We start from the raw sequence: 72089 nt of genomic DNA on the forward strand, positions 1-72089 counted from the left end.
TCTTTCCCTCAGGATAAAACTGCTAAGGTTTGAAAATATTTGAGTTTATAACAACTGGAAATAGGTGAGAACTGCTACTAGAATGTAGAGGTTATAGACAAAGCATGGTGATAAATATCCCAAAGTACAAAGGAAAAGTCCACAGCAAAGAATTATTCTACTTAAAATGTCAGTAGCCGAGGTGAAGAATCCAGATCAGATAGGGAATATGTATGGGGAGATGGACGAATGATAGATGATAGATGGATACCTGATAGAGATGTCATGATAGAAAGGTAGGTAGGTAGACAGGCAGGCAGGCAGGCAGGCAGGCAGGCAAGCAGGCAGGCAGGCAGACAGGCAGGAAATATATAGGTAGTGCCTTGGTTTTCCTTTTCCTGTTGCTGGGATAAAATGCCTTGACAAAAGCAACATATGGGGAAAGGGTTTCTTTCAGATCACAGTTTCATGTTACTGTCCTTCATAGGACACACAATCATAACCAGGGACACAGCAATGAATGCATGTACTCAGCTCACTCTCTCCATTTAATGTAGTCCAGGATTCCCCTGCCTAGGGAATGGTGGCAAATGTCCCACCCTGATCAATATAATCTCACACAGACAAGCTTAGAAGCCCAGTTTTAAATCTGGTCCAGCTGACAAGTAGTAATAGCTCTCACAGATGACCTGGGACAGAGGTGGCGGTGGAGAGAATATAATGGATCAATGAGAAAAGTGTTTTTAAAATTGAGAATTTGGATGATTAAGTCATAAGAGTTGATACCTTTTCAAAACTTTTGTGATGCTTAAAATGAAAAGAACATAAGAACACACTGGTTATATTAGTTCTATTGTATACAATGAAAAACTACATGCACGCAGTAGAATGCTTCTGTTATAAGTCCGCATCCCATTAAGCATGCTCAAGGACAGACATAAAAAAAAATACACAATTATTTCAAAGTTATTTTAGATTCATTGAATCATGGGAAGTTTTGTCAATTTCATTTGAGACAGGGTTTTACTATGTAGCTCTGGTTGTTCTGGAACTCATAATGTAGACTAGCTTTGAACTCACAGAGACCCACCTGTCTCTGCCTCCCAAGCACTGGGATTAAAGATGTACACAACCACATGCAGTTATTTTTCCCTTTCTTTGAGAAAGGAAGGAAAGAAGGAAGGAAGGAAGGAAGGAAGGAAGGAAGGAAGGAAGGCAGGCAGGCAGGCAGGCAGGAAGGAAGGAAGGAAGGCAGGCAGGCAGGCAGGAAGGAAGGAAAGAAGGAAGGAAGGAAGGAAGGAAGGCTCTGTTCATAATAACTTTCTTCTGTGAACATGGTATTTACTTTATCGCATTTATTTCTATGTTGTTTATTTGTTTGTTTTGTGTACATGCATATGTGTGCGCATGTGCATACACCAATACATACATGGGATGGCAAGAGGACAACTTGTGAGAGTCAGCTCTTTCCTGCCTTCATGTGAGTCCCAGTGATTGAACTCAGGTCATCAACTCAGCAGCAGGCACCTTTCTGCATTGGGCTATCTCACTAGCCCCATAAACATGATTTAGTTAACTTATTTATCATCACAAAATAGCACTGTGTCAAAATAATTTGAAAAATATAAATAATACTGTTGAATTGAAAGGTCATTACGCCTCTAGTGAAAACTGGCACTCAATCAGCCAATGAGGAAACTGCTTGCAAACTGTTCAGTGGGCCCCCTGACTGGGAGGATAGAAGGAGAACTGACCTATAAGCTAGCTGGCCTGAGCTGTGTTCCTACTGGGTGGACAGACCCTTCTCGTCTGCATAATACAACTCACACTATTCTGCAGAATACCTGCAAGACTGATGTGATACCTAGAATGTAGATGTGCCTTGTTACCTGTGAAGTGCTTGCCTGTGTGAAGTGATAAGTACCCACAGAGAAATACTCAGTTCAATTACAATAATTCATATTCTGTCATTGGCATTAGTCCTATACTACCTTTAACTCATTCAGTTGTCAAGAAACACAGTCATTATCAGGAAGACATAGCCATTTATGGGTGAGATAAGTAAAGGAGCTTTGATGTAAACTCATCCCCAGAATGATGGAATCAGGACCGATACTCTTGGCTGAATACACAAACACATCATCTCCCCATAGCCAGGGTTTCTGCCAGCCTTGCCTCCTGAGATGTCTGCTCTAGCAGGAAAATGCATTTCAGGAAGAATGGCCAAAGCTCCTTTAACTAAACACGCATACTTCAGAAGCTCTCCAAGCTCTGTGGAAGCTCAGCTGTCTTGCAGAGCTTCACTCCCACCAGGAAGGCAGCCACTGAGCAGTTCTCGTGCCCTCCATGCAATCTCCATAGGCCCCCACAATGCCCTGCAGGAAATGTTCCTCCACTTCAAGGCTACCCTTGCCAATCATTATAAACCACACTTAGCCAAATGAAAACATAAACGTAAATGAGGAAATAACCTAGTAAGATTTCCCCTGAGCCTGGCACACCCTCTTTAATGGCTCCTGGCCCATGGGAATAAGCTAAATTGTGATCGAGAGGGACACCTGGTGATCAAGGTGACTGGTTCCTATTGCCAGGACTAGCCACCCTTTATGTTGTTCCCAGGGGTCCCTGATTAAATAAGGTATTCCCTTATTTATTTGTTTAAAAATGATTTGGGCTTCTTTATGAAAATAAAAACAAATTCAAAATCTCTGAGACTATGCATGAAGGAAAAAGGTCACTGGGTTCTACGCATTCCGATCTTTAATTTCACCCACAAATGAGCGCTTCACTGTGACTTCTGCAATTATGGAAAGAGCCAGGAAATCAGAGTGTGAAGAGGATTGATGGTTTTGAAGGGAAGAGTTCTCCTCAGTAGTCTGGCTGCTTCTGTAAGCCTCAGAGTCTATTCTGTGGGCTCCTTGTATTGAAACTGAGGGAAGAAGCAAACATGCTCAGTTCAGTTCTCATGGCTGCTGTGTGCTCTAGCTGGAGCTCTCCATTTTAAACCACAGCAGCCAGACCCTGCCATTTCTCAAAGTGAACCAGTTCCCACACTAGCCTGGAGGCAAAGAGGTGTGTCTTCTCCAGGTGCTCATGGGCTTGGATGTTCCCATTAAGCAAATTTTAAGCTACGAAATGATTTCCAGAGGCTGGAGAGATGACTCAGCAGTTAAAAGCTTGGTCTTCTACAAGAACAACCATCCATAGCTCCAGTTCTGGAGGATCTAATGCTCTCTTATGACCTGTGAGGGAATTGCATGTGTGTGCTACACATACCAATGTAGACAAACTCTCACAGACATAAAATAAAAACAGACAAATCTTTTTAAAAAGGAATGATTTCCAATATCATTTGGATGGGATTCCAACACTTATAAAATACCACTTTTATTTGCATTTTCAATAAATGTCTATATAGCCAACTCCCAGGCAGGTCCTACACACGTGCTTGCAAAACAAAAGCTGACTAGTACTGTGATAATTAATCAGTTGGCATTGACTGAAGCTCTTAATGAAATGAAGCATGAACTGTTTGAGAAAGCAATTGAAAGCCATCATACACGCCATGAATCATCTCTCAAAGGCACATTTATTAAATCAGAATTCATAACTTTGATATTTCGTCTAACAGGTTTGGTGCTCTTTTGAGACTCTATTGGTGGGTAAAAAAGACAGATGTTTCCAGAGCTTGACTGAAAGGGGTGTGGGAACCTGCCAGACACCAATTAAACAGACCAGGCAGAAAGATGCTGTTACCCAATGTTTGGGGGGTTGTATTATGGTCTTGGAATGGAATTCAAACACACCTTTGCCTAAGAATGGGCATTCAAGTAGGATGAGACACAGAGGTAGGGGGACCTGCCTGAGATGATCAGACAAAGGTAGTGGCTCAATATTCCAATCAGTGACGGATTTGGGAGTTAGAGAAAAGTCTTTGTTGGGGAAACTTTGGTCAAACAAAAGTCAGATTGATAAAAAGCCCTGTTTTTACCTGCTCAGGGTACCAGGGAGCTGAGAATCAGAACTCTCTCTTAAGTCTGGGCTCTTCAAAGTCACCTGTTCCTTTTAGTTGAAGCAAATATATATGACATCAATGTCACATCCAACGACTATTGTCCCAGGCACGTCTTTGGGTGATCAAATGAAAGTGGATTGAGAAGCCTGTGAAGATGTTTGGCTCTTTTGACTGCTGGCAGCAGTAAATTGGTGGATCAAGGTGACATTGGCCCCCACAGCTCACAACTGCAATACTTCTTAGAGCCCCATATTCATAAAAGCAGACCTGGAATCCTTGTAGACATCCCTCTTGTGCTAAAAGTAAAAGGGCCTTTCCCTTTTAACTGCTTTGACACAATGCAGCTATTCTCCAGCCTTTCATGCCCATCTCTTTTCTGACCCAAACCATGGTCCAGCTGTTGATTTAGCTCATCCTTTGCACAGAAAAGCACCAATTCAAATGATGTCACTCCTCCATCATAATCTAACTCAGTCCTTGAGCTGTGCAACGGTATCATCACAAAAGCGAAGCTAGACGTGGACAAACTTGGAGAAAAGTAACCTTCCTATCAGGTGGTGATACTTCCTTTTATCTGTGTTAATTAAACAAATGATATCAACTTCCAAAGCTGAATGAAGATCAAAAAACATTATATGATGTGAGCAGAAATTGTCAATGAATGCAACCTCCCTCTCTTTCTGTTCAAACAACCTGCAAAACTAGTTATTCTACAGATGCACACAACATTTGCCACCGTTAGCTCCTGATACAAGAATGGAGTGGGTCAGACAAGAATGGAGGGGCTCTTCCCACCACAGCAGCATTTCTCTAGTTCACATTAACAAGTGCACCTTATGACCACCTGACTGCTAGGCGCGTCCAAGTGCTTCTCATTCAGTAGTCTGGGTGGACATGGCTCAACAATCTACATCTCTAAAAGCTCTTAGGGAATGCTGATGGTGGAAGTTACTGCTGGCCCACAGCCTAAGAACCACTTATTAACACACAGAAAGGCCCCCGGCAAAGCCCTACAATTTCTACAAGACAGTATGGGTGATATGAAATTCATAGATCTTCTGGCATGGTGCTAGTGCCACTAAGCAGTTTCATTGTATTCCTTAGTTTCCTTTTATATGCAGTAACATCCTAGCCTCTTGTTTTCAAAATCTCTATAGAATGACAGTTTGTATTAGCTAGGGTTCTTTTCAAATATATGAAAAGGATTTATTAGAATGGATTACAGGCTGTGGTCCAGCTAGGCCCACAATGGCTGTCTACCAACAGAAGGTCCAATAATCCAGTAGTTGTTCAGACCTCAAGGCTGGATGTCTCAGCTTGTCTTCAGCGTACTCCAGAATCCAACAGAAGTAGGCCCTAAGGCCAGTGAAGGAATGGACTTACCAGCAAGATCGAGCACAAGCAGGCAAAGAAAGCCAGCTTCCTTCCTCCATGTCCTTTACATAGGTTGCCAGCAGAAGGTGTGGCCCCAATTAAAGGTGGATCTTGCCACCTCCAAGATCCTAAATCAAATGATTTTGTTAGGAAAAAGTCCCTCCCAGGTGTACCCAGCCATTTTTGTTTGGGTTAAATCCAGATGTAGTCAAGCCAACAACAAAGAATAGCCATCCCAGAGTCTCATTCTCATCAATGCTGGTGTGGAAAAGGCTATCAACGATCCTTCATACCCATCCCAGCCCCAAACCCCAAAGGGGACCAGAGAGGCTGAGATAGTTGCCTGCTTATACCAAGATGAGCTGGAATTAAAACCCAGGTGTCTGAAGACACCTCGCTGAAGCCATTCCCCTAACACTTCTCTGAGTAAAGGGAACTATCCTGCGGATTCTAGCAGAATGGTTCCCTTTTTAAAGGATAGTCCCTCCCAGGACCAGTGGTTCTCAGCCCTGCTTGGCTTCCTTTTAGCATCCTCTGGGGAGTTAACAAGGATAACAATGCCACTTCCTGCTTCAGAGATTTTGACCAATTGCTTGGGGTGGGGTAGGTATAGGCAGTATTTCTAAAGCGCCCCAGCTGATTCTAAGCTGCAAATGAGCTTGAACTGCTCTATAGACCATAGGATCCTCAAGGGTAGAGTGTATGCTTATTTTTTAATCAGGGGAACACTGGAAGATTCTTGGCAAAAAAAAATGTATTTAATGGAAATATACAGCATGCTTACAAAATAAAAGTGAGAGCAGCAGCAGACATCAAATGCTTGTTAGAAAGACAAGCCCTCTGTCCTCATGAAGGTCTCTATTTGGGAGCCCCACCATCTGCCTTTTAGCCAGCCCACTGCGACTCCAGACTCTTCTGATGGATGCTGTTACTGGAGATTACTAGAACTGAGGAATGAGACTGTGTGTGGAAAAGCTGAGCTAGAGTCATGACACTAAAAGCAGAGTCTATGAGGAAACAAGGATACACTGCCCAGACGAATGGTGGTGCTAGCAATGGTGAGGGACTCAGAGTTTGTGGAAAGTGAGGAGCAAGCTGTGCTAGAATAGAACCTGTGTGAAGGCAAGGGGCAGACATGAGACTGGAGATGTTACCAGGATGATGAAGGAGAGAATCAGGAACTGGAGTTACTGATACTAGGGGAAGGCAAGAGGTGGAGGTGGGACTGGAGAAGTCTATGGAGCTTCTTGAAGGGTGGGCTCAGGGACTGGAGGCCATGGTTTACGTGAACAAGTGGTGAGGGACAGCATTCACTTCACTGGAGAGCAAAGGCTACCACCAAGGGTACAGCACTCAGGCGAGAAAATGATTCATTGAGCCAACCTGGGGGACTGAACAATATACCAATTCCATAACCCTCCCGTGGCTGGTTGAGTGGCAACTCAGCTATCAGTCTGTTATGGAATATTATTTTAAGATGTGTTACATGTGTTTATGTTGTGGAACATTTGTTTAATGATGCAAAGATGTGTTACATTCTTTTATGTTGCATTTGTTTAACTCTGTGTTACTTTGCCTATCTAAAACACCTGATTGGTCTAATAAAGGGCCAAACAACCAATAGCGAGGCAGGAAAAAGGATAGGTGGAGATAAATAGAAGGAAAAAATATGACAGAAAATGGAGGATCAAGAACAAGGAGAGGAGGATGCAAAGGGCCAGCCACCGAGCTACACAGCAAGCCACAGAGCAAGAGTGAAAGTAAGTTATACAGAAGTAAGAGAAAAGTAAAAGACCGAGTCAAAAAATAGATGGGATAATTTAAGAAAAGCTGACTAGAAACAAGCCAAGCTAAGGCCAGGCATTTATAAGTAATAATAAGTCTCCATGTGTATTTTTGGGAGCTAGGTGGTAGGCCCCCTAAAGAGCAAAAGAGTAAAAAACAACCAATGACTTCAGTCCTTGAACAAAAGACAAGTTCTCTGCACTTTACCTTCATCATCTCAAATACAAGCCCAATTCTATCCCAGTGCTTGCAGTGAGTATTGCTCTAACATGAAGACTGCATGAGGGTTTCACATGATGAGTTATAACCCCAAAGCCACTGTAAAGTAAAGGGGGTGGGGAAGTAAAGTGGACAGGATCACTCACTAAGTAACAAGGAACACAGAGCCCATCCAATGATGAAAATGAACACTGAGGGTGATTCTTCCCGCATTTGGGGGTTGATTTCCAAAACTAACCCATCACATAGGCTTTAATTTGGGGTCTCTGAATTCAGGCCCACACTACTGATATGAGGAAGCCATCAAGCTCTCCCCACTGTAGTTTGACTATTCTTCCCAAGCTCTAGCATGGCTGGCAGGAACACAACTGGCAGAAATTTGCCCTTTGAAGTATTATTTTTTAAAAAATACAAAAGCAAAATAAAAAGAAAAAACTCCACCTAAAGCAATTAACTTAAAAGCATATGGAAGACACAAAAAAGCTCTCTGCCTTCATTTCAGGACTGAAGAGGGGCAGCCTGGCTTTGAAAATGAGCACACACGACATTTATTCCTTGTTCTACCATTCATTCATCATGTAAGTGTGTTCTGTGCATGGGATATAAGAAGAGCTGACTTCTCACTGACTTCTCATAGCCAGGTATTGCTGTCATTCCATAATTAATAAGTGTCATTATGTATCATGCCTTATGCTAAGAACCAGGGAGCAAAGCTGAACAATAGAAAAAGAGTATGACACATTCATCCTTCATTTGGTTTCCAGACTAGATTGCAGGAGACATCACTTACACTATTAAGAGGACAAGACTATCTCTCCCATTTTATAGATAGGAAAACCAAGTCTCAGGTGGAATAAACAACAATTACAGCAACTGCTATGATGTTTGAATGGCAGAGGTGGGATCTGAACTCTTGAAAGTCTGAATGTCATGCATAATGAGAATGAAGACCAAGTCGTGTCTCCTCTTTCTAACCCTTGGGATTCTCATCATGAAACAAATGACCTTTTAAAAGAATTTCTGTACTGTCTTCATCCATCTTTTTAATTTGACACAACCTGGAGTTTGAGGTAAATACACATGTTTGTAGCCTATTGGATATTAAGACCAATCGTTCAATCTTGTCTTTGACAGATCAGCAATTGAAACCCAGAGAGGCAAGGGAATTCCCCAAGGCCACACAGCATAAAATGACAACATAAGGACTTAAAAGTAGAGAGCCTTCTCAAGTGTCTTCAAATTTTCAAGTATGTAGACATGCACACAATTGAACATTGTGAATAACACCAATCATTGTAGTTAATTTTAGTGGTCTCTCTCTCTCTCTCTCTCTCTCTCTCTCTCTCTCTCTCTCTCTCTCTCTCTGTGTGTGTGTGTGTGTGTGTGTGTGTGTGTGTCTGTTTTCCCTCACTTGTGCCTGGGTTTATTTGCCTATGTGTGCATCCATGGAGATTATAAGTTTGGATACATTAGCCAGCCAGTGATCCCCTGAGATCTCTTTCTACATCCACAATTCTGTGGTTCCTAACATGCCACTGCACCCAGATTTTACATGGAAGCTGGGAATTCAAGTTCAAAAGTTCCCTTGGTAATGCATCAGTACCTTACCCACTGAGCCAAGTCTCTGGGCACTGTCTTATTTAACTTTTACTACAAAGAGGAGAAACACTGAAATAAGAGAAGACAGCAGCTTCTCTCTCCAGCAAAAGATGCATCTTGCTTTGTGTGGCGGGGGGGGGGGGCTGGCTAAAAGGAAGCCTCTAGAGTGCCTTATCCAGTTAACAGTTAACCCTTCCAGAACAGATGAGGGATTCACAGATGCATCTGAGTCCTAGCAATAAAGCCTGGCTCTTCATTCTCCCACCAGAGACACAGGACCCAACAGAGGAGAATGACATAAAAAACGGCCACATAATCACACATTCTTAGAGTTCACTTGTAATTAGTCTATACTCATTGTGCTGTGTGGGCAGAGGAAACTGCACCTATGGAAACCGAAAATCCAGATGTTTATCTAGAGTGACTGATCTGCCAAGTGACAGGCAGCCCAGTCCCTTCCCCGTATGAGAGCTAGAATGGCAGCCAGACATATGAACCTTGATACTGTCTTTCCTGCTCTTTTCTCCAAGGTTCACAGTGCCTCATCTGGCTCTGGTTAGTGTTTTTCCATTCCCTAAGATTTTTCTTACAGGCAAAATTCTGTTGGTTGCATATGCATGTGGAGGCCACTAACAGACACAAAGTATCTGCCCTGCCATTCTCCACCTTGACCGCATCTCTCACTGAACCTGGAGCCCACTGATTCGATGGACTGGTTGCTCAGAAAGCCCCAAGGATCCTCCTGTCTCTGCCTTCCTAGCACCTGGATTACAGGCATATGCTGCTGTACCCAGCTTTGTTGTTGCTGCTGTTTTATATGGATTCTGGGGAATAGGACTCAGGTCTTCAGGCTTGTGCAGCAAGCACTTTACTGACTAAAGAGTATCCCTTAAAAAGTAAAATTTTGACCAACATGGCTGACTTCTTGGGAAACATTGGCCATGTCAGTCATTGTGTGGAAGCAGGGAGAAATGGCTGCTGACATAAAGTGAAACCACGAGCAGAGTGTCATGCCCTCACCCTCATGAAGACACCTCATATGCACTATACCACCTATGACATAGCCTCGCTCTGTACACTGAGAGAACTGCTATGGTTCTTCTAAGACAGAACTGGCAGAATTACCTTCCTTCCTATACTTACATTACTAGAGAAAATGAGTACCAAAGTCCCCTTGACTTGCAGTTTCCAAATTAAATATTCGTCATATCTCTGATTTGAGCCATGTGAAAACTCTTAAAAGTTGACCTTGGTTCTACCTCATGACTTGGACCTTTTGTTGATAAAAAACAAACAACATGGTAATTATACAGAGAGGCATACACTTAATAATGTTAATTGTCATAGGAAAGTTTTACAAAAAACAAACAAACAAACAAACAAACAAAAACCTACATTAACCTGACCTGGCTGGCATTCCATATGACAATTTCCCATAAACCAAGTACATGGGGTCAGGGTGGCAGAGAAACTGTCACAAGCAAGTCTGACATCTATGTGGGAGGAAAGGTAGGGTTCTCCCATAATGAAAGACCATTGTTTATTTGATCAGTTTCCTGGGGATGTCAACCCTGTCTGAAAGCTCGAGCTATTTCTTCTGTCTGGCCAGAATCAGAATAACCTGAGGACAAGACACAAGCATCAGGGAGGTTTCTTGAAAATGGATGAACTTGGCTATGGCCTTGCCACCCTGAATACAGCCCATGCTCTCTGACCTCAGTAGCCAAGCAGGATTGGGCCTGGATAGTACTTGGGGGTGAGAGGGAAATAGATAAACTCACATTGAGTATAACCTGTACGTGTATATTCAGTATTTAACAATTATAAACCTTTTTTTTCCTCCAACACACAGCACCCAGCTTATATTAGTGGATGTCTGTGGTCAGTTTTGTTCTTTCAAATCTGGTGCTCAGTCCAAATCTTGGCACTCGATGTACACTCAGTAATTTTTGTTGACTGATTCAACACACCAAACAAGAGAAGAAGGAGCATGATGTATTATGTACGTGTTCCTTGTTGGATGCTGCCCCACCTTTATAGTCGAAAATTGTCATTCTCAATCTTGTGACAACCAGCAGAGTATTTGAAGAGTGGGGGACTCAGAGTTAGTGTGTGTATAAATTGGTACAGCAGAATCAGCTGAGGGCTCTGATTGGGGGAAACCATGTATGGCTTACCACTGCAACTGCTCTCCAATGAGACTCAGGTTTTAGTACTATTTTAAGGTTTTGCAGGTGATTCTTACAGTGGCCAGCATCAGGGGTCCTATAAGCAATGGAGTAGCCTCAGCATGATCTGAGTACGTGCTAGAAATAAGAGTATGTTGACTCTCTGCAGATTTACTGGAGACAAAACCCGGGGGTTGGGAGGACTTTATAACTCTGCAGGTGAGTCTGTGAGCAAGACAGTAATGACAGCCAGATGCTGTCCCTTGTGAGACTCCAGCCCAGCATGGGAAGATGAGGCAGGATCCCGTCCTTCTGCTCAGAGGCTGGGATACAGAATGGAGACTGCAGGAGCAGCAGCAGCCCCAGGGTATATGTCACTGCTCTCCTGTTCTAAAAATTGTTACATCTGTACATGCAACTGCTAATAAAAATGTCTGCGCTGTGGGGTTGAGAGCTTTATTAATCACTGCATGAGTGCTCCAGATCGCCCTTTCCCAGATGGAGCGCATGCGTACCAAGTGCAGCTTGACACTCATGTTTTTCTGCACGAGCTCTAGGCCAATGGGGACGGCCCATTCAGCTCCATCGTCTTCCATTTGGGCTTCTCTGGGTTCTTCCTTCGTCCTCAGGCCCTGCTTGACTCACTCGCTCTCTCTATCCTGTCTCTTCCCATCTCAGGCCCACACAGACTCGATTTTCATTTCCCAGGCCAAGAAGAGACAAAATCTGACCTTCCCAACCTTGGGGACAGGTTGGGGATACCAGGGGAAGGGGGAATCCCTTTAGAAATGCCAAACTGAAAAGCAGAAACAACAAAAGAAAACCATAACATCCCAACATACAAAGGGTGGGCAGGAGGCAGAGGCTCAGAGATTCAGTGTCAACAGACCTGTGGTAATATGAATGGGACAATCTCGAATGTGTCCCACATCTGCGTTTCAGGTTGCACATCTACACAGCTTCTGCACAGCTAAAGGATGGCGTTGTGGGCTATTAGGAAATACTTGGGAGTCTATCAGGTATTAGGCATTATGTGGTGGTTTTCCTAGGCCCTTGGTGGCGTAAAGAAGAGATAGGGGAAAGAAAGTAAGGAAAAGGCAAGGAAGGAAAGGAAAAAGAAGCTTGGGAAGGGAAATGAAAGAGAAGGAGAAGAAAAAAGAGACAACACACACACACACACACACACACACACACACACACACACACACACAAATAAGACTAAACACAATTTTCCATCTGTCTCTTGAGACCTCCTTTTGCACCCAGTGTGGTGCTCTGAAAAACCCACAGTGTGCCTGACCTGTCTTAAGAGACATTGGTGTTTGAGGAGCTCAAGCCAAATGGTAAGAGCTTCTGACTGACAAAAGAGTAAAGAGAGGAGGAGGGTAGGGAGGAAGATCAAAAAGAAGATAAAATGATGACAGAACAATGACAATTAGAATAATAGCCTATGTCTACACAGAGGGCCTATGCACCATGAGCACCCCCAGGGCTTCCTGAGGACATTTTTCCTCAAAACTTCTGGGTGAGGAAGTTTCTAGTGGGTAGCTAAATAACAGTCAAGGAAATCTGAAAAAGAAGAACGGCAGAGCAGGACTGCCTTACAGGACTGTCTGGAGATCATGACTGCCTGTCCCCTCCTCACTTACTCACTAAATCCAGGCCCTAAGTGCCCCTGTCTTATGAGAGGAATGGTGACAATAGCACCCCCCACACACGCACTGTGTCTTATAAGAGCACACCACTGGTTGGCACAACTTGAGAGCTCAGTGATGGTGGCTGGAATAAAAAGACAGATGAGGGTGGAGCAATGGATTTGTCGCTGAGTCTTCCCATTCAAAGCCACAACCTCTGGCCAGACCTGGCACTTCAGTGGCATTCAGGAAATATGCTTGATTGGAGGCACATGCACAGATAGGAAGACTTGTACCAGCCTTGGTCACCCTGAATTTTCTACCTGGGAGTTCCCAGGTCTATCCCAGTCTGCCCATACTCAGGGCATTGCTCACAACTCCAGGGCTTGGCAGGACCCATGCCCCATACCACACCCATCTCATTTGGGCAGGAGTCCTTCCCCAGACTTCCACCCTGCCCATATACATGCAACCTGCCTGAATCCCTATCCTGGGGATGTGTTTCTCCCCAGTCTTGACTCATCAAGGAGCTACTTCTCAGACACCAGAGATGAAATTACAGCATAAGGTGGGGCTCACCCTGCAGGGAACACAAGAAATGGAGCCAAATCCTTCTCCAGAAATAGTAGATTCTGCAGCAGATGAATGATAGCAGGTTCTGGCTGTCAATCTTACCTCTCTCAGTTTCTTTGACAAAGTACAAGTAATGATGGCTTCTTGACCAGCTATTCTAAGGAATGGGTTCATGTGTTGAAAGCTCGGGGAGTGGAGACTCAATATCCCTTAGTCTTTAACCACACAGACATTCACACAGCCACCATCTCTCTCTGATACTGCACCCACCTCCATCAGTGCACTTCCTCTTCTTACTATATTTCCAACCTGCTCTGCAAGGGGACACTAGCTGCATGCATGACACGAACTCGCGCTCTCTCTCAGGTCCTTCCCATGGCAGGCACTGAGAAGAGCCTGCGCGGTAGATGGAACAAAGGTAGTAGTGTCAACTGCAACTGTGTGGTTCATCCTTCCATCCACAGGCTGTCAACTGCTGGGCTCATTCTGAAAGCCATGGTTCCAGCAGGAAGCCCTTTCCAATAAGGGCAGCTTCTTTAGGTTCCAGTAACCTTTGCTAGCTCCCCTTGCTGATCAAACCTCAGTATGACAATAGCTCCATTGTCTTGCTACTCCAAAGTGTACCACCGTGTTGTTTTTCCCTTAGCCATTCCATCCCCCAGCTGTCATGCACAGTTCTTAACCTTTCCTCTATTCCCCTAACAGAAGCACTATGTTTCCTTCTGGGTAGGAGGCTTCTATGGGTTCATAAAGTTTCATCGTCACTCAAAGCACTTGTTGATGGGTAAGTATAGAAACACATCTGTAGGGAATCCCTAGAGAAGACTGAAGCATTTGTGGATGGGGAGACACACCAGCACATGGCATTCAGATATAGCATTCACCAAGGTCATTTGCCAGGATCATGTGTCATGATCCAGGGACTCTCTAAGGAGATACCCCAACGACACTGAACTTGTGCATCACATGATCGTGCTCTGGACGCTGATACAAGGTCCAAGGAGTCCCATGCAGCAGCATCTTGCAGGTCTGTTGTTGTCATTAGAGAATGACACTAAAGACAGTCAAGTACACTAAGAGGACATGAGAACTGTCTTACTTCAGAACAAAACTAATGGGTATTAAAAACTCAGTAAGCAAGATGTACTTTAATGCGATCTTTACAAACCTCCAAACTAATACTCTCAAATCCATGGGAAACCAAATAGCAAAATGTTAAATGCAGATAGCATTCCTTCCTATACTGGCCCAGCTCTGCTTCACTTTCCTCCCACTAACCTTAGTTCTATATCCAATAAAACTTTATTTATAACTTGAAATGGACAGTTTGATAATTTGAACTTTTAAAATACTGTGTCCAATGTTATTTAACTTGGACACTTTAAGCTATCTGAAAATGAGTACCCAGCTCTCCTCCTCAGGGCCGGCTTACAAGTAAGTCATTTAAAATATACAAATATAAAGATCATTCAGCTGTCCTGATGAGTGGGGTTTTCAAAAAATATGAATTTCAAGATCAAACAATGAACTTCAAACCATGGTGTGCTTCAGGTGACACTGTCAGCTCTTAGAGCTGTGATTTCACACTCCCTTGATTTGGGGTTGCTGTGGGGAGGGATACTTCACTGGAGAAAACATGATTGATGTTCTCTTAGTAAATCAGGTGGGTGATTTCATTCAATTTCTGAGAAAAGGAAGCTAAAGTAGAAGACAACTTAGTGTGAATTTTCCCATCCTCCTGAGTAAGTAAATGAGGAAGTCTAGAGAATCCCCTGGCTGTTTGCCTGGTCAGGTTAAGACATGTGATCCCCTTCCAGTGTTGCCAAAAAAAGTAACCAAAACATATGTCCAAAATATGTCTCATCTGACTTGTTAGCCCACTTTTCCCCAGATCCAGCACACTGAACTCTTGAAATAATGGGTTAGAAAACAGAATTGTTATCATGTGGTTCCCCTCCCCCAACCATGGGCTTGCAGATATCAAAAGCATCCTAATTCCAGACACTCTGTACATTTGGGGAGATCATACAGTTCGTAGTGAGTTCCCACCTCCATGTAATTATTCCCCAAAGGTGATCACCAAAGATGGAAAGTTGAACTCTATTTGGGATCTTTGGTGCCACCTGCATCAAATGTGTCATGTTCTAGGCTCCCTCTGTGGCCTGGTCTATTTGTAGCCCTCAACCTTCTTCTTCCCATCTCTGACCAGCATGGTGTTCAAGATGACTCACAAATCATGTTTACAGAGGACTTCCTTGATGTAACTTTAGCAATTCTGTTTCCTTTTCTGCATCTGTCCATTCACTCATTCATTCATTCATCCATTTCATAAATATCTGGTGAGATTCTGAGGACCCAGGGCCAGGGGGAGTTCAGATGTGCTCCTCTGAGTTTAGCATCTCCTTTTCTTCTGAGTCCTGTTTTCCCCCTATCTTGTGATATAGCAGTTACACTCTGTACTCCATTGACCTGTTCCCCCTTGTTCTCTTGGCTTAGCTCTAGCATCTGGAAGCCAACTCCTATTCTTTTGAATCCTCTGACACAGCAAAACCACACCCAGAACAGCACTCTGGAAGAATATGGTGAAAGATTCAATTTCGTACTGATCTTGAATCAATGTCCCGAGGACTCTGTTGCTTATCATATTCATGGCCTGGCCCTGTGACTGTTTCCATCTTTCCTCAAAGTCTTACTTGAGGTGCCTAAAGGGAACATTGTTGTTTTTTCATCAAAGACTGTCAGCATCAGTGAGCTTGGGCAGGACTTTTCTCCATAGTTCTAATCAGGGCTCATACTTGAGGCAGCTGTCCAACTGGCTACTGAAGGGGTTTTGGAGGCAGCATGCCTAATATATTGCTTTTGATTGGAAAGTGAGAAAAGAGCTCTCAGTGACCTACTCTCCTTAATTACATGAAGTAAACACCTCCTCAAGTATAGCCACAGAAGCCTGATTGAGTCTTTGCTTCCTGGCCTCCTATCTGGCCTGCTGACCAGCAGAGGGCAAGTGGAAAGCGAACACCTGCTGATTGCATAAGCAAGGGAGCTACAAGCACATCTGCTGGAGGCAGTGGGATTCTGCAGCATCCATCTTAATTTATACTCCTGTTCCCAGATTCCTCATATATATCTGTAAACTGTGTTTACATCCTAAACCTTGTAATGAATTATGGATTTGCTTATGAGGGACCAGACCATAGCAGAAGAGATTTCAAACATGAAAAACCATTGATGTCACTTAGAAGGATTCAGGAAATGGAAACTGGAGCCCAGATCTCTCCAAAAGCCTGGATCTTGTCTTTTCTGATCTCTTCCCTAGACTTGTGACAGGGACAACTATCTCTACTACAGCCCAAAAATGGGGCAGGAAGAGACTGGATAATCCTATAACTAGACCCAAAGAAGGCTATGGTAAAGGCAGTGTAACTTAAGGCAACAGCCACAGCCAGTTCATGGACCCAACAGGAGTGGCACACAGGAGACAAATACCCAAGCACTTTCTGCTTTTCTATCAGACCCAGGTTCACTCACACTGTCCACAAGCACGAGGAAGCTACAGTGTAGAATAGGCTGATATTCCAGAAAGATTGGCCTCCTAACACTAAAAGCAAAGGACATCCATGCTTATCCAGGTCAAAAGACTGTTTGCCTAATATAAGAGGATGCATGAAGTCACACTGACTATTGAATGACTCTCAGAATGATACCAGTTGATCACACTTTCCCTGAATCCTCTGGTCACTGGGATTCACATAGTTTCTTCTATTGAACAGTTCAAAACCTTCTTCCCCTTTTTCTAGAAGGCATTCTCTACCTTAAAGGTAAATCAGTTTTGCAGCTCTGAGAGGGGACAGTCCCTTGTTGTCTTGGTTTTGTTGGGTTGTCACAGTTATATTAGCTAAGACTCTGGGAAATGGACAAGTAAGAGTTTCCCCACTCTTAATCTTATAGTCTCCTGAGCCACAACCAATGCTGTGTAACAACAGTCTGATTTGTCATAATTGAGAAGGTTATTGGCTACACCAGTCAAAAGACCACTTCTTTGTTGGTGTAGTGGCATGAAGAACCCACAATATTCAGGAGAGGTTTTAGCTTCAGTTGTACCTTGGGTCTTGAATATCCTCCAAAGGTCCATGTGTTAAGGCTCACTTTTCGGAGTGACAGTATAAGGTAATAGTGAAATATCCCCCAAGGTAGGGCCTTATGGGAAGACCTTAAATCATGAAGGTGTTTCCTTGAATGGGATTGGAAAACTTTGTTTCCTTTTCATCCTTTTTGTTCTCTGGTTATAATGTGAGCAGTTTTATTGCACCATGCAGTCCTGTTGAAATGTGCTGCTTAGTCACAGGCCCAAAGCAAATAGTCACTCAATCCCCATCTTAAACTTGAACCTCCAAAACTGGGCCACAATAAACATTTCTGCTTTATAAGTTGATTGTCTCTGGTGTTTTGTTAGTGATGAAAAGCTGACTACCAATTCAAAAGGCCCACATTAGTGTTCCCTGGTGAAATGACTGTTGGGCACCAGGACCTCTCAGTTTAGGATATTTAGAGTAGCTGTGTAAACAGCTACCGTGCTACCTACGGAAATTGCATATTTGTCAGTATAAACTTATGGGACAAACATCATTAATCTATTCCATGGTGGAGGAAAGAAGCTCAGAGGAGATTAATTTCCCCCTTGACACCAACATTGGAGAAAACCAATGTTCAAGTTCCTTCACTTGAGCCAGGCTGTTTTTCACAGAGACACACTAGCTATGATTACCTTTTGAGTGCTTCATGGTTATGCCCAGACAGTCCTTTGGACTCTTGGGGGACATGATGTATTTCCCTGCAGGCCCCAAACATTGAAGAGCTAGCAGAAGCTCTTCCTATTTTGCAAACATTCTAGTATTGCATGTATTCTGGTGGAAGCTCCACCCCAGCCCCTAGCATCCATATACCCAAAGAGTCTGGGATGTTCTGGTGAAATTCCACCTTAAGCCCCTTCCCCCATCTCTCTCCAAACCCTGCCACAACTTAGAAAGTCTGCCAAATGATAACCTATCCCCGAGAGATGCTTAAGACCACTCTCACAGGGTATTTAAACTGCCCCCCAGAAAACAGACCACGTGGCTTTTAGGTTTCCCCCATCTCCTCTTTGGGGGGTGGGGGAAGTGGAAATCATCCAGCAACGTTTTATCCATTAAACCCTGGCCTTTTCAAATCAGTTTGATTTGGTCTGATTTGGATTGCTGCATCAGTGGAAAGGCTTGTTGGGATGCAGAAACTTTTCAGTGTGTTTCTTTGGTTTGGCTGTCCAAGGTCATATTACCTGGAAGAGCCTCTTGTACCTACAGCTCCCAGGAACAAATGCCAGGCCTCTGCTGGGAGGCCAAGTGATAATCAGAGTTGGAGGCACCTAATAAGGCCACCTCTGTAAAATCTCAAAGCTCATTTTCATGCCCTTTCAAATTAAGAGAGTTCCCTCTACTAATATATTAATTAAAATGAAAATTTAATAACTGACCTCTATTATTTATTGGCTGTTTTTGGAGAATAAAATATTGATATCCAAAGAGGAATCAATTTCAATGAAATCTCCCTTTCGGGGGCATGCTTGATTCCTGTCACTTAAAACTCATCATAAAGAGATGAGTGTACCTGTCACATCAGTTCAAAGGATGCTGGCTGTAAATGTTGATTTTGAACAAATAAGAAGATTATAAGTACTGCCATAAAATATCCTTCCAGTATGTAAATTTCAAAGCCCTTCATGAGCAGACATGGTCTCTCATGCCTCAATGATTCTGCTCTACACACCACACATTTCATTTATTAACGCTAGAGAAGCCCTCTGTTGATAAAGCCCCCTAAATAAATGATAACGTTCATCTCCTTCTTCCAAATCATTTCCACAGTGAGCTTTGGAATTTAAAATGTTTATGCTGGGAGTGACATGTCAAAAATCACAGCCTCTGTGAGCCACACATACATCTTCATTGGTAGGCTCAATCCCAAGTTCCCTTAATGTGAGCAGGCCAATGGGTCTTGGCTGTGCAGCTTAGCTCTAAGGGCTCATCTTGAATGTCTCAGCTGCATGATGGAAAATGCAAAAGCTGGCAGTCCAATGGGGCTAGACCAGACATTCTCAAGCATGACTAAGTATGATTCAGCATGACTCAGCACAATCTGCTCAAGTCATTCTATGTCTCCAACACTGATGGTTTGGAGTGGTTCTCTTGCAGGGACATGAGAATAAGGTAGGCACCCAGCAGCAGACTGGCTCACGGTGGGTAGTTAATCCTATGGTATAGACTTATAGGATCCTCATCATAGCCTTCTAGAATGTCACAAATTACCTAGGGGCTTCTGCCTGCCTTATCCTGGACATCCCTCTGGAGTTTGTCCACATGAAAACCGGGAAACCCTGCTACTGTCAAGAACCCACTGCCCATGCACTATGCTCAGTGAAGATTCTTGTGATTTCCTTACTTGAATTCTTTTCCTTTACGTCTTACTCAAATATTTATAGAGTGCTTCCAAAGCCAGTGGGTCAGGTGTTGCTCTGGGCTTTTTGCACACACAAACTTACAAAATCTTCATTGTGATTCCCACAAGAAAGTTCTAGTGCTCTATTCCATTTGCCAGAAGATGGACTTGAGCTCCAAGGGCTAAATTCAGGCTCAGAGCCAAGTACAGCAAAGCAGTAGGGACAATATCTGCACACCAAAGGGTTTTTTTTTCTATTTTTAATTTTTTCTTATTTCAAAGCTCACACTCTTTCTTTTCTATTCCACTGACAACCCTGTTGATCTGTACCCATGGCTCAGTGCTTCCTATATGGGTTTCAGATGTCTTGCTGGGCACACCTGGGATTCTGCTGGAAAAAGGCCTTGGGACTCATCATGGATGATGGAGCTCCACTCACTTTGGCTGTCCCTGGACCAGCATTTATCATTCATAGTATCCCAACTCTTGCATTTTTCCATGCATTATTCTGTTTCTTCTTTTCTTCATCTTTACAGTGGTATCACAATGGTACCTACATTTGTATTAGCTATGTTATCATCCTAAAAGTTTCTGTCTATATCCTCCTCGTTCCAAGTCTGTACTCACCCAACATTTCACTCAGCATTATGCAGCCACACATCTGAAAACTTAGCATATAGTAAGTGATCAATAAATCTGGAGTTTCTGATCAATTATGTTGTCTCCCAAATGACATGTTAATTGCTGTTAGAAGCAGCTACAAGGGACATCAGAAGGTACACAGGCTTTGGGGGCAAAAAATGGCATTTAAGTCCTGTCGATATATTTTATAATGGATGCTCCTGAGTGTATCCCTGAGTCACTCAATGTTCCCTGAGCCTCTACCTTTATATCTGTAAGATGGGAGCTAGAAAGAAAAGATAGATATCAAAGCTGCCTGGTTACTACAGTTACAAAGAGAAACTTCCACCAAAACCATTGTCAATGGTCCTTTCCTCCCTTTCTTTGTTTCCATGTTTTTCTTTTTTTCTTTACTTCCTTAGCATTAACACATCCATCCATCAGCATCCTTTGTTCTAAATGTCACCAATGTGGCACTATGCTATCTTCTCTGCTGCTCTTATGTTTGGAGTGTCTTTTACTGATCCACTGATCAGTTCGACTTTTGTCTCCCATGAATGGAAAAGGGTAATAAATGTTCCAGAGACAAGAACCACAGTTAGCTTTATCTTGAGTGACAGTTGCTTAGATATGCCCCACAAATGTCCTTGGAAGGGATTATTCCCATCAATCATAAAAAGGTTCTACTGGAAGGAAAAAGGGGATCCCTCACTGAGCCCTATGACTCCTATCTGCCTCTTGATGAAGACTCTGCTATTCTTGCATAATACTAGGAAGAAAAATATCTGTTAATCATGATGCCCAAACAAAGCTAAATAATTGTTCAACAATAATTTTATAAGCTCCAAGATTTACAACACACATACACACAGGCACACATACATGTACATACAACAAGTATACATGAAGTTTAGAAATCCCCTTGCAAATTCTTCAGAAGTAGCACCTTCCCACAATTACCTAACAGCCAGAACACAGACTTCCATCTGATGATTTTGCTCTTGTAGTTATTTCTTCCTGTCAAGAGCTGACAATCAGACATGCAAAACAAGTGCTGTGTATGAATTTTGCAAAAGTATCACTCTGGGAAAACAGAAACCAAAACAAATTGAGAAATCATATAAATAATTACTTTGAGCTTCAACTCTAACATGAAAAGGGAAGGCATACAAGCAGAAATGCTAATGAACATGACTGTTTAATTACAGGGACCCAGACCAATAAACTGAAATTACTAGAGATTTCCAGCCAGCAGCCCATCTCCCCATGTGATCTCAGAGGTGTGAGTTCAATCCAAGAATACTTGCTTTTGTCAGTGTCCAGCTGGAATGGCAATAGTAAAGGGGAAAGTGGGGCCCTCATGAAGGAAAACTAGATCTGCCAAGTCCTTGCCTCTCAGCTTATCTGCATTGAGCCCTCATCAGCATGGGCAGGTACAGGCTTCTGCTAGACCATCTTCTGTAATTAGAAAGTCCTGCCTCCCCAGCTACACAAGTTCAAGCACATGTGCTAAGGGTAAAATTAAACCCAACACAACAATAGAATGAGACTCATTAAGCACCCACTACCTGGTAACACTCTGCCCTGCCACACATTTTCCCTATCTGCATTTTCTATCCCGAAGTGATACATTTGCAAACTTCACATGTATCACCTGTTTTGTATGTCTGAGTGTTGGCTCTTGACAAGGTGGAATTGCTGTGAGGGAAAAATGCCTCAGATTAATCCAGGTAGATGATATTCTATAGATAAAAGCAATCACCCCACTGTATAGCTATGAAAACCGTGATGTCCAGAGTGAGTCCGATCATCTAAATTTTCAAGAGTCATATTACTTAGAAACAGAAGTCTCTGTTTTCAATGTTCTACATAGTTGATACCAAAGTCTGCATCAGCATTATAGAAAGTATTGCATCTTTCTTACTTAACAACTGAAGCATTCATCAGATCATTGGGTTGTTCACAAAAGCTATTCAGTGTGCCTACTGTGTGCCAGTTTGGGGCTGTGTTCTGGAAAAACAATAATCAGACAATAAACTGGATCTCATTTTCAAGGAGCAAAGAATGTTGTAGACAAAATTTTCACAAATAGAAGTAAGTTTCCATTGTTAGTGTTTAGGGTTACCTTATTAGTAACCTTCTGTCACTGTGACCAATTAAGAGAGGACAACGTAAGGGTCAGATCTATCATAGCTTCAGAAGCTTCCATCATGTTTGCTTAGCAGTGGGAGTATGGTGCACAGGAGGTTCTCATGTCATGTCAGGCAGGAAGCAGGAAGAGGCCAGGGATGGGATATCCTGAAGGACACCCCCAGTGAGCTACTTCCTCCAGCTAAGCCCCACCTCCCTTTTCAGGTATCTAGTTGGAATGGCAACAGAAAAGAAGAAAGCGGGCTCTTCTAAAGGAAAACTAGATCTTCCTAGCCCCCACCTTTCTGCCTAGACATGCTGAGCCTTCACTTGATGGTCACCAGCTCCCAAAATAGCACCAATAGGACGACACAGGCTTCAACACTAGCTATTTCACATTCAAACCATAACTGAATAGGAGGAAGACTCAGAGCTATGAGAACAAAAAAGGGAGAATCCAGGAGCCAGTATCTCTTCCCTGAAGAAATAGCAGTTAGTGTGTGATCAGAAAGGGAAGTGTAAAAATGTAATGTACAAAAAGAAAACAGTAATGTGAACATGAAGGAATTTATTCCTCTTGTGTTTTCTTTCCATCCATGCACACTTTACCTGCTCTATGTCTAACCTGGCTTCTCTCAACACTTCCATAAGAATTTGTGAGAGGCATGGAGGTTCTTGTGTTCACAGAGAAGCACTGTGGGAACCAGGAATGTTAAACACACAGGGTTTTTCCTTCAAAGGGGGATTCATAACTTGTTATCCATCTAGGAGACTGGGAGCAGACTTAACTAATAGCCTTTTGACCTTTGCACTATCTGTTTGCCCAAGACCACAGGAGATCCACCCTCAGACATTTATCATGAGCTTGCCAAATATAGAACCTATCTTTATGGGAGGTGTAGTCTTTACAAAGAGTTTTGATGCAGCCATACCTTAAGCTTTTTTGTGCACACAGGAATGAGTTATTACCACCAGGAAAGTTTTCACCAAACTGTGCTGTGCTTAAATATGCCTAAAATAAACTGCTCATGGTGGTCAGACTTTCTACGTTTGAACCAACACTGCCTACATGGCCGTGTAGAACCAGATCCTTCTTGCTTTCCAAGGTGTGTGGTGGTTTCAGAGACACTTGCAACTGGAGTCCATGTGGTAAAGATCATGGACAGTTGCATTTGAAGAAAAGCTGAACCACTTCCTTCATGACTTCAATCTCCCCACCCCTCCCCGACTTTCCTGCACAAACCTTTCTGCCTCTCTGAATTTGATAATGGTGGTCAGTGTTTGAACCAGGTGCTTATACTTTTTTTGCATTTTATTCACAGAATTGAAAGAGGCAAACATTACATACTGAAAAGGAGACTTTATTCAGCAGCAAAGTGATAGCACAGATCAGGGTAGAGTCAGGAGTAGCAGCAGGCCAGTGGTTCTCTGGGATGACTAACAAGTTTGAGTAATCTAACCATGTTTCTATTGCTCATACTCCTTCCTATGATGCATCTAATTTTAACTGTGCATCCAAGGTATATGGCAAACGGAGATTTCTCCTTAAAAGTAAGAGGAGACCATTTATCTTACGAAGCATGCACCCCAAACCAGTCTAGGCTAGTTTCTGTTCCTACCTTGAATACATTTTAATAGAAATTCTCAATGAAAGGGGAGTCATTGATATTTATTTGAAGCAAAGAAATTTAGTGGCAACTAAGCACAGCTCCATGTTGTGGGTCCTGGGTTGCTATGTTAATATTTAGGAGAGAGAGAGAAAGAGAGAGAGAGACAGAAAGAGAGAGAGGGGGGTATCATATGCAGGCGATGGTCTGAGGTTACCTAGAGCATCATTATAAGACTGTAGAGATAGCCCAAAACAAGTGGAATCCAAGGTCAAAATCCCCTATGCTTGCTTGCCTCCAATGCTCTCTGATGATTTTATTTCATCATTCTCCTCTAAGTCCTTCAAGATTTGGTGCCAAACACTTCTCTACCTTCCTTTGTAGCCTTTCCTGGGCAATCATCATTGTGGGCATATTATTTGCGCCCTATTATGTTGATCCCCAAAGTGTGTCTCTAGATTTAAGCTTTCTTTTGAACTCCAGACTTCTATTTACAAATTGATAGACAGTTATTCTCAGAACTCTCAGACATATCCAACTCAGCATGATCAAACTGAGTTTGTCAGTGACTCCAACTTCATCTCAGCACCATCCATCCAGTTTGCAAGCCAGAATCCCAGGCAACATTCATGCCCCAGGCCCTGCTCTCTTCCAAAACCAACTAAATAATGACCCCAAACGTACTCAGGTATTAGTAAAAGGAACTTATAAATACTGATTTATTGGAAAAATGATATTAAGGATGTGATCAAATTAAGGATCTTGAAATAAGAGTATCTTTGATCACCCCAATGATTTAGAGATGTAACCACAATGTTCTTGATGGGAGAGAGGCAGAATATTTGATAATAGATAAGAGAAAGCCAGGTGAAGACAGAAGCAGAGAACAGAGTGAGGCAATCAAAAAAAATGCCATGGGCCACCATCAGCCACTAGAACAGAAGCTACAAGAGATAAGGGGTGAATTCTCCCCTGGAACATTTAGAAGGAACCAACTTTGTGGATACTTTGAATTTTAGCTCATCTCTTATTTTCAGCCACCAAAACAAAAGTTTATTCACCAGAATGGAATTAATCCCTCTTGTTTCAAGCCATAATTTTAAACCTTCAGAACAGCAACAGGAAAGTAAGAAAACATAGAATAACAGACATGCTGAGACCTCTTTAATTTGTTATTAAGATAAATTACAGTTCCTTCCTCCCCGTCACCTTTTCTTGGAATAAATTCTATTATCTTTTGAAAGGATAGATGCTAAAGAGTCTCAGCTTCCTTTGACTCCTAGGATAAAGGATAAAATCCTTAGCATGGTCCATAAGAACTTGCTTATCCTCAGATCTGCTTCCTTTCTCAGTCATGTTTTGTGCTATGGATACACACCATCTTTTTTCAGTTCCCAGAAGGGACTAATCCCCTAGCTGCCACAGGATCTTTGCACAACCTCCTTCTTTGAGTGCTTATTAATGTCAGATCATAGCTTATGCATCTCTCCTTGCCACAGTCTTTCTGATCTCTCAGCCTGTGTTCATATGGTACATGCACTAATTGCAATTTTACATTAATGTTATGATTTTTTTTTGTTTTTGCTCATATGTGGCTCCCCAGATCACCAGTAAGTCCTTAGGAAAAGAGAGAAAATAAAGTTACAGCTGCTTTTTATAGCCATGCTGTCCCCAGTATCCAACAAGGTACAGAGCCAAGGTTTAACACACACTGTCTAGATTTTTTTCACTGTCTAGATTTTTATTCCCAGAGCCTCAAAGTGTCTCTGAACGTGTGTGTGTTATTAGTACTAAATGGATCCCCACCCCTTCTACAACACAGAACAAGTGGGTGGGAGGATATGAAGAGAACTTGAGTGGACTCAACAATAGCCACACCAAGTATGAGGATCCCACCTTCTTTTATTTGTGAGTCAGATGAGGGGTTGTCCGTGTGTATACCCGAAGTTGCCAGAGGACAACTTCGGTATCATTCATTCTTCAGGAACCATCCACCTTGCTTCTTTAAGACAGCATCTCTCGCTGGGACCAGGCTCTTCCTGATTCCACTTAGGTGGCTGCTAGTGAGCCCCAGGGATATTCCTCTCTCACCTCCCAGCAAAAGCCTGGCTTTTGCACATGAGTTTTGAGGACTGGACTCAGGTCTTGTGCTTACAAGGCAAGCACTGTACTGACTGAGCTGTCTGTTCAGCAGCCCCTGGACATCATCTTCTTATGCAGGTGTTAGGCATGCTTTACATCCCTTAGGATTCCGAGGCAACAGTGCACTGTTTTGTTCTTCCCCTCCTAGCCTACTCCCTCTCTATCAGTGTCTAGAGAGTTTGTTTGGCTATTTTCTAAGATTAAAGCAACTTAAAAATCAGCTAAATAGTAAAAAAAAAAATGGTCTCTAAATAACTCCTCTGGACCCCAGGGTGTGTCTGAGGCAGCTTATAGATTGGGGTACCTTTAAGTTAAAAAATCATTTATTTATCTCTTTTTTATGTTGTGATTTCATATAGGGTTTTTAAGATGTGTTGTGACTTCAAAGGGAACAAATTCATAAGCTATTAGTGTTTTTACTCCTTTAGGGTCATACTCTGTATTTTTCAAAGTATTTGCTGATTTATTAGGTTCTCATGTAAACTTTCTGAAGATTATGAACTCCAAAAGATAGATCAACAAAGGACTCAAGGTACTGACAAAAATCACCTATCTAGTATAGGACAGAGTTTGCACTCAGTTCCATGACATTGAACTAATGGGAGTCAGGGAAGTGGGGGAGGTTGAGCCAATTTTATCTATTCATTAAGAAAGCAGATGAGTTCAATGAACATTTAGGCTCCTGATGCCTGGAGAGAAAATAGCATACCATTTTAACACTTATTTCCTCTAGGTGGTAAGAATGTGAGTAAATTTATCGTCTTCTTTATGCTTCTCTGTAACATCCACAATGGGTATGGATTAATTTTATAATTAGAAAACATTAAAAATAAGCAAGTATGATTATAAAGCAAGTCAAGGGAATAATGGGAAAACAGAAAGATCTCTGACTCATCCTGGGTGTAGGGTGCTGAGGCGGGGTGTGACTGATCACTTGGTTCTGGCTCTGAGCCTGCTGTGACAATTATCATTTTAGAATCTTAAAGTAAAACCTCACTGAGCCTCAACTTGGTGTAAAGCGGAGGGAATAAACTTACCTGTATTGGTGAAATCTCTTGGTGATAACTGGCAGGAAGAGGTTTAGAAAATAAGAAATTCATGTAGTTGAATAAAAGAGAAGCAAAGGGCTCTCAATGTGGCTATGGCTGCATCCATCTATGGCTCTGCCTTCCTCCTCTAGTTTTTATAACTCTCTCCTCTGTGTGCCTAGAAAAATGTGGACCATCATGTTTGTTATGATCCTTCTTCAGATTAGCAAATCCAGAAGCAATTCAATGTATCTCAAGGATAATTCTGCCTTGCTACACTGAAGATCCCATACCCCTTTAAGAGCCCATCATTGTCACAGCAGGAAATGCAATGGTCCCAGTCAATCCCATGTATTCACTCCTGAGCTTCACAAGCTTTGTTTCCTTGATACCCAGCTCTCAGGTGGCATGTGCCCTACGAGATAAGGTCCTGACCAATCCAGACAAGGTAAATGTTTTCATGGCCAGAGGGTACAATTTATGTGCTGCTTGAGAGTTTAATTAGTTTGTGAAATGCATTAAATGATAAGTTTTATAAACAACATGTATTTATGACAGAGAAAAGGCTCTCAAAAATCAAGTTGACTACACAAGCAATGGAATCTTTGTCAGAAACAACAACAACAACAACAAAAAGACCATAAGCCTTGGAGCGTAGAAACAGGTACAGTAGTGTACACCTGTATCCCACAACTCTGGAGGCAAAGGTAGGGAGACCATCACTCCAGGTGACCTTGGTGGACATTGCAAGACCTTGCCTATTCCTCTCCTGAAAAGGGGAAAAACACTGCCAAACAAAGAAATTAGGTTGAGAATAAAATCACCATAACCAAAGTTTAACAAAAGTGGTTCTTTAAGTAGACAAAAACCTTTCATGTGCATCATGTCCTTCTCTGTGAGCTTTTTGTTTGTTTATCTATTCTGAAAATTGGACATAAGAATTACAGATTCTCTTACATCAATAAAATGTCAAACAAATTAAGATATTGAACAAGAACACACACACGTGCGCGTGCATGCTCACACACACACACACACACACACACACACACACACACACACACACACACACAATAGCCTTGAGCTGTTGGAAGATGAGGCATTTTCAGTTTCTCCTTAATAAGATGTGTCTCACCATCATCTCTTATAAGGGGGTTGATAGATTTTGCTTTTAACCAACAGAGTTTAAAATCAATTCCCAACAAGAGTTGGAAACTCTTGGTCATATAGCCCCCAATATTTCAATTAATCAATCAACCAAATTGGTCAGTAGATCAACATGTCTATATTGAGACCAGCTTTGATTGGGTATCAGAAGCAGGGAAGAGAACTAAAATATGTATGTTACCTGAGGAAAGCCATGCTTCAGGAGATGTGATGATGTTGAGTCTTAAAAGGCAACAGCATACCTATATCCATTAGAATTATACTGCCCTGCTGTCTCAGGAGAACTGTGCAGTCAATGCATTTGATTTTGGACCAGAACTAATCACAGGCTTTGACTTAGGCCTTGGTATTGTTTAGATATCGGTAGCTTCTATCCATCAGCTAGGGTTTTGAGGCCTCTCTGAACCCCTAAGAGATCTCACAGGAGGCAGAATTAAGGACAATGACTCTGGCTGAGGCTCAGATTCCACATTCACTTTACACTTTTCAGTTTTTCTTATGTTATTTTGACCTAATACATTTCACCATCAAAACAGAAAAGTGATCATCAATTTTATCCAGGTACAAATACTTGAGCTACAATAGTGACCTGTGTAAACAATATACCCAATGGTACAATGATGGCACAAATGTTATGAGAAATCAACCACCTTTTGAGTGTATTTAAGGCTCATTCCATGAAATGGCCTCTGTGCCTGACCTTTTTAATGAGGCCAAGAGCCTGAGACAAGATAGGTCATGACCTATAGGCCAAATTGGAAAACCTACTACAGTTATTCTGCAAAATAAGCATAGCAATAAAACAAACACTAAATGCATATTTCAATACCCATTTATCAGTGCATCACTGAATCCTCATCTCAGAAGCTTCTTGCAATAAATGGTACTTAGCACAACAATCCACAACTGGACAACTTGAAGAAAGAGAAAGACTCAGCTGTCAATGGAATGTCTTTATTAAAGCCCCCACACACACTCAAGGCTCTGAGATCCTTGTGGGAGAGCAGGTAGAAAAAATTTCAGAGCCAGAGGTGCTGGATAACTCCTAAGAAATGGCATTTTCTAGGTACAATAGGGCTGAAGCACAGATGAACCCACTGAGACTATGATAGCATACACAAGTCTTGTACAAATTCAAACGGGACAAAATCACAGCACAGAGAAAGAGAAGTGGACAAAGTCCCACCCCAAATCAAGAAGTTCTTTACAATTGATAGCTTCTGGGAGAGGGAAAATCAATTTTTCTCAAAAGAATGAATGGGTATATCAACCATAGCCCAGGGCAAGCCATGTGCTCAGGAACAGTGGGCCAACACAAAATGGACAACATGATTTGTTTTGTTTTGTTTAGGGTATTTTTGTGTGTTCTGCATATGTGTGTGATCATTGTTGTTTTGATTTTGATTTTGCATAAAAGAATGTGATGTTGTATGGATGGGAAGAGGAGAAAATCTGGGAAGAGTTTGGGAGGGGAAAGAATATGATCAAAATATTTGTATGAAAAAAATTTAAATGTAACTAACAATATATACTTTGTGGCATCCTTACTGATTAAATGAGAATATGTAAGTGGAGTGCCTAAAACAAGGTGTGGCTCCTAGTTAATGGTGACTTACAAATGATGCAATCATCTTTGGGGATAGTGGTGCAATTTCAACTACTAGGATACACCTACACTGCATTTTTATTTGATTTCATTTCTTTTATTTACTTTGTAAATTCTTTCCTATTTTTAATTAGCATGCAAATTAATTGATTTTATTATCTTATGTTCATACATGCTTAGCTTTTGTTGCTCCTCTTTCACTACTCACTCTGCCTCCCCCAACGGGTACCTTCCCTTTTCCGAGTGGCCACTTCCCTCTTTCATGTCAGATGCATTCTAGCGCCTTCACTTCCTCCTCCCCTTCCTTATGACTGCATTTTCTCCTTTCATCGTTGCCTTTCTGTTTTATATCCTACACCCACACCCACATCTATATTCATATGTAAAAACTAAAATCTTAGATTCATGTATGAATATGAGGTATTTGTCTTCCTGGGTCTAGGCTACTTCACTTAATATGATAATTTCCATATCTATCTATTTTCCTTCAAATTCATGATTTCAATTTTCTTTATGGGTTAATAAAATGAAATTTTGTGTGTGGACTATATTTTCTTTGTCCATTCATCTATTGATAAACATCTTGGCCAGCTCCATTTTCTTTCTACCAAAAGTAGTACATCAGTAAACATGGATAGAAACATATATTATTTAATTTTTAATTATTTTTCTTTTGGTATGCATAAAATGTATATAGATATGTTTTGTTCCTCCTGTTTTTTTAATGTTTATTTCCTACCACACTCCAAATGAATTTTCTCACCCTACAATAATCCTATTAAATTCTATAGACTTCCACTTCCATGACACAAATACCCCTTTGGCTTCAGCCCAAACAAAAACTAATTGTCCCCTTGTTTGTCTGCATGTGAGTTTGTTTTTCTAGATAAAATACTTCAGGCCCTGTTTTCTTGTCCCTTGGCATTTTTTTAACAAGCAGCAATGCCTGAGCTAGCCACAAAAAGCAGGTTTCTTCAAGCAAAGAAGTAAGATTGTGTGAAGCAAGCAGCTCTGTTTGGATGTATGGTTCTTAATTCCAATGAAGAAATGGCTGAAGGAGTGTGATGAATAGGATAACACATAAAGTTGGAGGCCAGAAAAGACAGCATCTTAATTAATCCTGCTTCTACCTCCCACGAGTTATGTGACTCTGGGGATATTTCTAAACCAGAGCAAAATCAACCTTTGTTATTTCTCTCCCAAGAATGAATTCATTGTGATTTATGGGAATCTTTTTCTGAGATGTCCCACAAAATGACATTAACAAGCCTGTGAGAGCCATCACTGCTTTTGTGGTGAGAAAAGCATGGGAATGATTTTGAGGGGAGCAAAATGAGCCAGTATTAGAGAAGCAACGATTGGAGTTCAAGTCCTGAGCTCACGATCAAGGTCACTGTACTGGGAACACAAGCTACAGGATCCTGCTTATGTTTTTCAACAGCTCCAGAAGCAGGATGCTTCATTCAAGACCAGCCAGGACATCTGAAAGCATTATTCTCATGTTTCTATGGGCAAAGAACACATGATTTATTATTTTATTATTTGTTTATTATTCAGCCCACAACCCAGTATTGCTTTACTTGTGTGTCCATTCAGGTCTAGCCTCCATAAATATTTGAGTCTAAGAGTTTCAATCTATGTTAGTTGGTTTTGTCACTACTCTGACCCCATACTTGAAAGGGAGGAGAGCATTCTCAAGCTTGCAGTTTCATAGGATTCATTCTCTCAGGGCATGGAGGGCATGCTAAAGTAGAACAGCTCACCGTGTAGTGATAGGGATGAAGGGAGATGGAATGACTGGATTTTCCCTTCATATTCTACCCAGGTCACATCCTATGGGATGGGGCTGCCCACATCCAGCCTTGGTCTTTATCCTTTGGCTAATCCTCTCTGGAATGATTTCACAGGCACACCCAAACACACTACTCAATATAATCAATTGGCAAGATTTACCATTCACACCACATTATAAAATCATACTGCTCACTTGTGTCTTCTCGAAGCTTCCTGATCAACCACACCTCTTGTTTGTCAACAATAGCAATAACCACTATTTATCAAATGCCTAATATGGGTAAGAGATTGTGCAAAGTCTACGTATGACAAGTCTCACTAAAGCCTTCTGCAGCAGATTCTATCATGATCCCTTGTCAAAGGATGAGGAACCCTTGATTGTGAAAAGTTGCATGGCTTCTTAGTTAGGATTTCAGGGGTTCAAAACACTGGTGTATTAGTTGCACACACACACACACACACACACACACACACACACACACACACACACACACACACACAGTGGCTGTCCCCTGATGGAAAGGCCAAGAATCTAGTAGGTCTTCTGTCCATGAGGCTGGATATCTTAGCAGTCCCAATCTGGTACTGGAGTCCCAGGGAGGTCCTAGAGAGCTGCCAGTTTTCAGTACATGTTGGAATCAGAAAGAAGAAGGTCCTAACACAGAAAAGAGATGTCTCAGGATAGATTGAATTTGCCAATGAGAGTGAGGGCAAACAGACAGAAATCAAAGGCTCCCTTCTTCTGTTACCTTTTATGTGGCCTACCCCAGAAGGTGTGGACCAGATTTAGGGTTGTCTTCTGACCTTAGATAATCTAGATTTAGAGTGGGTCTCCTATGATGATATGTTGCTTATGATTTAATAAAGCTTGCCTGGAGATCAGAATACAAAGCTAGCCACAGCCACAAAAACTGGGCAGTGGTAGCACACACCTTTAATCCCAGGACTCAGGAGATAGAGGCAGATGGATCTCTGTAAGATCAAGGCCACCCAGGGCTACATGAGAAACAGAGCTAAAAGTGAAACAGAGCTCAGGCATTTAATCCTTGCACTAGAGAGGTATATAAGATAGAAGCAGGGTCTTGTATTCAGACATTTATTCTCCAGCCAAGTTGAGGAAAGGAAGGAAATTAGTCTCCAGCCACATTGAGGTCAGGATTGCACCAGCACTGGCAAAGGTAAGAGCTCTCTAGTATCTTGGCTGTTTTGCTTTTCTGATCCTCAGCTTGAGTCTCTGCTACAGTCTCCCACCTTAAATAATGCAACCAATAAAAAATCCCTTGAAGATTCACCCAGTTCCTTGGATTTTCGTTACTTCCAAATATAGTCAAGATGATGATCAAGATTAGCCATCACTCCGAGTTTTTGTAGCTTGACTGCTTAATACAACCTGAGCTCCTAACAACAGTCAGAGTCATCCCTTATTATAGAACTTTCTTTGCCCTCCAGTCCAACTTGCTATCTAGATTTTCAGGTAGGTCTTTGACAAGAAGAAATATGGGGTTATGGTCAGTATTGAGACCTTGGATGTGAGCTGAATTATAGTATCCTTTCTTTATTCACAGGAACATGAAAACAATGCTCTCAGATATCCTCTGCAAGCCTGGCTGGTCTTGGATGGAGCATCCCTTCATCTGGAGCTGTTGGGAAATGTAAGTGAAATCCTGTAGATTGTGTTCCAAGTAATCTCTGACTCCAAGCTGACCCACCTCTAAGATCCCCCATCCATATCCCCCTTTTCCTGAAGACACATCCTTCCAGAAAGCTATTTTCCTATTTAAGGAATTAACACATTCCTTCTTGAAGCAGTCTGGGCACTAAAAGAGAGAGGGGGAGAGTATGTCTTAAAAATGGAAGGATTCAAAGAGAGCTTCTTCTTGAAGATGCTGTGTGGAGGAGTACCAGAAAAGCTCACTAATGGTATAGAACAATAGTCTAGTGCTGGTAACAACAGAACTCTGTCATCTTTAGGACCAACCTTTCTGAAGCAAGGGAGTTACCAGAAGCTAGGAGGAAACAGAAGAGAATAGCTTGTTTTCTTCAAATGAGCAACAGTCTTCAGAGTATATTCGACCAAAAGGCATCCTAAGAAAGAGGTGACTAGGAGATATAGATAATATTAGAAACACAGAATCAGCCAAGGCTACTCTAACACAGTACCTGTGTGACAATGAACTTTCACTGAATTATCAAGTATGCAGATTAAGAGTGTTACTTCCACTCTGGGTCCAAGGAATCTGAGTTTATTCCCCTTACTTTTCCAGAATTGTTTTTTGATAATGAAGTTATGGATGATTTAGATGGATTCTCTGACCCCTGTCTAAAATCTTCTTGTCTCCTATTGGCTGGACTGGTTTGAAAGCAGCAAGCAAAGAACCCAATGATGACATCTGTATAGTTCAGCATGTGTTATACACAGCATATCAGAGAAGGTTGGAGGGCAGACCACCCCCATCCCGAGCACCTGCCAGCTCATATCATATCTCCTGGGCCCTTTCTGTGCCTGGGAAGGAGCAAATACATAGCCAAGCCAGGCACAGGCCACTGCATTCCCAGAAGAAACTCTGAGAATCCTGAGCATCAGCCAGTGGCTTGCTTCTCTGAGCCCAGTGCTTTGTCATTGCTGCCAGAGAGGTCTGTTGCTAAACTACTACAGAGTCATTTCTGGTAAGAAAAGACAGCCTAGGGAGACAGAGGTCCCACCGGTGGATGCCTACTCATAATGATTATCCACGTGTTTCCCCCCAGTGACACTAGACAAACACATAGATATCACATTTCAGCGTGACAGCTTAAAGATAGAGTAGGAAACATCTTAAAAGGTCCAGAGCAACCTGATGATCCTGGGGGGCTTTGGTCAGATGGAATGTGCTTCTCACCAGGACCTCTGTGAGGGATGTGACCCTTGTTGTTTCACACTCTGGGCTTTGACTTCTCCAAGGCAAGATCCTCTGAGTCCTGAAATTGGAGACTTTGTGAGTCCAGGGAATTTGGCACTTTCCTGCTTGCCAGTGTTTTAGAAGTCACTTGCAACATCTACCAACAAGTCTCCTCAGAAGCCATCTCATGGCCGCCCTCATCTACCCTCAAATATCCCACTATGAGGAATGGTATCGATAGACCCTGCTTGAAGGATATGCTGTCCATTACTCCTTCAGCTAAGCAGTTTTTCAGATCGCCTTCCCCAGAGACTTGGAATTCCTGGAGGTGTCCCTGAGGCTGCCTTAGAGACCAATTCCCCGCCTCTGCCCCAGTCTAGAGAATTCCAGTTCTGTTCTATACACAAGAGATGCTGGGCTTGGAGATTTCAAAATAATCATCTTTCATAGGAGGCTTGATACCTGAACAGAACAAAAGCCATCTTTTTAGCCTATTTTTTTCTGTGATCAAGCCAGCTGGCAGGAATTCTCAAGCCTGGACTGAGTTGCTTTGCTCTGTCGCTCTTGGTAATTCTGCCAGGCAAAGGATTTTAATAGAATCCCCATAGTCCGTGTCATGGGTCCCCCATGAGAAACAACTTACTGAACACCTAAAACATTCCCAGAGGGACTCCTTTTGGTAAATCAGAATGGTGGCATTTTCTCTTCTGTATCAGGGGAAATTGATTCCCTGCTTGGCTAGGTCACAAGTCCACTATGGATTTGGAAACTGTGTTTTGTTTTCCTCCTGGCTCTGGCCTCTGGGAGCCCCAGGGCTATTTCTAGAGTTACTCAACACATTACAGAGCCCATTTTCTTACTGATCCTAGACCTCATCCAAACTCCCTCAGGAACTTGGTCTATCAGTTTTTATTACATATCTTTGTGTTAACGTAAAAGTATGTATGTCTTCCCTCCTTTGTAAGAAAGACAGGACCCTAAAAGTAAATATTTATGTATTTGTGTGTGTGTGTGTGTGTGTGTGTGTGTGTGTGTTTGTATACATGTATGTGTGTGCATACCAATGTGCATGGCTTTTATAAGAAAAGCCACTCATTTCTTTGTGCATTTACCATACCACAAACACATTCATCTCAGAAATAATGATTATTTTCTTACCCACTGATTATGAACCTGTTACTCTCCATGGACTGCCTAGAGGAACACATCTAGGCTCCAATGGGTATAGCAAATTTCAAGATCTTCCCAATCCTGTCTCAGCAGCTCCGCTCTGTCTTCCCCTGTTTCCAACATTCCCCATTCTAAAATTCTCTCTGGTCTTTAAATCCACAGAGCTCCTTCCTGTTTTCCAGACCTTGACTCATAGGGATCCTATGGTGGTTTAAATTAGAATGTCCCCCATAGGTTCATATATTTCAATCTTTGTTCCCTATAGATGAAACCATTTAAAGGATTGGGCATGTGGCCTTGTTGGAGGAGGTGTGTCACTGGAGGGCAGGTTTTGAGGTTTCAAAAGACTCATACCATTCCCAGCATTCTCCTGTCCTTATGCCTATGGATCAAGATGTAATCATGTAACTATACCTGCTGTCAAGCTCCATGCCATGACCGTCATGGACTCAACCATCTGAAAATGTAAGCTCTAAATAAACACTCTCTTTTATAAGCTGTCTTGGTCATGGTGTTTTATCATAGCAATAGAAAAGTACCTAAGACTGCTCCTAAAATTCCTTTCCCTCATTTACTCCATGGAAAGGACAAGACCAGAAGCCTCTCTCCATCCTCGGTCACATCTGCTTGGGGTCCTGATGCCTGTAGTTACCACCAACCCATTGAGTCATACCTCTGTTAGTCTTATTTATTTCTCCCACAGGACTCCAAGCTGCCTGTAAGAGGAGCCACACTATAGACTACCCTGGGAGTAGAGCACAGGCAGGGCTTGCCCAAAGGAAGCGCCTTGGCTTGTGTTGTAAGAAACAGGCAGACAGACCTAAGAGGCATCCCTCCAAACTTCATTGTCAGTGTAAATTTTAGAAATGGTATGACCCTGTGACCCTCAGCTTCCCTAATGCTACCTTCACCTGCTGAACAACTTCACCTCTGGCCTTACAATACATCTGCAGGAAGGCTGTCTGGAATGTGTGTCACTGCCATAGTCCAGTCTTGGGCTTTGATTGTTTTAGATTTCTGAGGTGAAAAATTTTTGTTGGTTTTGATAAGAAAAGAAGACATCATTCCAAGTCCTGTAAAAGCTCTGTTTGTCTCTCTAAATTTTCTGTCTTGATTGATAAGGCAGAGGGAGCTTCCAGCATGGCACAGTAACCCCAGAGAACTGATGCTTTCTGTTTGCACACACAATACACTCACAAAAACACACACCCACATTCCAAGATGAGGGAATTCTGAGTCAGAAAGACTTGAGCGCTAGCATTGCTTCAGTCATTTGCCAAGTGTGTCTGTGTGTGTGTGTGTGTGTGTGTGTGTGTGTGTGTGTGTGTGTGAGAGAGAGAGAGAGAGAGAGAGAGAGAGAGGGGGGGAGGGAGGGAGAGGGAGAGAAAAGGAGGGAGAGAGAGAGAAAAGGAGGGAGGCAGGGGAGGGAGAGAGAGGTGTAAGGGGACAGATCTACCCTATATAAGTCATAAGTCATAATTTTCTCTATGTTAAGAAAGAACACCTTGTGGCTTAATTTTCTCCAAGTCAACAAGAGAAGCATGATAATAGATCTGGTTTTATGTGTCACTCATTTGTGTGTTTCTTATTCTTTGCTTACAAATCTTTCTTTGCTCTCTGCCAGTTCTCTAAAAGAGGATATTCATGTTCTATGGCTAAATGGAATTTAAAAACTATCCTAATCCTACCTCAGCATCCCAGTTCTATCCTCCTCTGCTCTCCATGCCTGTTTCTCTAACATTAGCCTCTCCATGCTCATTTCCTTAGCTTTCCAATGGGACTTACATCCACACATACCTCAAAGGGTTACTAAGAGAAGTAAATAAGAAAAGGAATGCACAGAACTTAGTACAAAGCCTAGATATGAAAGCTTATTTATTGTCCATGGGCATGTCTCCAGAGGATGGAAACGTACAGTCTTTTGATGTATTTCCCACTGATCCAGGGGAAATGTGACCTACAGTTGTGATGTGACTCATGTCTGATGACCATAAGGAAGCTCCTGGGAAGGAACATGTCACCACTGTTTTGAGCAGATCCCTTTGATTCCCAGCTGTGGACTAAAGCCATAGCCATTGCCTGCCAATAAGCCTCTTGATGCCTGAGCCCTCTGAAACCTTACTGCCAGGTAGGGCTTCCTTTCCAACTCTGTTGTGGTGGTAAACATGCTCCCACCAGACTTCAATGCACCTGCCTAAGGCTCCAGTGACATCCCTCTCCCTGGAGTGCTGATCCCTAGAATCTGATACAATGCCCTCTCCCTCCACTTACCCATGTTGTTACTTTCATTTATCAAAATCAATAATGACCTAAAGATACCATATGGAGATTTCCATGAAAAATGTTTATAAATTCTATATTGCATGTTATTTTAATTATCATAATGAAGGCTAAAATTGGATCTCAGTGGTGGTGGCAGGGCACTTGCATAGTTTAGAGGGTGATATCCAGCACCATAGAAGAGGGGAAAGAAAGAAGGTGAAGAGAGAAATTAAGGGGTGCTCAGTAAGATTATGAATTCACACTCCATCCTGCATAAGTTGTCCTTCTGTCTAGTCCTCCCTACTTACTATCTGTATTGGTTCTTCTCAAAGTGCTTGAGATCAATCACTGTTATCTTAATAACAGCACCAAGGCTTAAGGGTAGAGATGCTTGGCATTTCCGATGCCCTCAAGAGAAGTAGGAAAGTACTTCTTTTCATTGTATAAAGGCAAAAGTTCTAGGGTTAATTATAAGCAAAACTGCACCAAACTCTACAGAACATATGTATGATGTTGTGTGTGTGTGTTGTGTGTGTGTGTGTGTGTGTGTGTGTGTGTGTGTGTGTGTGTGACAATATAGTGTGTGGGGTTTGGTAGTGTCCATGACTTTATGCCTCCACTGAGAGTCTTGGAATACATCTCTCGTGGTTGGGAAGGACTGCTAGACTAGTCCAGTAGAGGCCTCTAGACTCAGGTTGCCTTAGTAGGCTCTGCCCCACCACAACTGTAACTACAACTGACATAAGCTTGCAATTATCCTAGTGAACTGACAAGCATGGACACCTTAAGAACACAGCCTTCGCTATATACATGCTCAGAAGAGGGTAGGATTGCCCACATCCAGGTGTTGGAAGGCTGACATCTTTCTCCCTGAACACTCTTCACCCACAATTGGCCTTATTTAATTCAAGATGCTGGAGCTAGCACCATTGCCAGATATATTTCCATTACGATTAAACATTAAACACACCAGTATTTCAAAGTAGTGAAATAACTCAGAACTAATGAAGGACTAATTGATTCACTCTGTATATTCAAGTAGTGATGTTATTTTTAAAAAACGCATTCTTATGTCAACTGTTGCATCAATTAATTGCAAATTTTCCAACAGTTAGTTGTAGTGTGATTAAAGCATATGAAAATAATCTTTTAATTAGCTTTCATTTTGAAACAAATAGACAATTAAACCAAAGAAGTAAGTGTGAAAATTCCATTGGTCTGCTTTGTTTTTTCTTGGGAAACACTTGTTTAAATAATGACCATATCATTGGAAATTAGTGCCTTGGAGAGTCTATTGGCTGTGGCAGTAACTTCATCTTTTCCCTTTCATGGCACTTCTATTTTCTACAAGCTCATACCCTACTGTTTTCCCCAGAAGCTGAAAATACATAACCAAATGAATAGAGCCTTTCTCAAGAATGTCTTTTGAGTGGAGTTATTCAAAGTACCAGCCAATTTTTATTAAAACTATCATAGTGCAGAACTCTGGTGTTTAAAAATAGGAAAAGTTCTGGGGATATTGAGTGCTTAATTCTTCTACATACACTCCCATCCTATGAAGAAAGACTTGGAGTGGGGTGATAAAAGGAGCTTGGGATGTTTTCTCAGATACCTAGATCACATTTGAGTGGTCACCAACCTATGTAGCCACTTAAATTGTATACCCTTTAGGTGCTGCATTTACCCTGCTCCAAAGTTATCTTACTCTGTAGATCAGCACATAGGATACATACTCTGTATTTAGCACTATCCCAGAACCCATTAAGCACTAAAAGGGGATAGAGAACCCATTTACTCTGAACCTTCATAAGCAAGAAGCCTGGGGTCTCTCTCGGGAAAGAAAAGGGATGAGCTCCTTCTACTGTGGTGATGGAAAGGTCCTGAGGCACTCAGTCAGAAGCCTGGGTGAGAATCTTCTCGGTGAGTAGCTCATGTGGGAGATCACTAGGCTTTGGAGAAGGAACACTCATCAAGACAGAGCAAGGGCACTGAACACAAGGAAATCAGAGTTGAAAGGCCCTATGTGATCTGAGTATTCCTTGACTATAACCTTTCTGGGCCCACAGATCATTCCCTTAAAAAAAAAAAAAGCTACACATCTCACCACGAAGTCCAGAAACCATGTTGTGAAGTGTGAACACAGTGACTGATATGGAACAAATCACAATGAGCTTTAGTAGCACTTACTGAGCACTGTATGCCTAACAGTACATCAAGTGCTTTGTGTGCATTCTGCCATTTGACCCGAACAGAAACTGTGTTAGACACTGCAAACTTCATTTCCTAGGTAAGAAAATGTGCTAAGGGAAAGGAAATGCCATGTTTAGTCCACACATATGCTTGTTCCATCATATTGAGACATTCATGCTCTAAACTGTTATGCTGAAGGAAAAGGAGAAAATGGAGCTCAAACTTGGAAACATATTCAGAGTTAACAGTATTCTTAGGGTTAGTCCTGTACACTTCATCATCCAAACCCCTCAGCTACCACCACAACCTCCACAATGCCTAGTAGCAACACCAGAGACAAGAATAATTGTATAATCTCATCATGGTGGAAACCACATACGATATTTGAGAACAATCAATTTCCATTGGAACTATTTGTTCAGTTGCATGTGGATGTTTGCAGGTCTGAACAATACAGCTGTGACGTGTAACAGAATTGTAGAGTCTTAGGACTCTAGAAGACCTAGTTACTGTATAATCCAACCTCCCTGGACCCCCAGTACAGGTGGTATAGCCCTGTCAAGCCCATGTATGTCATCAAAAGAAGTTTTCATTATAACAAACTGGAATCTCCTCACCAATGACCTGGAGGCACAGGGACACACAGCACCCCTAGACAAGGTCTGATGTGACCTGTTCTCCACAGTAAAAGTCCCCAGGCATTTATTCATTCTCCACTGGACCCATTCTTCCTGGGGCCTCTACAATTTTAACAGATGTGGGATTATATCTATACCACCACACAGCTGATCTCAAGAATGTCAACCAACCTCTAAGAACTTTTATAAACTAAAGTCATTAATGTTCACTTTGTTAATTTAAATCCCTATATAGGTACAAAATGAATGCTAAGTCTTGTCATCACTACTGTGATTATTCTAGAGGGTTGTGAAGCAATAGAGAAAGGAAGATTAAGACAGGTCCTGCAGTCCTTATGAACAAAGCTCTGGTAAAGTCAGGTTCACATCCCTAAAGGAAAAAGAGGCATAAACAAATGTACTGAATGAAGGCCCATGGGGTCTCTCCCTTCCTAACTTTACTACAGCTTTTTTGAAATATCGTTTAGATTCTTCTAAATCATCACCAGAATGTGTTATCACAAATCACTCTGTGACTTGGCAGAATTCAGTGAAATGTGATCTCAAATCATAAACTTTAAAAATGAGGCATTTGCAATGGCACATTCATTTATGCCATCCCATCTCATTCTTTCAACCACTGAGACATTCAAAGCTCCCAGCGGGGAGCATTGGCCACAGAAGGAGGACAGCACTGAGTTATGACGAATCCTTGTCATTCTTCCCTGGAAAAGTGAGAGTGAGTCTGGGCAGCAGACATTGGTGATTTACAAAGGACAAGAGCTCGCCTTTGGAGCCATGTCAAATACACAGGACTGTTTAGAGAGGGCGGACCAGAAAGAAAATTTGAAAGGACTCATCTTCCTTTTTTTGCACCAAGAATTGGTGACCTGATCTAGATTAAGGCAGACGGTGTCTACCTCAGCCACCTCCCACCCTACTTACTCATTCTAGCTGCTAATATTAAAAACTCTAACCTTCCCAAGCTTGCAAGCAGCAAAATCCAGGCCAGTGTAACAGAAATATCTTTAAAAACCCAGCAGGGATCAGTACAAGTTTGGCCCTGGGATAAAGAGAGAACTGAGTACCAGTGACCTAAATCTCAAACCTAACAACTATCCAGGTCACCTGAACCTTGACCTTCCACCTATACTCACACCATCCCTACCACCAAAGCTCCGCTTGAGATTTTTACCCAGTTTAGGTCCAGGCCCCCTCTTGCCTCACCCCTGGACATAGATCTTTAAATGCTAATGTCAGCTCAATTCTGACTTGCATTTTCTATAGCCCCTTGAGCTTGCCCTGTTGGCTATGTCTTCTCCCCTTCCATCTCTATTTCAACACTTGCCCGTCCACTTCATGCCATCTTCAGCATAACTGGCTAATTTAAGTGAAGTGGTTTGGATTGTATCATAAAAGCAGTTGAAATCCTTGAAAGAATGAATGAGATGTGCAGAAAAGGAGAGGAGTTGGAGTGTTTATACTGTGAATATCTAGGGTGGTAGTTACCAAAATGGAGAATACAGATTGTTAGATGTCTGCAGTGGGTGATCTAGACTTTTGGTCCTTGTATGATAAGTTCTAAATGCAAATTAGTCAAGTAAATGAAAAATATTCTAAGGCACTTAGAAATAGCACGTCTAGATATAAAAGTGTCAGAGCTGTGCGCACATGATGGTCAGAAAGTTAGAAAACAATGAAGGGTCTCAAATAAAAAAATGTGGACAGCATGACAATTGCTCCTGGAATCATAGGAAGCAAGGAGGTGAGTTGGAAATAGTTGCACAGAGCTATCTGGCGACTGAGGTGGCTTAAGTATAAAAGGTCCCCCACAGACTCCTGTGTTAAAGGATTAGCCTCCAGCTGGTGGTACTGTTTGGGGGGTTCAGGGAAGTTTGGGAGGTGTGGCCTAGCTAGAGGAAGTAGGTCACTGAGAGGATGTCCTAGGCAGGTAATGTCTTGCTCTAGCATCTTCCTAACATGCTCTGCTTTCGTGCCACCATGGGGTGAGGGACGTAGCCCTTTCACTGCCATGTTCTGCCTCATCACACATAAACTCTGAAACAAGGGAGCCAGCCAACCATGAACTGAAATCTTTGAAGCAAAAATCCAAAGTAAATCTTTCTTCCCTTAGTTGCCCCCCACACACAGGTATATTATCACAGTAGCAGAAAAAAATATCTGATTAATAAGGTGACCTCAGAAGGAGTTCAGAAAGCAACTCATTGCACTTATAGGGGCCTGAGTAGAAACTGGGGGATGAGGAAGTTAAGAGTGTAGGGCAGATTTTGAGAAAGAGATAGAATGGTCACTGAAGGTAAATACGCCACCTAAGTAATGACTTATCTATATGTTGATCAGAATTTGTGTGTAGGAGGCACTGTGTGAGTGAGTGATGTATGAGAGTGTCTCAGTGAGCCAGGGATGAACCATTTCCACTAGACTAGCTACAGTGATCCCAAGATCTCCCCATCTCTGCTTTTATCACCAGTGCCAGAGTTGGGCGTATTCTGCCGCGCCCAGATTTTAACACTGGTGCTGGGGATCCAAACTCAGTTCTCATGACAGCATAGTAAGCACTTTATCTACTAAGCTATTTCCTAGTGCCATGTTGATTAGAGTCATCACTTCAAAAAGTAGTGATCCAATATTTAAGGTGAATAATCAGAAAATCTATCTTTCATCAGTGAAAAGAAATTCTTTTTGTTTGCTTTGTTCATTTATTCACTAACTCATTCACTTCACAAATACATTGGAATATGAAAGGCAGACTGATATTCAATAGATCCAAGTCCATTGCCATGCATAAAACTTAAGTCCAAATGAATCAAAGACCTCAACATAAATCCAGCCACACTGAACCTCTTAGAAGAGAAAATGGGAAGTTCCTTTGAACGAATTGGTACAGGAGACAACTTCCTGAACATCACACCTCAGACACTGAAATTGACAATTAATAAATGGGACCTCCTGAAACTGAGAAGCTTCTGTAAGGCAAAGGACACAGTCAGCAAGACAAAATGGCAGCCCACAGAATGGGAAAAGATATTCATCAACCCCATATCCAACAGAGGGCTGTTCTCCAAAATTTACAAAGAACTCAAGAAGCTAATCTCCAAAACACCAAATAATCCAATTAAAAAGTGGGGTACAGAACTAAATAGACAATTCTCAACAGAGGAATCTTAAATGGCTGAAAGACACATAAGAAAGTGTTCAACATCCTTAGCCATCAAGGAAATGCAAATCAAAACAACTCTGAGATGCCATCTTCCTCTTGTCAAAATGGCTAAAATAAAAAACATCAAAGATAACTTATGTTGGAGAGGATGTGGAGAAAGGGGAACACTCCTCCACTGCTGGTGGGAGTGCCAACTTGTACAGCCACTTTGAAAATCAGTATGGCGATTCCTCAGGAAAATGGGAATCAGTCTATCACAAGATCCAGAAATTGCACTCTTAGGCATATACCCAAAAGAAGCACATTCATACAACAAGGACATCTGTTCAACTATGTTCATAGCAGCATTATTTGTAATAGCCAGAACCTAAACAACTTAGATGCCTCTCAACTGAAGAATGGATACAGAAAATGTGGTTTATTTACACAATGGAGTACTACTCGGCAGAAAAAAAAAAAAAGCAATGGAATCTTGAAATTCGAAGGCAACTGGATGGAACTAGAAGAAACCATTCTGAATGAGGTAATCTAGTCACAAAAAGACAAACATGGTATGCACTCACTCATATATGAATTTTACACATAGAGCAAAGGATTACCAGCCTACAATCCATACCACTAGAGAAGCTAGGTAACAAGGAGGACTCTAAGAGAGACATACATGGTTCCCCAGACAAGGGGAAAGCGACAAGATCTCCTGAGCAAATTGGGAGCATGGGGGGGAGAGGAGAGGGAGCTATAAGAATGAGAAGGGGAGAAGAGGAGAGGTGAGGAGGACATAAGGAAGCAGGAAGGTTGTGTAGGAGGAAGAATAGAGGAGAGCAAAATAAGAGATACCATCAGAGAGGGAGCCAGTATAAGTTTAAAGAGAAATCAGGCACTAGGGAAATGTCCAGAGATCTACAAGGATGACACCAACTAACCATCTAAGCAACAGTGGAGAGGCTACCTTAAATGCCCTCCTCTGATAATGAGATTGATAACTAACTTATATGCCATCCTAGAACCTTCATCCAGCTGCTGATGGAAGTAGAAGCAGATACCCACAGCTGAACACTGAACTGAAATGGAATCCAGTTGCAGAGAAGGAGGAATGATGAGCAAAGGGGTCAAGACCAGACTGGTAAAACCCACAGAAACAGCTGACCTGAACAAGGGGGAACTCGTGGCCCCCAGACTAATCACTGGGAAACCAGCATGGGACTGATCCAAACCCCATGAATGTGGGTGTCAGTGAGGAAGCCTCAGAAATCTTTGGGGCCTCTTGTAGTAGATCAGTACATATCCCTAGCATAGGAATGGACTTTAGGAGCCCATTTCACATACAGGGATATTCCCTCAGCCTAGACACATGGGCGAGGGCCTAGACCCTATCCCAAAGGATATGACAGACACCAAAGGTCCCCCCCCCATGGAAGGCCTCTCTCTCCCTGGGGAGCAGAAATGGTATGGGATAGGTAGAGGGTTAGTGGGGGGCAGGGGAGAAGAGGAGAGAGAAGGAACTGGGTGGGATTGACATGTAAAACAATCTTGTTTCTAATTTAAACAAAAATGGAGAAAAAATAAAAAAAGAAAATATCTCTCTCAGATTTCAAGCTGGAAGGAGAGTTAGCAGTATTCAACTACTGAACTGAATTTCAGTGCATCAAAAGCATTTATCTACTGCAGATGCTTTTGGAGGTTGAAGTTGGGGTAGAAAGATACCATGAGTCTTTTCAAAGCTATAGCCACCATCTCCGATTACAGCCTCTGTTCCCATCCCCTGCCTTTTCCTCATTCTAGTTGAGAAAGACAATGTTGGTCCTCATGATAACAGTTTATTCTCAGATGTTCTATGGAAACACAGCTAGACAGTCTTGTTGCCAGCACTCTCCCAATCTCTGAGCCCACCGACTAAACTAGTTCTCAGAAAGTTGTCACTTCATTTCCACCCTGTGCTGGCCGACCATCTGTGTTCAAACACGAGGCGAACACCTGTTCCTCTTCATAGCACTGAGTCCTGGGAGCAGTGATTTCAAAGCAGATGCAGAAAACCAAGTACTGGTAGTACTGTGGGACTTTGAGATGCCACCATAGCTGCCCAGTGTTCCATTCAGGGCATTGACTTCCAATCTTAGCAACAAAACAGAGCTACATGGAATTCCTTCTGCCTACTCAGTGCCTGGCCTCCTCAGCGTTGGCCAGTTATTTGATTTTATTCTAAGAGCACCATCTTCTCATGTGTAACTCTCTCACTCTCTAATTGGCTGTTTCTTTAACTATAGAGGTATGTTTTTAATTGTATGTCACTCTCATGTCCTAAAATTCCTATTAGGAATGACTTATTTGATATTTTCTGGGTATGGAAGAAATGTTGTGAAAGCTATCCCTATGTACTACTCTTTTTTCCATAAAGATAATGCATGTTCTTAGAGGAAAAAAGCAATATACTGTTCATATCTGTAAATAATGCTCCATCCTGAACTGCACAATAGCATTCTAGTCAAAGTCAATGATAGACAGTATCTGAAAAAGTGGTCCCATAAGATTATATCACCCAGGTAACATCTTAGCTAATTTAACTCAACTCTATAATGTTCACACAACTACAAAATTGCCTGGTAATACATTTTTAAGAACCTCTGCCCATTACTGTACCTATAACAAGCTAAGAAGATTCCAGAACAATAATTATAAGTTAAATAGAAAGAGAGTAATTGAGGAACGGAGCCAGAACAGAATGAGATGACTTGGACTAGAATCAAAACCCATGATGAGAGGGGAAACTGGAGAATGTTTACTGGCTCATTCAGCGTTTAAAGCACTCCTTCACAAATTCCACAAGAGAATACCCACCTCCGATCTGCTGTCTTCTCTACTACAGTGGACGTGTCTGTATTGTTTCTGCCTGTGCTGTTAATACTTACTGTCAACTTACCAGGTTCTAGAATCACCTTAGAGACAAACCTTTAGGCATATCTGTGAAGCAGTTTCTAATTGGGTTGATTAAAGTGGAAAGACCCACCCTAAATGTAAGCAGTCCTATTATTATTATTATTATTATTATTATTATTATTATTATTATTATTGGTTTTTCGAGACAGGGTTTCTCTGGGGCTTTGGAGGCTGTCCTGGAACTAGCTCTTGTAGACCACAGACATCCGCCTGCCTCTGCCTCCCGAGTGCTGGGATTAAAGGCGTACGCCACCACCGCCCGGCTAGCAGTCCCATTCTATAGTCTGGGGTTCCTCACCGAGCAAAAACAGGACAAATAAATGAGTCCCAGCATTCATCTCTCTCTGTTTCTTGGCAATTGATGACATGTGGCCAGCCACCACAAGACCCTGGCACCATCACTTCCCTGCTATGATGGACTGTACCATCAAACTGCAAGCCCAATATAAACCCTTCCATCCGCCGTTCTCCGTCCTCCTTCCTCCTCCTCCTCCTCTCCTCTCTCTCTCTCTCTCTCTCTCTCTCTCTCTCTCTCTCTCTCTCTCTCTCTCTCTCTCTCTCTCTCTCTCTCTTTTCCTTCCTGCATTCATTAAGCAGTTTTTGTCAGGTATTTATTCACAGTAATGAGAAAAGGAACTAATACATAGCCCTTGCTATTGCTTCCACTCCTTCCCCAGGGTTCACCTTGCTTTGGAGCTGGTTGTCTATGCTTTTGTTTACAGCATCTCCCTGGTGTAAGCTCAGCATCCCATGATCATTGTAGTGTTGCTTATTCTCTGCTTTTTCTCACTCTGGAGTCCTCAGCTCCTCATATATTCCAGGATAGGCTCTCACCAGATCCTATAACTGAAAGCTGCCTCACTAACTCCTGCCAAAGGAACAGAAAAGTGGAGGGAAAATAAAGGGTACACCTAGGATTATAACAGCGATTCACCTATAAAGCAACAATTACAAAGATTCATAGGCATCAGAAACTGGTGCAAGGTGCTAAGTCTGTTTATGAGCCAGTATATCAGTCACAAGCCCTTGTTTTGTTAATGTTTCCTGGCATTAACTTAGAAATACAGTCTTATTGATAGTGGAACCAAGTTGCTAAAGCTATTTTATCCAGTTTGTTTGCCTTGGAAAGACATTCCTTCAGCAGTATTTGCTAAGAGCCTCTCACTGTGATGAGTTCTAACCACAGCACAGTACTCAACAACACAGAACAAAATCAATCCCTTTTAGAATGCACACTCTGCATGGAGAGGGAGTCTCAGTACTGACTAAATCTTACACAAGTAACTCCAAAGCTGCAACTCTGACAAGCTCCATGATTTTGTGCAAGTGCAAAATTTGGGAAATTTCTCTGGTTTGAAGATCAGACAAAGACATGAGGAGGCAAATCATGCTTGAAGTCTATCAAGTGAGTTGACATCGAGTAGCCAAAGGGCGAGTGCGAGTGAGGGAGGGTGTACAAAGGTTCCATGGTGGGAGAGATCTCTGGGAGTCTGGATGATTGAAAAAAAAGAATGGGGACCAAGAATGGGATGTGGATGGTGGAGGGTCAGGGTCAAACCAAGCACAGGCCATGGTGAGGATTTAAGCTGTAGTAACAGGTGAGCATTGTTAGTCATGGGTTTTATATGGTTTCGTTTTGTTTTTTGATACAGGGTCTCTATGTAGCCTTGGCTGTCCTTGCTCTGTAGATTGGTCTGACCTTGAACTCACAGAGATCCACCTATCTCTGCCTCCCAAGTACTGGGATTAAAAGTGTATACCACCACCATCCAATGGACTTTAAATGTTTAATTCTAGATGCTGCATGGTATCAGGGCTATAAATTTTGCCAAGAAGGGAGGCAAATAGACTGAATTAGAGGTTATTGCAATGGCCCAAGGTGAGTGATGAAATTGAACTTCAATAAATGTCACGTGGCTTTCCCTAGAAGGATGTGAACAAATTTTTATTAACCCCACAAAGTTGGCAGTGACAAAGCACAGAAACAATTCTGTTCCAATGGGCTTATTGAGTTCACTTACGAGAGCATAAATGAGGAACTACTAACAGAAGCATGAGTGACAAAGGTAGCCACACCACTGGAAAGGCCCCTTCCAAGGTGAGGGCCCATGAGAACTGAATCATTGCAGCTCTCCAACCAAGTGAAGGTAGTTCCACCAGAGATCTTCCTCTACCAGCAGTTATTAACTATTTCCTAACCTTGGGATAGGCATTGAGACTCTTGTAGCTTCTTAAACCTCTTCAGTTTCATGAACTAACTGAGCCTTGTAAGTTTCCTCAGTTTCCTGAGTCTGAGCCCTCCTTCTCCTTCCCAAGGGACTGTTTCAACTCAGAGGAAATGGATGCAATGGACAGGAAATACCTGAAGATTTCTATAAGGTAAATCAGAAGAATTTGGCAAAGGGTTGTATAAGGTGGGTGACAGAGACCACGGCATCAGGTTAGGCCTTAACTTGATGTTCATCTGTGCAAGATCCTTTGAAGCCAAGCAAAACAGGTTCATAAATCTAGATTCCATCAAAATGCAGTACTGTGGTAGGTCACTCATTTGAACAGGAAAATGTGTAGCTTTGCTATCCTTTCTAGAATTTTCAATTATGAGACAGACACAGAGATTTACATCTTTAGGCATATTTTTTTCTTTAGCTCTGTTCTGGAATCTGTTTGGTGCCAAGTTATTCCAACAGTAGTCTGTAGACTGGATATCCTGTGACACAGAAATTCAGAAATATACTTTTTTTTCTTCTATCTCATCAAAAACAGTATTGGAGCACATAAACCAGTTCCAACTTTGCAATGAACTTGCTATGTAACCTCAGGCGTTTTCCTTTCCTTCTCTGTGCTTTCATATCTATTTTGGGATTGCTGAACAAAGAAATCTGTAAAGCAATGTCCCAGCACTGAAATCTTTACACGTGTAACTCCATCTATACACAGAAAGAACGCCCCATAGTTGCAGGTAATTTAACTTCTGCTTAACACATATCCAGTTCCATATTTTAATTCATACACTTCTTTCAAATGAAATGCAATAAAATTTGCTAACAATTTTGAAACAAATTTTCTCTAATGAAAAATGTTCTAAGCAATGCTTTTGGCAAAGCAAAGCATCAAGATGTATTCCAAATCTACATACCCCCAGCGTGCAGCTACTGGAACATGGCTGTTTGTTCCCAACAAAATTAGCTATGTTAACCCGCAGGTTCAGACTCTGTGGATGGTTTTTCTGAGTGCTGCTAATTTATATCTCAGGCTTCCCTAGTGCCACACACCTGATTGCTTTGTCAGCTACATCCTGCAAGGGAACATCTGGTCAGAGTGTCTTGAAGCTACTTCCAGGAATAAACTTGAACTCTATGCACAGAACTGTATGTTAAATGCACCCTGCCTTCCATGCCTGTGCACAGTATCTTGCTTTAGACTCTATCATGGTCCATTGCATGGACAGTGACAAGAGCAAAACACCTGTTCTATCTTACACTAGTTGTCTCATTCTGTCATCCTATGTCCTGCTTCAGTTTCAAGAATTCAGGCTTATGTTTTCACCCCACTGGGGTCTCAAACTTCTCTACATTCGGAACAAATTCTAAGGTCCCAGGCATGGTATTCTAAACTCTTCAGAAATTATCTCCAGGCCACTTTTTTAGCCTTACCTATGCAGACTTAGCCCACACACCCTGCCTCTGAGACATATTGGTTGTTTCTCCCTCACAGTACATCATCTTCCCCCTCACTGGCTTATTTTGACTGAGATTATTCCCTTGAAGGGGAGTTTTCCCTCTCTTTCTGCATAATGTACTCCTACACATTTATACAACAAATGTTTGAGCACCTACCACAAGGCATTATATCTTCAGGGATCTCTGAGACAAGTGGTGAAGACACGTAAATGAACCATTAGAGTACATAAGATTTGTGCCCTGGTACAGGCCCAAAAGAAGACGGAAATTTTTTCTTTAAAAAATGGCCATCCCTGATTTGAACCTTAAGAGAAGAAAGAAGTGAGCCACGGAAGATTTGTTTAACATAGATGGAGATCATAGACAAACTGAGGGAAAGGTATGAGAGAAAGAACAAATGTGGGAATGAAAAATAAACTGGCTGTAGCTATAGGACATAGTGCTTGCTGGAAAGTGGGCAGGTTGAGAGATACAGGAGTCAGCAATGACCAAGTTTTATATAAAGGAGCTATGTTTACCATGTGGGGTTTTACATTTCTCCGAGGACAAGGAGTTACTAGAGATTTCCATAGGAGAATGACCTAGGCAGGCTTGCCTCTTCATTTGCTAGCTTGATCTGCCACATGGCAGGAGAAGAAACAAGGTGAGCAGACAAAGTACTGGTCATGTATCTTTATAAATATACATATTCATAACATATACATACTTACATACATAAATTGTTTTGAGACAGGGTCTCCCTATGTAGTCCTGGCTCTACTGGAACTCAATGTGTAGACCAGGTTGGCCTTGGCCTCACAGAGATCTGCATGCCCTTGCTTCCTGAGTGTTGGGATTAAAGGTGTATCCCACTAACACAGTATATATCCTTAGAACATTACTTGAGGGAAGGAAGGGAGGAAGGAAGGAAGGAAGGAAGGAAGGAAGGAAGGAAGGAAGGAAGGAAAGTAGGAAGGAAGGAAGGAAGGAAGGAAGGAAGGAAGGAAGGATAAGAAAGCAAGAAGTCATTTCCTTTATTGTGGTTCACTGAATTCATTCCCAATAACAGAAACAGATTAATCTCACTAGCCCAAATCTCACCAAGAAAACTAGTGTGATTAGGATTGTAGTGCAATAGTTTTATTAATAACATGGGACAGTATTCTCCAATTTTGCAAATCTGGATACAGAGACATTAGCAGCTCCTTCCACTCGTGGGAGTAGTTTCATGAAAGGTATCCTATTCCATTGTCTTTGTAGCCCCACCGAGAAAGGATGGTAAATTGTAATCATTGGCTCAGGCAATGTCCTCTACATTCTGAAAACATGTAGTCCCCCAAGACTAACAATGAACTTTAGTCTTTTCCAAGGGAAACTTTGCATTAGAATGAGAAAAATGAAAAAGTATTTATTCCCTTTAATCATGTTTCCTTTATCCCAAGGAACATACTGATGTCTGGAACAACATGTTAAAATATCTGTCATGGTTTTTATGTGAATTGTTCCTCACAGCCTCATGTGTTTGAAAATTTTGTTCCCAGCAGATGTCACTGTTTGGGAAGACTGAGGAACCCTTAGGACGTGCAGCCTCACTAAAGAAAATGGGTCACCACAGAATCAACTAATGGGGGCTGAATCAAATATCCAGGGCTCATGGGGGCTCTCAGAGACTGAAGCAACAAGCACAGATCCTGTATGGATCTGAGCTACATCTTCTTCATATATGTGAGGTTTGTGTAGCTCGATATTCTTGTGGGACTCCCAACAGTGGAAGTGTTGGGGGTGTGGCTCTGACTCATTTGCCTCCACTTGGGACCCTTTTCCTCCTACTGGGTTGCCTCATCCAGCCTTGATATGAGTGTTTGTGGCTCCTTTTTATTGTAACTTGTTATTTGGTGAATACCTGTGGGAGGCCTGCTCAGTTCTTTGTTTTGTTTTTGTTTTTGTTTTAAGGGAAATGGAGGGGTAGAGGGGAAAGAAACTGCAAGGGGTATATAATGTATAAGAGAAGAATAAAAGAAAGGAAAGGAAAGGAAAGAAACAAACAAAAAATGGGTCACTGGAGTCAGGGTTTATAGCATGTAGACTTCCAGTTCAAATTCTGCCCCTAAGTGAGAGGCAATGTAAACAGCCTTCTGCTCCTGGCACCATTTCTTCTCTGCTAACAGGACTTCTGTGCCACAATGGACTGTATCTCCCTGGAACTATGAACCCAAGAAACTCTTTCTCCCATGAGTTGCTTTTGTAGGGGTGTTTTATCACAAGAAAGAAGCTGAGACAATGTCCATCTGATTGAAATGATTGTGGTAGAAGATTGATGATATTTTGTTGTTATTGTATTTTAATCTACTTACTTGGCCATGCAAAAAGTTATTCCAAAGTACTCCAAAAAATTAGTGGCATTTCAAAGGCCTCGAAAAAAACTGAAGTCCAGTACTTCATATTATTGTGAGGTAATCTGCAAGATATATTAGACCAAGGTAAGCAGATTATTGCTGTGAACTCACACCAGTCCAATAGAAACTGCTACTAGAAAAATGTACTGGGAAAGATCAGGCCTTGTGTGTGCTGAGAGAGAATGTTCTGGGATCTATTAGTGAGGTCTGTCTTGCGTGAAAATGGGGGAGGTTGCAGCCCTCTTGCAGTAGTATGCTAGAAAACATTTAACATTTTAGAAGATATCTAAAAGAACAACAGCTCTTATTTGAGGCACTGACCAATTTTCATGGTGAAAATGCTCTCACTATGGCCAATTTCAAGACACTAACATAGCATGTCTAAAAGAAGAACTTGGAAGAAGTAGATACAATCAGCTCTGAAGTCCATAGCCTGATTGCCACATAGTGTGTGATGAAATGGTATTTAGTGGGAGCCATGTCAAGTATGTGGTTTAGTGTTCCATTCATAGGCTGTTCCCTCCTCCCCCTTATTTACATGTCCTTGAGATATTCTTTGGGTTGGAAAAAAACATACATTTCTGTTTCTTACACTAAGTATAATTTATTGTTCAATTCACATTTACGAAACTCTAGTACAAAATATGGGCTCCTTGCTGGCAAGAGCAGAGGCATTGAAACATGAATGTTGAAACATGAACATCAAAACATGAACAATGACATTGAGCCTGTGGCTGGGAAAAAAAGAGCTATTCTAGAAACAAAGCTATTGAAGTCAATTCCATTAAAAGGAACTAGCAACAAGGCTGATAGATGCCTAATTGCCATTTGCCTTTTTACTGTGGATGCCACAGAGACAAATGCTTGTTATACAACTGGAGCTTGTTATCCAGTGACCAAAATTGATTTGCCATGCTCTTTCTTGGCTGAGCAAGACAGCTTTCTGAAGCACACCAAATTCTGATATTCACTAAGATAGTGAGGCGTAGCTTTAAGCCTGAGGCACAGACCCGAAAAGGGCTTACTGTACTGACAAGCTAGTCTGGTCATCTGCTTCCATGTACACAAAACTTGTGCCTTAATTCTTTGGTGTGATATAAGCCTCACTAGCTACATTTGGGACTCTTGAGAAAAAAGCCAGAAGCTTACTGCATGCTAGGATTTGGGAACCTGAGAGTGGGAATGGAATCAAAGGAGTTTGGAATCAAGGTCATGGAACTATGGAATCCAAAATCCACCATGAAGTTTCCAAAGTATAGTTTTATAAGGTTCCAGTACATAGGTGCACATTCTATGCACTGGACAATTCCAGGGGGCACCATTTTATGTGAACGGACACTCCTACATATATTTGGCCTGGAAATAGGGCAGGATATGAAGCAAATGGCCTGCAACCAAAAAAAATAAAATAAAATAAAGAACTGTTGGAAGGAGTTTAGGCATGGCTACTATAGCCAACCATACTGTTAAAGAAAGAACTATCTAAAATTGCTTTGACTTACACTTAGCATTGTAGAGATGGGGAAACTGAGACCTAGAAAGGGAAATCTTCTCTAGGAAACAAAGGGAAGGTTGTTGCCTGGAGACAAGCAGCCCTTGCAACTTAATCCAAGCAGTGCTTGTAAACTCAGCTAAGTGGGCACAAGAGTGTGAACCCAGAATCAGAAATGAGTCTGGAGTCAGGAAGTAGTATAGAACGGGGAATGTTCCATGAACATAGTAAAGGTAATATGAGCAGATGCCAGCTGTTCCATAACTGTGAGGTGGAATATTTGGAGGGATTATCAGCACATATTAACCCTTTGCATCTTCACAGTGACCCCAAAAGGTGGGAATTCTGTTCCACATGCTCAGTGTCAAAGAGGTGAAGTTGAGGCATGTTACATAACTTTCACATTCTCCCATAACTGGGGGCAACTTGAATCTAATCATCCCTAATTACCCAAAGTTCTTGGACTAAGCAGCAGCAGCAGCAGCAGCAGCAGCAGCAGCAGCAGCAGCAGCAGCATCTTGGAGCTAGTTAGAAGATACAGATTCCCTGGCTTCACCAAGGGCTGCCTGAATAAGAACCTACATCTTAGCACCATCACCAGGTATCTCGTGGACAATTCAGTTTCAATGTCACTGTTCTAGAAGACCCTTTACCTAGCATCCTTCATGATTTGGTTTCTCGTGCATTAAATTCTGACTTTTCTCCTAGTAGGATTTGGCTATGTTATTCTGCCATTCCTAGCTGAAATTAATCTTGAATGAAAAAGAAAAAAGAAAAACCATGTCAAGGCATTGAAGCTGTTACTTCCTCTTCCAATTTTTTGCAAATGAAAGGGAAGACAACATAGCCATGTGTGACTTCTTGCACAATGGTGACACCGCCAAGATGAGACTTGTTTTAAGGTGAAACAACTGCTCTGGGTTGGCAACTGTCCCAGAGCTTCATCTGGCTTGATGTGACTTTTCATCACCTCAGCTGTGAGCAGGAAGAAATTCAGTGGATCTTGCTGATGCGGATGCTGAGAAACATGGAAACAAGGCTGAGACCATCTGATGTCACCTCTCTGAGCCTCAAGCTGTCATAGCAAACTCAGTTTTATCTTCCTCCTTTATGGAAAATTATAGAAAAGATATCAAAAATGGAATAGTCAACATAACATGCCATCCAAATGAGTCTCCTTACATAGATCATAGGATTCCTCCATTCTGGTCATTGCTCAGCAGAGCAAAGAGTGAGTGAAGGAATGAGAAGGAAAGGAGTTTTCTAGGTTGATATGCCATCTCGACCTGCCTTTCTTTTCCCTCTATCTTTCTCATGCCCTTCATTCCTCCTCAGTTTCTCTCCTTCACTCATACCTCACCTCTGGGAATATGAAATAAAGAGACAAGGTGCCATCTAGCAAAGAGGAATTGTGGTAGATGCTCTGGATGCCAGACTCTTCTGCTCTTCAGGTCCTGGATGTACTTGGATGTACCCCAAATGGCTTTCTACAAACATCCACACTCTAGCCAACATGCAGAGAACATGGAAAGTGACTAAGAGATAACCCCCTACAGTCAGCCCTGAAAACTGAACAGGATTTGATACATAAAATTCTCAGCTCTCATGCCCCTCATGTAGACTATCTTGGAGTCTCTTCCTGTATGCTGAAACAACAGATTTCCCAAGGGGGTTAGGCCCAGATTGTCTGTAACCATGACTTACTTGATGAAACACCCTTATTAGTTTAATTGCTTTTGTTTCTTCCCCAACCACCCCCAGTCATTTCTGTATATTTTCCAGAATCACTTCCCAGTAGCCACTTGCCTGTGACTCCTAATGCCAAGGCCGGCTTCTAGAATCTATCTGAGGAACTCTTAAAGACATGAAGAGACTCAGAGAAATCAAGTTCTGTGGAAGCAGATGGCAGAGGCAGAGAAGATAAGGAAGTTAAACGTGAAGAGGGAAGAAGAAAACACCAGGGCATAATAACAGCCCCTCTTCTCCAAAGGTGACACAACCCCCTTATATAGATAAGTCCATCCCTAAGCTCAAGAATAGTTTAGAGAAATCATTCTTCCTTGAAGAAGACAGACAAAAGTTTCCATTTTCTATCACCTATAAAGCCTAACTGGATCAGCCAGATAAATCAAGGGACAGTAGAAAGAAAGGAAGATGATGTTGTTAGATGTTAGATGTTGTTAGGTATATCCAGCCGCATATACCTAGTACTTTCTTAAGTATTTGGCAGGTGTTGACCCATACACTCCTCATAATCCAGGAGGGAGGCTACAGTCATGACCATTATCAAATCACTAGTGAGAGAAGTGGGTTGCAATGAGGTCGCGAATAGGGATTTTTATTTCTCAGGCATTAGATTTAGATTCAAATACAAACAGCTGATCCTGTAAATGCCATTACAAGATGGTCCATATAACATTTGCTCAGGTCTGCCCTTCTTTTAGAGATCAAATTTTCATGTTTCCAGAACATATCAAATTACCAAACATAGGTTGTAGTCTCCAAAGCTCATGCCTTTGGACTTCTGCTCAAGTGGATTCAGTCCCAAGTGATGCTGGAATGTCAGGACTTTCAGTGAAGTCAGAATGAGGCCTGAGCAATGCTAAGACAAGGTGCCAGTGCTCAGGGCAGAGACCAGGGGATTAACAGGAGTGCTGGGGACCTACTAAATGATCAGTGAGCAACTATGCAGACAAAACAGAACTGACAGTAGACTTTGTTGTAGTTTCCACCCCTGGTGAGCACACTGCATTATTCCCATTTCATTTCTGTAAGAAATCAAAGATCAGTGAAATTAAGTGTTAGTGCCCCTTAAGTATTTCTGATTTCCAAAATTTAAATTCCTGGTTTGGTGCTGGGAAGATTCTTATCCTCCAAGGTGCACAGAGATAGTAACAAGCTTTGTTGTTGGCCGCCAACTCACAAATGAATAGAAGGCTTATTATTAATTATGAAAGCTTGGCCTTAGCTTAGGTTTGTCCCACTAGCTCTCATAATTTAAATTAACCTTATTCTATGGTCCAACTCCCTCAGTGTCTTGTTACCGTCTCCTGCACCTCATTTATCTCCTTCTCCTTCCTCTCTTTGTCACTGGAAGTCCCGCCTATGCCTCCTTGTCTGCTGTTGGACATTCAAGCTTTTGATTACACAATCACAGCAATACATTTTCACACAGTGTACAAATATCCCACAACAGAGATCTTCAGATTATGGTGGTTTGTGAGAAGCCTTCCCATCAATCATGGAAAGATGCAAGGAACAGAGCCCAGAGCTCTAGATTAACAAACAAAGTGTCTTAGCTTGTTTTCCATTGCTATGGATAAACAAAGACCATGACCAAAGGCATGTTGGAGAAGGGTTTATTTCATCACTAAGGAAAGTTAAAGCAGGAACTCAAGTAGGAGCAGACCATGGAGGAAAGCTGTTTAGTGGCTTGCTACCTCAAGCTTGCTCATCTAGCTTTTCAGTACAGCCTAGGCCCACCTGCCTAGGAGTGTACCACCCACAATGAACTGTGTTCTCCCACATCAATTAGAGACCAAAATATGCACCATGGACCACTCTGATGGAAGGAATTCTTCAGCTGAGGTTCCTTCTTCCCAGGTATGTCAAGTTGACAACCAAGATTAGTCACCACACAGACAATCTGCTGGAGAGTTCCAGGGTTCCAGAGGACCCAATGCCCCAGGATTTCCCCCCAGACACCAACCATCAGCTCATACTGTGCTCACTGCAGACCAGGGAATTCTTTTCTAATGCTACATTAGTAAACTTCACTTGAACCCACAATAAAGTCTCCAAGTCTACCCCATGCATGAGTTTCTTTTGTTTCCTAGAGGGCCTGTGTTTATGAAAATAAAAACCCACAATGGAAACAGATGTCTGGAAGGGGAGAGAAGAGCTGCAGAGAGAACGTGGGTTAGTGTTTCAGAATCCTCCCATCACCTGCCCACAAAACCATACAACCTCAGCAGCTAGGTACTACTCATCTAGTATTCGGAAGAAATGTGAACGTTTTTGGACAAAGGTCCTAATTTTTCTTTTCCTTTAGATTCTAAAGGTCTATATGAGTTCCTTTTGCTTAAACATTTTTTATCCCCAGAGAGCCAAGAAGTCAAAACGGAGCCTGAACCAGACAAAGTCCCTGATTAAAAGGTACCCCCAGAGGAGGAGCCGAAAAGAAGCTTTTTAAGAAAATAAAAATAGAAAAAGCAATACCAGTGGCATGGGCTTTTTTGTCACTAAGAATAGCTGCAGCCAGCTCCCCGCACTCTGAGCCCATCTTCTGAGGCTCATTGTGGAAGGAGCTAGAATCCATTTTCTGTTTCAATTGACGTTAATTTCATCCCAGCATATTTCAGGCCTCTCATCACCAGATGATTCATTGCTGCGTGTAAGCAAGTACAATCAGCTCAAATATTTGTAGTCTTCATGCAATTGCTGTAAGAAAACAGGGGGCTACATGCCACACATCGCTCCCCTCCCTCCCAGCCAGGCCCAACTCAGGACTGAGGTGTTGAGTTAAAGTGACACACATGGTTGCCTCTTCTACACTGCTGACTAAGAGTCACACCGAGCGTCCATCCCCAAGCGACTACCAGCTGCTGCCAAGAGGGTATTTCTGAAAAGAGGGTGATGCCCCTGAGAGCCTGGCTAGGAAGTCTTCCAAAGAAAGAAATGTTGGCAGACCTTGCTCTCCCACACTCTTTTTAACCTCTGGGAAAAAAAACTCTCAGAGCATTTCCCCAGGGGTTGTCTCAGCATCCAAGAATTGCAAGGCAGCAGGTGCCCTTAGCATCGAGAGATGGCACTAGGGAGGGAACTAGGAAATACAGACTGTACAAGACTGTACACAGACACCTAAGCAGGAGAAGGAGCTCCTGTCTTGTGGTCTGACATTCATACTGCTGCTCTTCCTCCATGAGGTTAGTTCTGATATGGTTTCCTCCTTCATTATCAAGTATATTCACTTTATAGAATGTTTGAAATATGGAACAACAGCTCAATAATCCCAGTCCTTAAAGATAACCACCACCAAGACCAGCTTCATGGATGTCCAACCAGCTATCACGAAGACCTGGCATTTACAAGTTCCTTGTGCTATCTTCAGTGTTGTACTATCATCTCAAATGTTTTCATTCCTTCTTGTGTTTTTACTTCACATCATGCCCTGATTGTTCTAATTACCGTTAATAATTTAGTATCGTCTCTGCCAATGCAAAATCATTTGTTCACTTGGAAAATGTTTATTAGGAGACTTGGAAAATGCCCTACTGCATACAGTGCCAGGGCCCTGTAAAAGTTTCACTGGTGGCTGAGGAGGTGGCTCAGTGGGTAAAAGCATTTGTTGTGCCAATGTTAGGACCCAGTTTGCATTTCAGCACTTGTATAAAATGATTGCCATGGCCACATGTGCATGTAACTCCAGTAGGGGGAGTAGAGACTGAAGGATCACTGGGGATTGTTGGCCACCAGCCTAAGTTGTAGGGTCAGTAAGAGACTGCCTCAGAGGAACAAGGTAGAATGTGGCAAAGCCAGACACTTGACATCCTCTATTGTTTGTCTCTATGTTTGTGTGCATAAGCACATGTCATGAAAACACATACACATACACATACACATACACACATATTCCATACACATACACACCACATACACAATCGAAGTGTCATCCCTCCCCCCACACGAGCAAAATACATAAACACATACATTATATATGTTATATATACATATATCACATACATATTATATATACACATATATTACATATATACATATTGCATACATGTATATTATATTATACAAACATTATATATATATATATATATTTGAAAGGGATCTTTAGTCCATCAATACAAATGAATGCACTGGGATTGTGATCTAGAAAGATTAACTCCTTTAACAGAGAAAAGATTATCTAAACTCATCTGACTCTAAAAATGACCACTGCATATAGGACAGGTCAGGCGAAGGGGAAAAGGATAGGTGTGGCCCTTAGACATTGGTCGCTGTCTACTCTACATATCCACATATGTGCAAAATGCTCTGAAGGCAGAGCCTGAAATGCAGACTAGTGTTTTTACACAGACAGAAGAGACTGGCAAGAGGACACACCTGTAACTACAGACACTACAACCTCACAGCAGGAAAGTAAAACCCCAGAGGTATGGTCCAAGAACTTCCAGGGGACACAGTAACTGCTGCTCTGACCTTGCTCTTTCCTGATTTTTCTGTCATTTTTTACAGCTAAAGAATGGCAGGGAATTTCTTCCCCTTGGAGATGAAGGACAGCTGCTTTTGAAACCAGTGAAGAGCCATTTCCTCCAAGCAGCAGGTAGAGAGTATAAAAGAAAGAGGCATTATCTCAATTCCATGGGAGATGCTGGAAATGCACAGGACAAACTCCCATTGGCTCTAAATGTTATTTCTCCTCAAGAAAAAGCAATACGATAACCTTCCTTTCCCTAGAGCAAAGGCATCTGATGTGGATATACCACGTTTACATCAATATACCCCACAGGATATTTGAACGTCCTGATTTCATCTTTAATTTCCCCCAACAAGGTGAATGTCTGATGGTACTGCCAAAATAAGAGACCAGCTCTAAAGCCAAGAGTTGTAACTCCATAAGTATTGACCTGCCTTCCATGGGTTCTGGAAAGGGGGAATGGTTAAAACTGTAATACCCCTTTGGCATTTAACTCCACTTATCTTTCTGTTAAGCACTTCCAAAGATAAAGCCTGAATATACAGTGGCTTAAAACAACTCTGTGTAACATAGATGAAACTAACTTCTCCCTCTCGTACTGTGACCTACAAGCCACTACTGCCCTGCATTTTTCTTTAGAAACACGGATCCTAACTCAAAGAAGTATTAAATTTTCATAGCTTAGAAGGGACTAGAAAACTATTAGAAACTTCTTCCCCATAACCTGGGTTTGCCTACTTCTTGCCTTGCCCCTTCCAATGCACACTCCTTAACACCAAAGTTGCATTCCAAGAGTTAAATCTGGCCACATGCAGAACAGATGGCTCACACCCACAAAGGGCAGCTGAATTAAGGGCAGATGTGATGGACAATCTCATGCCCACATCCAACATCCCACCTTAAGAATACATTGAGATGTCATTCTGCTTTTCTATATTTGAGCTTTCTCCAAAGTTACAGGTAACTCCTAGGGTAGATGCAACCCAAAGTATAAGGAATTATTGCCTGTGAAGTTCACATTCCAACCACTGAAGTGTGAACCTGGCTCTACTCTTCAGTGTGAAAATTTTGGGCTGTGTTCTGTACAGTTCATTAAAAGACCTCAGCAAGGCTGAAATCTGATAGTTAACTGATTCCAAAGTGCATTCTGTTGCTCCTGTCCTTCTTTCCTTGGATGACTTCTCTGTACCCCATCTGTTGCCTGGGATCACCATCCAAGTGAACCACATGCACCCTGGCCATTATGTGAGCTCTGCTTAAAAACAAAAATCCTCACATTTAGACATTGCCTCCTTCCCTTTCTTTTTTGGGGGGGTTTTCTGTAGCTTTGGAGGCTGTCCTGGAACTAGCTCTTGTAGACCAGGCTGGTCTCGAACTCACAGAGATCTGCCTCTCGAGTGCTGGGACTAAAGACATGCGCCACCACTGCCCAGCGCCTCCTTCCCTTTCTTGAGGCTCCTCAAAATCTCTTTGTTTTCAGGTGAAGCTGACACTCCTCCACACTATCCAAGGCTCAGAAAAATCCAGCTCTTCTTTCTTAATTAAAAACAGATTTTTCTTCATACATTAGATTCTGATCAGAGTTTTTTCTCCCCTAAATCCTTCCAGATCCTTCCCATACCCCACTCACTCAAATCCCCCTATCTCTCTCTCTCTCTCTCTCTCTCTCTCTCTCTCTCTCTCTCTCTCTCTCTCTCTCTCTCTCTCTTTCTCTCTCTCTCTCTCCTCTCTGATTAGAAAACAGGCATCTAAAATACAACAACAAATAAACAAACAAACCAGAACCATACAAAACAAACAGAAAAATGAGCCAAAGAAAAAGCAAAGAAACAAATATAGATGCAGAGACACCCACATTCACACACACAGAGAAATATACAAAAAAAAATCCCACAAAATCAGAAAACATAATATATAAGCAAAAGATCTTTAAAGTAGAAAAATGCCTAGCTAAAGCATTATGAGACAAAAAAAAAACTTCCAAAACTACAATTAAGTTCATTTTGTGTTGGCCATCTACTTCTGGGCATGGGACCCCCTGCCCTTAAATGTGGTTTATATACCCAGTGATACTCCATTAAAGAAAACTAATTTTCCTTTGCACGTGTCCATTTCCTCTCTCAATGCTAAGACCCCATCTGGCTTAGACCTGTCCAGACCCTGTGCATCCTGTGCATGCTGCCACCCTCTCTGTGAGTTCATGTGTGTCCATCTTGTTGTATATAGAAGGCCTTGGTTCCTTAGTGTCTTCCATTCCCACTGGCTCTTACAATCCTTCCTCCTCCTCTGCCAAGGCAACACCCTGAGCTCTGAGGGGAGGGATTTAATAGCATCATTCCATTTAGGGATGATTGATCTAAGGCCTCTCACTCTGCACATTGTCCAGCTGTAGGTCTCTGTATTTGCTTCCATATAGCAGGAGAAAGCTTCTGTGCAGATGGCTGAGCAAGACCCTTATCTATGAGTATAGCAGAATATCACTGGGAGTCATTTTATTGCTACATTCCTTTAGCAGAAGAAAGGTAATGTTTGGATTTTCCCTAGGTCCTTGGCCTGTCTAGTCTCAGGTTGTTGGCCATCCAAGCATAGTCAGGCCTGGGTTCTATCTTGTAGGGTGGCCTTAAATTCAATCAGATATGTTACTGCCACTAGTTTTGAGCCACTATTACACTAGTGTATCATGCAGGAAGGTCACCATTGTGGACTGAAGGTTTGTAGCAGCTGGAGAACCCAGCTCTTGATTCTTTTTATTCAGTTAAACCCCAAGTGGCACCTATTCCTGAAGTTAGAGCTGAGCCCCCATCGAAGACCTTCAAGTCTTCTGGGCTGAATTACACCTCTTTATTTCCTTTCACCTGCTGTTTTCCTACTTGTGCCTTCCGGTTCTGGTTCCATACCACTACCACCTCGAAATACAGGAGCATCCTGACTCTGCCCTCTATACGAGGACCCATGACCATGTAATGCTGTCTTTGGGTGTTGCCAGTGTTAGTGTGCAGCCTCACCTCCATCGTGAAATGTTTGCCCCCTGAAGCCAAGATCAAGTCTTAATTTGTCAGTAAGCCGAGAGCTTTACACACAGATACATGTTTTAAAGGACCACATGGCTTTGTCCCCAGCTGCATTTGGTGCCCTCTAAGTGCCATGAGCACTGTTAACATTTTATTCTGGGGGGACAGTACGATTTGATTTCTTTAAGTGGCTTGAAGTGGCTCATTTAAACATTTATAGATATAGTCATCCTGCAAAATCCCCTCTCCTGAAGGAAAGAGGTCGAAAATGTTGCTTCAAAGACATTCTCTCAGAAGCAAAGATACCTTACCTGAGTGGGAAAATGGGATGACCTTGGAAGAATAAGCTGTGGGAGACAGAAGTGATGCAACCCAGGGAAGGACAGAAAATGACTCACCGACAGCACAGAACGAGGGCTGCAAGCGAGGCTTCCAAATTTCTGCAAGCATTCTTCTCACTAATTCATGCTACTGCTCACAAAACTCAAAAGGCAAAGGAGAGCAGGGGTGGCTAGGCCTTGATCTTTTTAACAGGTCAAAATGCAATATTCTTTACAAAAAGTAAGTCGGTAACAGGCAAACAGTGTGTTGGGAAAAATAATTGTTCTGTGCACCCCAATTCAAACAGAATCTTGCAAATCTCCCCAGAGGAATCAGGAGGCTATTTGTAGAACAAAGCTTAGGGAAAGAAAAGAGAAGGAGGCAGGAATAATCGTGTTGATGGATAGAGTTTCAAAGTATGTGCAGTGTATTCTAAATATTTTTTCCTTGTTTTCCTCCTTCTGTGTGTGTGCAAGGCAAGCGCTTCCCTTCTGCACTGTGCATCATATAAAATAGATGGTAATGGCCTCGGTGATACGGGAAAGGCCTTGTCAGATTCACTTCCATTCCTCCAGCATTGACTGATTAGCTCCTCTGCCCCTTCCCCCATACTAGAGCTGAATTCTGTATGCAGCAAGATAGATGATCAAGAGTTAGGATGAATGGGTGGCTGACAGGTGGAGAGATGCAGGAGTGTGAGCAGTGTGGCTCCCTGCCCACCCCCTCCAAACTCACTGTCCTCTCTGTAGACCTTAGGAATTGTCTTGGGACAAGTTTGATTTCTTTGCCTATCAGGTAGAGTGTCTCCCCAACAGGGAAATCTCCCAGGCTTCTGGAGATGTGGCTTTTGTCCTGTACACAAGTACTTTCTTCATCCCCTTATCACGCAGCTGAACCATGCTGAGGAGCTTCTTAAATGTCAGAAGCAGGCATGCAGATGTTCTGCAAGAAAATAGACCTAAGATTCTTGTGAAGTCGGGGTTCCTCCTAGGCCATGCTGAGCCCTGCAGCTCTTGAGACTACTGCCTCATGCCATCATCCAGGAGGTTCCCCCAGAAGAAACGGAAGCCTCCCTTCCCCATTCCCTCCCACTCATTCTAGCATTTTGCATAATGTGCTTTCCCCAGCCCATTTCCATCATGTTTATTTCAGGAACTCCAGCAGTCACTATTAGCCTGACCTACATATTTTTTTCATGTCCTAGGTGTTCTCCAATTATCATTAACCCAGTATGTTTTTAAAACAGTCTTAGAAGTAATTATAGCAGGGAACTGGTTTTGTGTCTTTCCAATCAACAGGAAGAAATAATAAGAAAAGGATTTCAATCATGAACTACGAAATCTGCTTCTTAAGCAAAAATCCAGGAGGTTAAAAAAAAAAAAAAAAAAAAAAAAAAAAAAACACTTGGGAGAAATGGTAGCAAAATTTTCTTCATCCTTTCTTGTGCACTCACCGGTAATATCCCACACACCATGTTTACAGTTGGGGAAACTGGGGCTTAGAGAAGTTGGGAGTATTCTGTAGAAAAAAAAAAAAAAGCAAATCCAGAGTTCAGCTCAGTGCTTAGTTGTGGGTGTCTGCTTCCACTTCTACCAGCTACTGGATGAAGGATCCAGGATGGCATATAAGGTTGTCATCAATCTCATTATTGGAGAAGGGCTTTTAAGGTAGCCTCTCCACTGTTGCTTACATTGTGAGTTGGGGTCAAAGTTGTAGATCTCTGGACATTTCCCTAGTGCCAGACTTCTCTTTAAACCTATAATGGCTCCCTCTCTTATGATATCTCTTTTCTTGTTCTCCTCTATTCTTCCCTCAACTCAATCTTCCTGTTCCTTCATGTCCTCCTCTCCCCCCCACTTCTCCCCTTCTCTTTCTTCTAACTCCAATGCCCCTCCCTCCATTCTCCCAATTAGCTCAGGAGATTTTGTCCCTTTCCCCTTCACTAGAGGACCATGTATATCTCTCTTAGGGTCCACCTTGTTCCCTAGCTTCTCTGATGGTGGAATTGTAGGCTGGTAACATTTTGCTCTAGGTCTAAAATCCATATATGAGTGAGTTCATATCATTTTTTTCTTATTGTGACTGGGTTACCTCACTCAGGATGAGCAAAGGGTCAAGACCAGGCTGGAGAAACCCACAGAAATGGCTCACCTGAACAAGGGGTTGCTCATGGACCTCAGACAGATAGTGGAGAAACCAGCATAGAACTGTTCCAGACCCCCTGATTGAGAATGTCAGTTTGGAGGTCTGGTTAATCTATGGGGCCTCTGGTAGTGGATCAGTATTTATCTCTAGTACAGGAATGGACTTTGGGAGCCCATTCCACATAGAGGGATACTCTCTTAGCCTAGGGACTAGGCCCTGCTCTAAATGATATGACAGACTTTGAAGATCCCCATGGAAAGCCCTCACCCTCCCTGAGGAGCAGAAAGGGGATGAGATAGAGGGATTGGTAGGGGGCAGGGGAGGGAACTGGGGTTGACATGTAAAAGAAGCTGGTTTCTAATTTAAATTTTTAAGAAGGTAAAAAAAAAAAAAGTAAGTTGACAGCCTGGCAAAATGGCCTGTTAAATAGCACTGGATGCCAACCCTAACAGTTTGAGTTCAATCCCAGGGACCCACATAATAGAAAGAGAACAAATCCTGAGAAGTTATCTTCTGACCTCTATTCACAGGCTGTAGCACACACACACACACACACACACACACACACACACACACACACACACACACCACATCCACAATGTGCACAGGAAGTAAATAAAACAACATGCAATAGAGTTTTTTTTTTTAACAATGATAAGTAGAAGTTTTGAGCTGAGACCAACAAGCCAGTTCACAGTGTGAAATGGGCTTCTAAACATGTCTTATCATTACCATCATCTTCTTTGCAAAATAGTATCCTAGAGCTTGAGCTAAGGCAGCCAATGTCATCCTTGAACTTGGCCTTAGCCCTGCCTCATCTCCACTGAATGTAGGTGTCTGGTCCAAGTATTGATATTCAAGCCATTTCCAATCAATAAATGTCCTTTTCTAGAATTTTTCCACATTAGAATTAGGAAACAGGGTCAGATCCTATCTTATATTTCTGAGATGAAGTCCAAGAGCAGCAGGAAGCCATTGACAACAGAAGGAGGAGATGAGACAGGAAGAGAGAGAGATGGGAGTGCCCAACCTCTGGTGTGGGTAGTGCCTAATACCCAGCTATGTTTTTCTTTCCCTGCAATTCCTTTGTTCAGTGCTCTTTTGTCCACCATGAGCCAATACACTCCTTCTGGCTGTCTGTAGTAGATGCTGGGTTAGCAGTCAAAAAGGAGTTCAAACAAACATGAGGGCCCCATGTACAGGCTTTCTAGTCCTTGCCTAGAGACCTAATGAGTAAAGCTGAAATCAGACTGGGCAAATATGCCCCTTGACTGTAAACCACAAGGAGAATTCACTTGTAACGATTCCCATTCCTGAGATCAGTTAAATTAATCTCACTCAGCTGAACAAATCACCAATAAGCTGGGGAATGGAGGGATGTAGCTCCTCTGTGGTCACACACAGTCCATCCCTCAACCTCAGCCCCAGCTGCCTTATCTCAAGAATGAGACAGCTACAGGGACCAGGGTTTCAGTCCCTCACCATGGGAGCTGTGGTTTACATAACACATTTTAAAAATGGATTCCCTTTGTTAGCCTTTATCTGTGAATTATGGATTTGATGTGCTAGCCATATTTTCCCAATGCATATTAAAATGCATAACCACTCAAGCAAAGCATGTTTGACTATATTCCACCCAAATCCACTCAGATTCCACACTCAGGAAAATAATGGAGCTGATGATCTCCATGAGGCTGACAACCATGTCAGAGAAGGTTACACTAGGAGGCCAGCCCATTCTAAACTTGTTCAACAAGCGCTTGTGGAGCCCCTGCTCCAGACCGGCCACTGTGGGAAATCATAGCAACCCATGTAGCTCCATCTGACAGTCAGTGAGCTTTTATGATGAGCTGGGCACTGGACTAAGAACTTTACAGCTGGTGCCTCATTTTTATCCTCTGAAAATCCCCTGAGTTAGGTATAACTTATTTCTGAATCTCAGAAAGGTAAATTATTCATCACTGAGCCCCAAAGCCAGTGTATTAGTTTTCTTCTGCTGCCATAACAAATCACCACAGATTTTGTAACTCAAAGCATCACATATTTATTATTTTACTCTTCTGTAAGACAGAAATCCAACAGAGGTTTCGCTGGGCTAAGAACCAGGTGTCAGCAGGGCCATGATCTTTCCGGATACAACACGGAACAATCTGTTTCCTCTAGTTTTCCAGCTTCTAGAGGCCCCCAGATTCCCTGGCCCATGGCCCCATCTCCATCTTTACAGCCAGCAATATGGGCTGTGACCTTCTCCTGCTGCCATCTCTCCAGCTCTCAGAATCCAGGAAAACTGATCTGCTTTTAAGTGCTTGTGACTTGGAACTTCCTGGATAACTGGGGATAATCTGCCCTCAACTCTATTTCCTTAATCACCTCTGCGAAGCTACTTATGCCATTGTAAGGCAGCCTGTTCAAAGGTGAATCTTGGTGATTCTCCAATGACCATCACTGTTGCAGTCCCTATCTAGTACAAGTAGTGAAGGGCAGAAGTGTGATTCAAGCTTTCATGCCACACATCAACCACTAACCTAGTGAGAAATAGTCACCAAAGTGCTGCAGAAAGTATGCTCCAATTTACTATCCTGTTCCCTGTGGCTCCTCCCACCTAGCATAGAAACTACACAGGGGAGGGATTCTATAAGTGTGACTCAGTCTGAGTCTCCCTCATCCAGGGCCATACCATCTAATACAGCTTGTCATAGCACTTTTAACCATTGTGATCAGGAAGTGCTATCTGTAGAACACACATGCTGGACTTCAAAGAAAGGATGAAACAACACAGAACATCTTAATGCAGAAGCCAGAAGAGGGCATCAGATCCTCTGGAACTGGAGTTACAGATGATTGTTAGCTGCTGTGTGGGTACTGGGGACAGAACCTGGATCCCCTACAAGAGCAAGAAGTACTCTTAACTGCTGAGCCATCTGTCCATCTCTCTACTAGTAAGGGGCTTATATGGTATAACATGACCAATCAAGAATATTGGATATACAACAATCCAGTGAACAGAGGGTGAAGGAAGTGGGTAAAAACAGAGCCTGGTGTTTTCAAATGCACAGTCCTACTGGAGAGTTACAGCTCCAGACACAGGAAGGCAGGTAGGGAAGGGGGTCTGCAGCACTGAGATTCAGGTGAAGAGCCAATATTTGGCAAGTGGCTCCAATGGGTTAGGTTGGATTGTCTTTCCTCTTTGCTAAGGCAGAGCCAGTGACGTACTGAGGCTAGGAGATGGCTTGTCTCTGTTTCTGTTTGAGAATGAATAATCTTCACAACAGGTTGGGATGGGGAGGGACTTGATCCTCAAGCAAATGTAAAGCACATGAACCACGCTCTCCTGAAGATGCAGTAGTCAGAAAACAGCATGAAGGTAGGGGGAACAGAAGAAGGAGACCTTGTACCTGGAGGAACCAAACTTTGCAAGAAACAATTAAATGCAATTAGGTGAAATTGTAAACGAAAAGATCACATCCCACAGAGGATGTGTGTTCTGCCCTGTAAGAACAGTGGGACAAAGATGCCCAAGTCCAAAGCAGGGGAGGAATCATAGCAGAGTACAGGAAGGAATGTTTCATTGTGGAGATCACAGATTGCTTCAGCAGAGACAATGCAGCTGCCTGGAAGCAGAGTCAGAGCAGCAGGTGGCTGAAAGGCCAGCGCCAACCTGACCAGAGGTGGAGACACGCCTCTGTGGTGCTCCCAAAGCCACCAGCAGCCCTCCCTGGGCTTCTGGGCTCTTTGTTACAGAACACAGGGCAGCTCACTTTAGAAGGGAGGCCAACAGGTTCAGAGACCTTCCCTTGCCTGGTCTGCAGCATGGCTTCATTAAATATTTCAGAGAGCAGAAAGACACTTCAAAAGCAAGAGGTCTTTGCAGCTGCCGTGGCTGGAAGCTGGAGTCGGGTGGCCCATGGCTGCATCACTCTCTGTACAATTCTTTTGTCTTCCCCTCTTCGATGGTCCCAATTAATTTCAAAACAGAAGCACAGCCCACAAATGTTGAATCCATTAAAGGATAAAGAAACTGTGACATAGGTGCCAGGATGAAGACTGAAGCTGCCTTCTGGGCACTGAGGAAGTACAGCCACAAGGAAAGGGGTTGTGTGACACCTTCACCTGTGAAACAGGATCAGTCTTACTCTGAAGTTCTAGAAAGCGTGGATCCAAAGTACATTCAAGACACATATTCACCATAGTCCCCTGCCCCCAGCCATCTTAGAATGACAAGACTTCTGTTCACAGTGGGGCCAAAGGGATAAATTTAAAATTTAAAAATGAGTGCCTCATAGGATAGAAAGTGAGAGATACATTCACATTTACCTTGTCTCCCTCCCAAAGGCCCATAGAACTGAGAACAAATGGATTCTAGAACATAAATAAGTAAAGAGGTAAGCATAAAGAATCTGGACAAGGAAAGAACAGTCAAGGAACAGTGGCAACAGAGGATAAAGAGGAAGGAAGGACATAAACCCTAGGGGATACATGCTAGAGCTGTGGGGAGGTGAGAAGCAAGGTCATTTACAATGTGGATTACCAAAGGACTCAGCAACCAGCAACCAGGGAATCCATCTGGGAAATTCCCCCAGGGCCTGTGAAGTACAGGCTGACTCAGCCCAGTAACCAAGTGAGTGGTGCTTAGCAGGCATGGGCTGACCCTATGACTCATGGTCAATCCACTTTTTGGAGCCCCAGACTCCCTGACTCTGCTGAACATTCCAAAATGTTCTATTTTCTGTATCTCCTGCATACTGGAATGGAGAAATATGATTCCATTTTATTTTCACTACTTTTAAAAATATTTATCCAAGATTTAATTGTTTTTCTTTCCCTAAGTTTGGATTCTAAGTATGAGTCATTGACTCTACCTCAAACTCCCTGCTATTATCTAAGTCTCCTCTTTCCCTCTTCAGGCATATCAGGTATTTTATCTTTTTAAATAATTCTATCCTGAGACTAGGTGGAAGACAAAAAAAATGGTGGTAAAACTGACAGGTTGATTTTTTGGATACCATATATGAAAACTCTGAGTTTGGGGGTGAAGCTAAAGACAGCTCAACCTCCTCTTTCTCAGTTAAAACAGCATCCAATAATGTTCAAAGCTGAGAGACTAAGGCCTACAATATGAGCAGTTACTGTGCACCCGGGGTGCATGCCAAGAGTCCTCTTCAAGTCTGAAATGTCCTCTCTTCTGGGGGGAGGGTGGTTGAGGGAAAGGTTGAGACTGCAGGTTTTTTATAGCCCACCTTGCAGAGCTAGCAGACGCACCAGAAGTGGGTGTGACTTTGAAAATAATCACTCTTCCATCCTTCCCAAGCTCACCATCTCAAGTCCGGGATGTACTATTCTCACTCGCCACAATCTTCAGGGTCATGTCCTACTTCCTACTTCATTGTCCTCAGGTTTTCTATTGAGCCTATAGAAAAACGGAAGAGAAGAAAAATAGAATTCCACACTCTCTTCAGCTGACCACCAATTATTAATGCTCTCCATGTTTTCTTTACATACATATGCCCTATGTAAGACATCTGAAAGCACCGAAGCCTGCATCTCCTAAAAAGCTCATTCCCCTGTATAATCACAAATAAAATTCATAAGTTTAGAACTTCAGCTAATTTTGATACTTGACAGTTTCTAGGGGAAGGGTTTGTTTGTTTTGTTATTTGTTTAGGCTTTTTTTAGGGGTGTGGCCCCTTCTAAGTTGACCATACTCCAGTGGAT

The sequence above is a fragment of the Cricetulus griseus genome, chromosome 3, assembly GCF_003668045.3.
Source record: "Cricetulus griseus strain 17A/GY chromosome 3, alternate assembly CriGri-PICRH-1.0, whole genome shotgun sequence".
NCBI lineage: Eukaryota > Metazoa > Chordata > Mammalia > Rodentia > Cricetidae > Cricetulus > Cricetulus griseus.